Genomic DNA, 69723 nt, shown 5'->3' with positions numbered 1-69723 from the left:
AAAAAGAAGAAGAAGAATTGCATGACATCAAGCTGAATGGAAGTCCTACAACTACGAAATCAAAGAAGCAGCCACACCAAGACTGGTAGGAGGGCGAAGGGGCGGAGGCGGAGGGGCTGGTCCCACACCCACGTGTGGCAGATAAAAATCAGGAGAACACCTTGGCTGTGAAGGTCCCCCTGAGGAGTGAGGGGTCCCTGCCCCACACCAGGCGCCCAGCTCAGGGTTCCAGTACCAGGAAGAGAAGTCCACTTCTGGCTGTAAAACCAGCGGGAACTGAGGCTGAGGGAAGGTGAGGCTGCTAAGGGCTTACTCGGACTTGCTCCTTCTGAGCTCCAGTGTTGGGGAGGCAGCTGGAAAGGCACCAGAGACGTACGGGGAAGAACTGAATTGTTTGGCATTGGATGAGAGCTGGAGAGGCAGCTTTCTCTCAGACAGACATGCTGGCAGAGGCTGTTGTTCCTCTGGTGAGCCCTTCCCCCACAGGGCAGGCAGATGGCACCATATCTGGTACTCCAGTAACCTGGCTCACACTGTTTGCCCCACCCTGGTGATTCCCTGAGGCCCTGCCCCACCCAACTTTCAGGCCCAACCAAGCTGTTTTCAGTGGCTTTACCATAGGATTGGCCTGTCTTGGCTCCTGCTTTAGATTTTCCTAAATTCTTTCAAACAAGCAGCATCTGGTCTCAGTGAGCCCCATGCTTCTTGTTAAGTGGCCCTAGGCCTTGCGCTAGAAGCAGCCAGCCTTGTTCACAGCTGGGCTTCACCTGGGCACCTCTAAGCCCAGCACAAGAAGCAGCCGTTGGCAGATCACTTTGTAGCTTATGCCTGGTGGCCCCAGGTAGAACACGGCTGACCTTGCCCCAGAGCCAGCACACCCAGTGGACAGATCACATCTAAGCGCCACCACCCAACACCTCCATAAGCGACACACTCAAGGGGTGGGCTCAGTGGGTACCTGAGCCCTGATGAAGTAAGTCTTGCTCTGGGTGGTGGGACTCTACACAGCTGATCCTCCAAGGTGGTCAGAGGCCAGTGGTTAGTGGGCACAGCCAGTCTTTGCAGCTGATCAGCCTGAGTAAATCCCTCCCATTGACTTACCAACAGCAATCAAGACTCAATTACAACAGAAGGGTGTACAGTCCACTCTAGGGGTGCACTTTGAGGGCCCAGCTGGGTGACCAGGGAGGCTGTGCCACTGGATCCTATAGGACACCTACAACAATAGGCCACCTTATGAAGCCCAGAGACATAGCAGCTCTACCTAATACATAGAAACAAACACAGGGAAGCAGCCAAAATGAGGAGACAAAGAAATATGTCCCAAATTAAGGACAGAAGAAAATTCCAAGAAAAGAACTAAACAAAATGGAGATAAGCAATCAATCAGATGCAGAGTTCAAAACACTGGTTATAAGGATGCTCAAGGAACTTAATGAGACCTTCAAGGGACTTAGTGAGAACATCAACAACATAAAAAGGACCAGTCAGAAATGAAGGAGGCATTAACTGAGATAAAGAATAATTTATAGGGAATCAATAATAGAGTAGGTAAAGCCAAGAAGCAAACCATTGATTTGAAATATAAGGAAGCAAAACCACCCAATCAGAATAGCAAAAAGAAAAAAGAATCCCCCCCCCCCAAATGAGGATAGTGTCAGGAGCCTCTGGGACAACTGCAAACATTTGCATCACAGGGGTGCCAGAAGGAGAAGAGAGAGAGCAAGAAATTGAAAACTTATTTGAAACAATAATGACAGAAAACTTCCCTAACTTGGTGAAGGAAACAGACATACAAGTCCAGGAAGCATAAAGAGGATCCCAAACAAGATAAACCTGAAGAGGCCCACACCAAGACACATCATCATCAAAATGCCAAAGGTTAAACACAAAGAGAGAATCTTAAAAGCAGCTAGAGAAAAGCAGTTTGTTACCTACAAAGGAGTTCCCATAAAACTGTCAGCTGATTTCTCAAAAGAAACTTTGCAGGCCAGAAAGGAGTAGCAAGAGATATCCATGGTTCAGTTCCCGCTAAGGGCACATACCTCAGTTGCAGTTTGTCCCCGGCCCTGGTTGGGTTGTGTGGGTGGCAACCACTCGATGTGTCCCTTTCATGTCGATGTTTCTCTCTCTCTCTCTCCCTCCAGTCAAATTGGTTGTTAGACTGATGAAACACTCTATCTGAACAAAAAATGGAAAAACGTCCTTGGGTGAGGATAAAAAAAAAAGATTACTCTACCCTGCAAAGCTATCATTTAGAATTGATGAACATATCAAGAGTTTCCCAGACAAGAAAAAGATAAAGGACTTCATCACCACCAAACCAGAATTATATGAAATGTTGAAGGGTCTTCTTGAAGAAGAAGAAGAACAAAAATATGAACAATTAAATGGCAAGAAATACATATCTATCAATAATTGAATCTACAAACAAAATGAGCAAGCAGAACAGAAACAAACTCATAAATTCAGAGAACTTTTTGTTGCTTGCCAAATGGGTGGGGGGTAGAGGGGGATGGGTGAAAAAGATGAAGGAATTAAGAAGTACAAGTTGGTTGTTAGACTGATGAACCTCAAAGGGAAGTTGGGAGGGATGGCGAGATGATATAAACCAAAGTACTTCTATGCATATATGCATAACCAATGGACACTGACAATAGTGTGGGGGAGGTCAGGAGGGGGATGGGATTGGGGAGGAGGGGGTCAATGGGGAAAAAAGGAGGGACATCTGGAATACATTCAACAATAAAGATGAGGTTTTTTAAAAAATAGATCAACAAAAAAAATAAACACACACAAAAAATAGATTTATCTTTCTAACCGGAATAATTTTCTTGAATAATTAAGCTTGAATTCGTTTATTTCTTTTTTTTTTTTTATCTTCACCCGAGGACATTTTTTCATTTTTTGTTCAGATAGAGTGGGAGGAGTGGGAGGGAGAGAGGGGGGGAGGGAGAGAGAGAGAGATCGACGTAAAAGGGACACATCGAGTGGCTGCCACCCGCACGACCCAACCTGGGCCGGGGACAAACTGCAACTGAGGTATGTGCCCTTAGCGGGAACTAAACCCGGGTCTCTCTGGACAGCAGGCCGACCCTCTAACCGCTGAGCCAAACTGGCCAGGGCTTGAATTCATTTCTTTAACGTCATGCAGTAGAGACCTCCTGTGAAAAAAGTTCTCAGTTTTAGTTTTGTTTTGTTTTTCTGCCTCTTTTCCTTCTGGGTCTCTGATTATAAATATATTAGACCCTTGATAGATTGCATTCTCAAAAAGCTTGCTTCTTGGGGGAGGGGGGAGGCAGAAGAGGCAGACTTTATCTCTGTGCTATAGTTTGGGTAGCTGTTATTTCTATGTCTTCAAGTTCACAATCTATTGTTGTTTCCACAATACTTAATTTGCTGTTGAGCCTATCAACAGACATTCGGTTTTAGATTTTACTTTTTTTGAAAGAGAGAGGGAGAGAGGAAGGAAGAGAGAGAGAGAGAGAGAGAGAGAAACATCGATGTGAGAGAGAAACATCAATCGGCTGCCTTCTGCATGCCCCTTACTGGGGATCCAGGCCAAAACCCAGGCATGTGCCCTGACTGTGATTCAACCGGGGCCTCTCAGTCCATGGGATGACGCTGAATCCACTGAGCAACACCGGCCAGGCTCATTTTTACTCATATACTATCCATGTGAGTGTTTTCAAATATATACATATATATATATACACACACACACACACATACACATGCATGTGTGTGTGTGTGTTCCTCCATGTCTTTTATTTTCATGTTTGTTATAAATACTTGAATAAACTTTTTAAATTCTTGGGTAGTTTATCATCCACCCTGTCATTTCTGTGCTGGTTTCTACTTCCTCGTGATTATCACTTGCAGATTGTTTCTGCACACGTCTTGTATTTTGTTTAGGTCGTGGACACTATTGCTGTTAAGTCATAGGTATCCAGATTCTGGTAGTTTTTATTATATATTAAGGTTTTTGGCAAAACTTTATTAAATTTCCGACAAGCTTGGTCTGTTTGGCTCTCTCTCGAGCCTCTCAGTTTTCTCCAGCTTCTGTTTTCTGCGTGCCCTCCGTTTCTCCTTGTTCTCGCCTCATTCTCTCCATATTTCTTGCGCTTTCAATTGTCCACTGTTCTCGGAGTTTTCTCTGCTCTCTCCGTTCTCCCCACATTATCTCCACGTTTTCCATGCACTTTGTTTTCTCGTCTTTCTCTTCATTTTCTTTGCGTTCTCAGCTCTCTCATTTTCTCAGCTTTCTCACACTGTCTTTCTCCCCTGGTGCTTTCCATTCTCTCTCTCTCTCTCTCTCTCTCTCTCTCTCTCTCTCCCTCCCTCTCTCTCCCTCTCTCTCCCTCTCTCTCACGCGCACGCGCTGTATGTTCTCCGTTTCTCCAGGACTGTCCCCCGCATTGCTCCGTTTCTCTTGCGCTCTCTGTGCTTCCCTCATTCTCCCCACCCCACCCCCTTCCTGCCCTCGTTCTCTGCGTTTTCCCAAGGCCGCAGGTTGCTGTGTCCGGGGCACTGAGAGAGACCCGGGGGAGGGGCCTGCGTGAGTGGATTTTTATGACCCATCATCAGGTGCTGTCCACTAGTTGCTCAGTAGATAGCAGCCGAGTGGTCCCCAGGAGACCTCCACTGTGGCTTCTCTCTGACTTGTACGCTAGGTGGCAGCAGAGAAACGCTTTTCCTCGTGACCAGCCCTGGGAAGATACCCTCAAGGTGATAGATGGCAGCAGAGAGAAGCTTTTTTTGGTAACAACCAGTCACAAGACGCATACTAGATGGTAGAAGAGAACTGTTTCCTGGTGACCTTCACTGTAGAGTTATTCCTAATGTGCACACTCCATGGCAACAAAAAAGGAATTTTCTTCAAGGTCTGCACTCAGGTGTTATTCCCAAATTGAATACTGGATAAGAGCAGACAGTAACTTTCCCTAATGACCTCTATTCCGGTATCATTTTCAAGATGCACATGAAATTGCAGCAGAGATTAGCATGTTAGAATGACACATGCTCAGGTGTAATTCACTAATTGGATACTAAATGGCAGCAGAGATCTTTAATTGGTGACCTCCACTCAGGTGTTATTCACCACAGATGCATACTAAATGGCAACACAGAATAACTCTTCACTCTCTTGAGTGACATGCACTCAAATGTTATTTACAGGTTGCACACTTTATGGCAGCAGAGTTGTGTGTTTTCTCGTGACATCCTCCCAGTTATTATTCCCAATTTTCACAACAGATGACAGCAGAGAAGAGCTTTTCCAGATAATATCCACTAAGGTGTTATTCTTTTTTTTAATCCTCGCTGGAGGACATTTTTCCATTCTTTGTTCAGATAGAGCAGGAGGGAAAGAGAGGAAGAGAGAGAGAAAAACCTCGACAAGGGACACATCGAGTGGTCGCCACCCACACGACCCAACCAGGGCCAGGGACAAACTGCACCCGAGGTACGTGCCCTTAGCGGGAACCAAACCCGGGTGTCTCCAGACCACAGGCCAACGCTCTAACTGCTGAGCCAAACCGGCTAGGGCAAGGTGTTATTCTTAAATGCTTAGTAGATGGCAGTAGAGGTTAATTTTTTAAATGTTATTTTATTTTATTTATTTTTTAAACTTAACTTTATTGTTGAATGTATTATAGATGTTCCTTATTTTTCCCCCATTGACCCCCTCCTCCCCACTCCTGCCTCCCTCCTGCCTTTTCCCACACTGTAGTCTGTGTTCATTGGTTATGCATATAAGTTCTTTGGTTTATTTCTTCCCACCTTCCAACCCCTTTCCCTTTGAGATTTGTCAGTCTAGCAACCAATTTGTACTTCTTAATCCCTTCACCTTTTTCACCCATTCCCCCAGCCCCCCTCCCATCTGGCAACTAACAAAATGTTCTCTGTATCTATGAGAATGTTTCTGTTCTGCTTGTTCATTTTGTTTGTAGATTCAATTATCGATAGATATGTATTCATTGTCATTTTGTTTGTTCATATTTTTTTTAATCTTTTTTTCAAGAAGACCCTTCAACATTTTATATAACAACGGTTTGGTGGTGATGAACTCCTTTACTTTTACTTGTCTGGGAAACTCTTTATATGGCCATCAATTCTAAATGACAGCTTTGCAGGATAGAGTCATCTTGGTTGTAGGTTCTTGCTTTTCATCACTCTGAATATTTCTTGCCACTCCCTTCTGGCCTGCAAAGTTTCTTTTGAGAAATCAGCTGACAGCCTTATGGGAACTCCCTTGTAGGTAACTATCTGCCTTTCTCCTGCTGCTTTTAAGATTCTCTCGTTGTCTTGAAACTTTTGCATTTTGATGATGATGTGTTTTGGTGTGGGCCTCTTGGGGTTCATCTTGTTTGGGACTCTCTGTACTTCCTGGACATATATGTTTGTTTCCTTTACCAAGTTAGGGAAGTTTTCCATCATTTTTTCAAATAAGTTTTCAATTTCTTGCTCTCTCTCTTCTCCTTCTGGCACCCTGTGATACAAATGTTGGCATGCTTGAAGTTGTTCCAGAGGCTCCGGACACTATCCTTGTTTTTTTTTTATTTTATTCTTTTGTCTTTTTGATGTTCTGATTGGGTGGTTTTGCTTCCTTATATTCCAAATCGATGGTTTACTTCTTGGCTTTACCTACTCTACTACTATTGAAGCTGTAAATTATTCTTTATTTCATTTAGTGCCTCATTCATTTCAGTTAGTGCCTCCTTCATTTCTGATTGGTCCTTTTTTATGCTCTTGAGGCCCTCACTAAGTTAGATGAGGTTCTCACTAAGTCAGCTGAGGTTCTCACTAAGTCCATTGAGCATCCTTATGAGCAGTGTTTTGAACTCAGCTTAGGTTGCTTATCTCCATTTTGCTTAGCTCTTTTCCTGGAGTTTTGTTCTTTTCTTTCATTTGGGACCTGTTTCTTTGTCTCCTCATTTTGGCTGTTTGTTTCTATGTATTACTTAACGAGAGGTGTAGGGCTAGCTGAGACCAGATGCTGCTTGTTTGAAAGAATTTAGGAAAACTTGAAGCAGGATCCAAGACAGGCCAATCCTATGGCTAAGCAACTGGCAACAGCTTGGGTGGGCCTGAAAGTTGGGTGGGGCGGGGCCTCAGGGAATCACCAGGGCGGGCAAACAGTATGAGCCAGGTTGCTGGAGTCCCAGATATGGGGGCTGTCTGCCACCCCAGGGAAGGGCTCACCAAAGGAACAAAGGCCTCTGACAGCACATCTGTCCAGGAGAAAGCTGCCTCTGTAGCACTCACTCCAATGCCAAACAGCTCAGTTCTTCCCCATATGACACTGGTACCTTTCAAGCTGCCTCCCCCATGCTGGAGCCTGGAGGGTGCGAGTCTGAGTAAGTCCATGCGCGGGCCCTTTAAGAGGAGCTGCCTGGGGCTCCAGCTGCCTCAGCCTTCTTCAGCCTCAGTTCCTGCTGATTTTTCCATCCAGAAGTATGGGGACTGCTCTTCATGGCACTGGAACCCTGAGCTGGGTGCCTGGTGTGGGAGGGGGACCCCTCAGTTGTAGGACTTCCATTCAGCTTGATTTCAGGCGATTTTGAATGATGGTTGTTCTTTAGTTTAGTTGTAACTTTGATGTGGTTGTGGGAGGACGCAATACTGCATTTACCTATGCCACCACCTTGACCACAAGTCCTATTTTATTTTATTTTATTTTATTTTTAAATGATGGTTAGATGCCACGAAGTAGGTGGCAATGCCTTAACCGTATGTGTGTTGTTAGGCCCCAGGGCCTCTTCCATCCTTGTCAAGGGGAGTGCTAACCTTCTCTCCTTTCATACTACACTAAATTTTATTTTAAAATATGTTTTTATTGATTTTTTTTAGAGGGAGAGAGAGATAGAAACATCAGTGTGAAAGAGAAATATTGATAGGCTGCCTTCTGCATGTCACCTACTAGGGATCTAGCCTGCAACCCGGGCATGTGCCCTGACCGGGAATCACACCGAAACTTCTCAGTCCGTGGTGGCCAGGCAGCAGAGGTTAACTTTTTATGATGATATGCAATCAAATCTTAATCATTAGTTACAGACTAAATGGTAGCACAGAAGAGCTTTTCTTAGTGAGCTACACTCACGTGTTATTCCCAAGATGCACACCAGGTAACAGTGGAGAGTATCTTTTTATGGTGACAGTCAATCAGGTGTTATTCACTGGTTGCACACCAGATGGCAGCAGAGAGGAGCTTTTCATGGTGACCTTTGCTAAATTGTTATTACCAGGGCGAACATTAGATGGAAAAAAAGTGGTGTGCTTTCTGGAAACCTTCAGTATGGTGTTATTCCTAATTTCCACACTAGATGGCAACGGAGAAGTGTTTTTTTTTTTTTTAATCCTCACCAGAGGACATTTTAGAGTGGGAGGGCGAGAGAGAAGAGAGAGAGAGAAACACCGATGTGAAAGGGACACATCGAGTAGCTGCCACCCGCATGACCAACCAGGTCTGGGAACAAACTGCAATCGAGGTACGCGCCCTTAGTGGGAACTGAACCTGGGTCTCTCTGGACCGCAGGCTGATGCTCTAACCGCTGAGCAAAACTGGCCAGGGCGAAGTGTTTTTCTTTATGACCTAAATTCAGATGTTATCCCCAATATGAACTTTAGATGATACTAGAGGAGAGCTTTATTTGATGACGGCCATTTAGGCGCTATCTACTATATGCACACCAGATGGCAGCAGAGAGCAACTTCTTATGATGACTTTCATTCAGGTGTTATTCATTGATTGCACACTAGATGGCAGCAGAGTGGTGTTTCCTGGTTACCTCTACAAAGGTGTTCTGTTTTGCACACAAGATAGCAGCAGAAAAGAGTTTTTTTCTGTTCAATTGCATTTGAGAATGGCAGCAGGGAAGAATTTTTCCTGGTGAGCTACACTTAGATGTTATTCCAAAGATGCACTCAAGAGGAAGAGAGGAAATTGTTATGACTTACCATCAGATGTTATCCACTAGTTGCTCACTAGATGGCGGCAGAGAAGTGGGTTTCTTGGTGACGTTCACGTTGGAGTTATCTCTGAATTGTACGCTAGATGGCAACAAAGAAATGCTTTTCTTTATGACCAGCACTAAGGAGATATTCCCAAGGTGAACACTAAATGGCAGCAGAGAGGAGCTCTTTTTGTTGACAACCAGTCAGGTGTTATTCACAAGATGCACACTAGATGGAAAGAAAGAGAATTGTGTTTCATGGTGACCTTCACTATATAGTTATTCCTAATTTGCACACTAGAGGCCAACAGACAAGTACTTTTCTTCATGGTCTGCACTCAATTTCCAAGGTGAATACAGAGAGTAGCTTTTCCTGGTGGCCTCCTCTCAGTTGTTATTCCCAAGATGCACATGAAATGGCAGCACAGAATAATATGTTATGACATACACTCAGATGTCATGCACGATTGCACATTAGATGGCAGCAGAGATTAACGTTTTCTGATAACTTACAATCAGGTGTTATTCACTGGTTGCACACCAGATGGCAGCAGAAAAGAGCTTTTCAGGTGAGCTCTACTCAAGTGTTATTCCCAAGATACACACTAAATGACAGCAAATAATTTTTTAACTTATCTTTATTGTTGAATGTATTACAGATGTCCCCCCTTATTTTCCCCATTGACCCCCCCTCCTCACCAATCCTGTCTGCCTCCGAGGTTCATCAGTCTAACAACCAACTTGTACTTCTTAATTCCTTCATCTTTTTCACCTACCCTTCTAGCCCCCACCCATTTGGCAAGCAACAAAAAGTTCTTTGTATCTATGAATCTATTTCTGTTCTGCTTGCTTATTTTGTTTGTAGATTCAATTATTGATGGATATTTATTTCTTGCCACTTAATTGTTCATATTTTTGTTCTTCTTCAAGAAGACCCTTCAACATTTCATATAATACTGGTTTGGTGGTGATGAAGTCCTTTATCTTTTTCTTGTCTGGGAAACTCTTGGCATGTCCATCGATTCTAAATGATAGCTTTGCAGGATAGGGTAATCTTGGCGGTAGGTCGTTGCTTTTCATCACCTTGAATATCTCTTGCCACTCTCTTCTGGCCTGCAAAGTTTCTTTTGAGAAATCAGCTGACAGTCTTATGGGAGCTCCTTTGTAGGTAATAAACTGCTTTTCTCTAGCTGCTTTTAAGATTCTCCCTTTGTGTTCAACTTTTGGCATTTTGATGATGATGTGTCTTGGTGTGGACCTCTTTGGGTTCATCTGATTTGGGACTCTCTGTGCTTCTTGGATTTGTATATCCATTTCCTTTACCAAGTTAGGGAAGTTTTCGGTCATAATTTTTCCAGGTTTTCAATTTCTTGCTCTCTCTCTTGTCCTTTTGGCACCCCCATGATGGGATTGTTGGTATGCTTGAGGTTGTCCCAGAGGCTCTTTACACTGTTCTCATTTTTAAAAATTATTTTTTTCTTTTTGCTGTTCTGATTGGGTGTTTTTTGCTCCCTTATATTCCAAATTGATGGTTTGCTTCTCGGCTTCACGAAGATCTTACTTGCTGTGACCTGTGCGGCTAGTCGAACCAGACCTGAGGAGGGGTGATGGGAGATTAAGAAAGACACAGAGACATAATAAAGAGAAAAGCTGCAGCCAGGTGGGACACTGCTCTTGAATGGAGAAACAGGGGCCCTGAGCCAGCTCAGCATGTTTATTATATAGCAATAATGAAGGGAAGGAAGTTCAAAAGCTTCATTATTTTCAAACACCAGATGTTTCCACTGGCCTCAGCTCAAGGTCGAGACTGTCGATACATTCTTTTTGTGTTGTTGTTGCCTCCTGCACAGCACCACCCAACCAAGGCCAGGGACAGATTGCAACTGAGGTATGGGCCCTTGAACCACAATGGAACCCGCAAGTCATTGGTTCGGGCCCTTGACCACAATCAAACCTGAAACTCATTGGTCCATGGGCTGATGCTCTAACCGCTCAGCCAAACTGGCCAGGGCATTGACGGCATTCTTTTCTTTTCTTCAATTTTTATTAATGTATTTTTATTACAGATGTTTCTCCTTTCCCCTTCCTAGACCCCTCCTCCCCATCCTGCTCCCCCCCATGCCCCAGCATTGCTGTATATGTCCATTGGTTATGCATACATGCATGTAAGTCCTTTGGTTCATCTCATCCTTCTCCCCCCAACCCCCCACTCTGAGGTTTGTCAGTCTGAACCATACTCCTTCTATGTCTCTCGGTCTATTTTGTTCATCAGCCCATCTTGTTCATTATACTCCACAGATAAATGAGATAATGTGGTATTTGTCTTTCTCTGATTGGCTCATTTTGTTTAGCGTAATACCCTCAATGTTGCTCCATGTTGTCTCAAAGGATAAGCGATCTTTTTCTCTTACAGCTGCATAGTATTCCATTGTATATATGTGCCACTGCTTTTTTATCCACTCATCTATTGATGGACACTTGGGCTGTTTCCAGATCTTAGCGATTATAAATAGTGCTGCTAGGAACATGGGGGTACATATATTCTGATTGGTGTTTCAGGCTTCTTAGGATATATTCTTAGAACTGGGATCACTGAGTCAAATGGCAATTCAACTTTTAATTTTTTGAGGAAACACCATAGTGTTTTCCATACTAGCTGTACCAGTCTGCATTCCCATCAGCAGTGTACTAGAGTCCCCTTTTCTCCACACCTTTGCCAGCACTTGTTGTTTGATGATTTGTTGATGGCAGCCATTCTGGCTGGTGTCAGGTGATACTTCATCATTGTTTTAATTTGCATCTCTGATGATTAGTGATGTTGAGCATTTATTCATATGTCTCTTAGCCATTTGCATGTCCGGTTTGGAGAGGTGTCTATTTAGCTCCTCTGCCCATTTTTTTTTTATCCTCACCCAAGGACTTTCTTTCTTTCTTCTTTCTTTCTTTCTTTCTTTCTTCTTTCTTTCTTTCTTTCTTTCTTTCTTTCTTTCTTCTTTCTTTCTTTCTTTCTTGTTCAGACAGAGCGGGAGGGGGAGAGAGAGAGAGAGAGAGAGAAACATTGATGTGAAAGGGACACATCGAGTGGCTGCCACCCGCATGACCCAAACTGCAGCCGAGGTACGTGCCCTTAGCGGGAACCGAACCTGGGTCTCTCTGGACCGCAGGCCGATGCTCTAACTGCTGAGCCAAACCAGCCAGGTCTCCTCTGCCCATTTTTAAATTGAGTTCTATGTCTTCCTTTTGTTGAGTTGTATGAGCACTCCATATATTTTGGAAATTAACCCCTTATCTGGTGTATCACTGATAGTTATGCTCTCCCATACAGTGAGTTTCCTTTTTATTTTGATGGTTGTTTCTTTTGCTGTGCAGAAGCTTTTTAGTTTGATGTAGTCCCATGTGTTCATTTTTTTTCTTTGTTTCTGTTGCCTTAGGTGTGGTATCAGTGAAAATTCTGCTGCGTATGATATCTGAAATTTTGTTGCCTACATTTTCATCTAGGATTTTCATGGATTCATGGGTCTTGTTTCTTTTCTTTTCTTTTCTTTTTGCATTAGCTGTCCAATTTTCCCAACACTTTATTTATTTATTTATTTATTTATTTATTTATTTATTTATTTATTTATTTATTTATTTTTAATCCTCATCTGAGGACATTTTTCCATTTTTTGTACAGACAGAGTGGGAGGGAGAGAGAGGAAGAGAGAGAGAGGGAAACATCGATGTGAAAGGGACACATCCAAACCGGCCAGGGCCCAACACTATTTATTAAAGAGGCTGTCTTTACTCCATTGTATGCTCTTGCCACCTTTGTCGAATATTAATTGAGCATAATGTTTTGAGTCCATTTCTGTGTTCTTTGTTCTGTTCCATTGGTCTATCTGCCTGTTCTTGTGCTAGTATAAGGCTGTTTTGATTACAGTTCCTTTGTAGTATAACCTGATATTCGGTATTGGGATCCCTCCTACTTTGTCCTTCTTTTTCAAGATGGCTGTGGCTATTTGGGATCTTTTTTGGTTCCATATGAACTTTTGAAGTATTTGTTCTAGTTCTGTGAAACATCATTGGTATTTTGGTGGGGATTGCATTGAATCTATAGATTGCTTTGGGTAGTATGGTAATTTTAATGACGTTAATTCTTCCAATTCATGAACAAGGTATGTGCTTCCACTTTTTTATATCTTCCTCTATTTCTTTTTTCAATGACCTGTAGATTTCTGTGAATAGGTCCTTTATTTCTTTGGTTAAGTTTATTCCTAGGTATCTTAATTTTTTTGTCACGATGGTAAATGAATTTTTTTTTTTAGTTTGTCTTTCTGTGAGTTCATCATTGGTGTATGAGTGACATTGATTTCTTGACATTAATTTTGTATCCTGCTACTTTGCCTAATCCATTTATTAAGTCTAGTAGATTTTTGATAAAGTCTTTAGGGTTTTCTATGTACAATAACATGTCATTTGTGAATTTCCTCCTTTCCAATTTGGATCCTTTTTATTTTTTCTTCATGTCTAATTCCTGTGGCTAAGACTTCCAGTACTATGTTCAATAAGAGTTGCAAAAGTGGGCATCCCTGTCTTGTTTCTATTCTTAAGGGAAATTCTTTTAGTTTCTGCCCATTGAGTTTGATGTTGGCTGTAGGTCTTTCATATGTGACCTTTATTATGTCGAGATATGATCCCTCTAGTCCCACATTGCTGAGTGTTTTTATTAGAAATGTGTGCTGGATTTTGTCAACTGCTTCTTCAGCATCTATTGATATGATCATATGGATTTTATCTTTCATTTTGTTTATGTGGTGTATCACATTTATTGATTTGTGAATATTGTAGCAGCCTTGCATCCCTGGGATGAATCCTACTTGAACATGGTGAATAATTTTTTTAAATGTATTGCTGGATCCAATTTGCTAGTATTTTGTTCAGGATTTTGGCATCTGTGTTCATCAGGGATATTGGCCTGTAGTTTTCTTTCTTTATAGTGTCTTTTTCTGGTTTTGGAATTAGAATTATGCTGGCCTCATATAATGATTTTGGAAGTCTTCCTTCTTCTTGATTTTTTTGAAATAGTTTGAGGAGAATGGGTGTTAGTTCTTCTTTGAATGTTTGGTAAAACTTTCCCGTGAAGCCATCCGGGCCTGGGCTTTTGTTAGCTGGGAGAGTCTTGATTACATCTTCAATATCATTAGTTGTTATTGGTTTGTTCAAGTATTCTATCTCTTCCAGGTTCAGTTTTGAGAGACTATGAGTTTCTAGAAATTTGTCCATTTCACTTAGATTGTAGAATTTGTTGCCATATAATTGTTCATAGTATTTGTTAACGATCTTTTGTATTTCTGTGTTGTCAATTGTTACATCTCTTTCATTTCTGACTTTGTGTATTTGGGTTTTCTCTCTTTGTTTCTTGGTGAGTCTAGCTAAAGGTGCATCAATCTTGTTTATTTTTTTCAAAGAACCAGCTATTTGTTTCATTGATCTTTAAAAAAATTTTTTTTTGGTCTTTATGTTAATTATTTCTGCTCTGAACTTTATTATTTTATTCCTTCTACTTGCTCTGTTTTTTGTTTGTTTGTTTGTTTTGCCTTCTTGTTCTTTAAGTAGTGAAGTTAGATAGTCAATTAGGAATATTTCTTGTTTCTTGAGGTAGGCCTGCAGTGCTATGAACTTCCCTCTCAGAACTGCTTTTGCTGCATCTCATAGATTTTGTGTTGTTGTGTGTTCATTTTCATTGGTTTCCAGGAAGTTTTTAAATTTTTCTTTGATCTCCTTGGTAACCCATTCATTGTTTAATAAAATGCTATTTAGCTTCCATGTGTTCAAATATCCTCGCATGTTCTTGTTGCAATTAATTTCTAGTTTCATGGCATTGTGATATGAGAAGATGCTTGATTTCCATGTGTTCATATATCCTCGCATGTTCTTGTTGCAATTAATTTCTAGTTTCATGGCATTGTGATATGAGAAGATGTTTGATATGATTTTAATCTTATTGAACTGGTAGAAACTTAGTTTGTGCTCTAACATGTGGTCTATCTTTGAGAATGTTCCATGTGCACTTGAGAAGAATGTGAATTCTGCAGTTTTGTGGTGTAATATCTGTAGATATCTATTAAATCCATTTGATCTAGTGCTTCATTTAGAGTCTTTGTTTCCTTGTTAATTTTTTGTCTAGAGGACGTATCCAGTGATGTCAGCGGAGGGTTGAATTCCCCTGCTATGATTGTATTGCTGTCTATTTTTCCTTTGAAGTCCTCCAGAAGATTTTTAATATATTTTGGTGCTCTTATATTGGGTACACATATTTTACCAAGGTTATATCTTCATGTTGAATAGATCCTTTCAATGTTATGTAGTGGCCTTCTTTGTCTCTATTTATGGCCTTTATTTTGAAATCTATTTTATCAGATATGAGTATTGCTACCCCAGCTTCTTTTTTTTTTCTTTTTGTTTGCTTGGAAGATTTTTTCCCCATCCCTTCACTTTCAACCCATGTGAGTCTTGTTGTGAGGTGGGTCTCTTGTAAACAACATATATGTGAGTCATGCTTTCCTATCCAGTCAGCCACTCTGTGTCTTTTTATCGGAGCATTCAAACCATTCACAGTTAAGGTGATTATTGATATGTACTTATTTATTAGTGTGGTTCTATTTTCCTTCCTATTTTATCTACTAATTACAGCAGTCCTTTTAACATTTCTTGCAGTGCTGATTTGGTGCCAATGTGTTCCCTTAGCCTCTTTTTTTTTTTTTTTTTGGTCTGGGAAGCTCTTTATTTGACCTTCTATTTTGAATGACAGCCTTGCTGGGTAGAGTAGTCTTGGATTCGGATCCTTGTTTTTCATGACCTTGATTACTTCATGCCATTCCCTTCTGACCTGTAGTGTTCCTGTTGAGAAGTCAGCTGAGAGCCTTATGGGGGTTCCTTTGTAGGTAACCTGTTGCTTATCTCTTGCTGCCTTTAGGATTCTCTCTTTGTCTTTAATTTTTGGTATTTTATTTGTTATGTGTCTTGGTGTGGGCCTGTTTGGGTTCTTCTTACTTGGGCTCTCTGTTCTTCTTGAACTTGAATGTCTTCTTCCTTCACCAAGTTAGAAAAGTTTTCTGTCACTATTTCTTCAAATATATTCTCTAATCCTTGCTCATTTTCTTCTTCTTTGGGGACTCCTATGATGCAAATGTTGTTACGTTTCCAGTTGTCCCACAGTTCTCTTAAGCTGTCTTCTTGTTTTTTAATTAATTTTTCCTTTTGGTTTTCTGATTGGTTGATTTTTTCTACCCTGCTTTCTAATTCACTGATCTGGTCCCCATCTTCCTCTGCTCTGCTATTTAGTCCTTCCAATGGGTTCTCTATTTCTGATATGTCATTCTTCATTTCTTCTTGGTGGTTTTTATTTTCCATTTTGGTTGATTTTCAACGTTTCTATGTCTTTACTCATGGTGTTGATGTCTTTACTCATGCTGTTGAACTTCCTCAAGATCATGGCTCTGAATTCTGGCTCTGTTAACTTGCTTAACTGCATTTAATTTATCTCATTTTTGGTAGAGGTTTAACTGCATTTAATTTATCTCATTTTTGGTAGAGGTCTCTTGTTTTTTTCATTTGGGATTTGTTTCTTTGTTTCACCATTTTGGCTATCTCAGTGGGTTTTGGAGCCTGGCAAATTTTCTTTGTGGGTGTTGGTGTTCTGCTGTTTTTGGCTCTCTTTACTGGGTTTGGATGAGTGTTGGAGGACCCACGTTAAACACCATGGTCAAGTCTTACTTTGGTAGAGCTGTACCCCAGGAATGGTTCAATTATCCTTTAGCTTTTTGCCTGGAGGCTATTAGTTGCTGTTTCTTGAAGAGCCTTGGTTTCTCAGTTGAATGAGAAACTCCCTTAGGTGTTATGCATTAGAGAATTTCCAGAGGGTGGGGCAGATGCTGGTTGTTAATGAGCCTCAATTTGCATTTTAATGGCCCACTGGATGCGGTTGATTCCAAGGGAAGGTCACTGCCTCTCCCCAGAGCCCTGGGAAGGAGCAAGATGGCCTCCGTTCTGCGTGGCCAAACTCAGCAAAAGCTCTGAGTGCCCTCCAAATCCTGAGTGTCCCCACACAGTTTCAGTCCAGTCTGCCCTCCCCCTGCTGGAGCCCAAGGTGAGTGGCTAAATCTACTTTAGTGCTCTGTTTGGCTCTCTGCGCTGTGGAGTGGGCCCCAGGGTGCTGCTCACAGCCAAGATCGCTGCTGTCCATGGACTCCCAGCCCCCTTCTTGTGCCTCTGAAATCCTATCAGGATCAATTTGGTGTCCCTGGTTATGTGATTTTTACAAGCTGCTTTTCTGTTGCTCCAGTGATTGTCTTTATTTTAGTTGTAATTCCAGTTTGGTCCTGGGAGATGGTCTGTGTAGCTTCTGTTCACCCCATCGCCATTTCAGAATCCTTGATTTTTCTCTGTTTTTTTTCCCCCTTCACTTGTCTATCTCTTGTTTCTCTCCATTTTCTGCTTTTTATTCTTTCTCCTAAATTTTTTTGTTTTCTGCATTTTTTTCTGTCTCTTGATTCTGTTTTCTGTGTTCACTTGTTTATCTCTTGTTTCTCTCCATTTTCTGCTATCTCTTGGATCTCTTTGTTTTCTGCATTCCCTCCATTCTCTCCTGAATCTCCTCGTTTTCTGCGTTCTCTCCACTATCTCTTGACTTTCTCCATTTTTGCATTCTCTCCTCTATCTCCTGATTCTCTGTTTTCTGTGTTCTCTTTTCTCTGTACTGAATTTCTTCTCCATTTTCTGTGTTCTCTATCTCTTGATTCTGTTAAAATCTGCATTATCTCTTCTGTCTCTTGATTCTCTCCATTTTCTCCTCTCTGTACTGAATCTCTCTATTTTCTGCATTATCTCCTCTATATCTTGATTCTCTCCATTTTCTGTGTTCTCTGTTCTCCTGATTCTTTCCATTTTTTTTTGCGTTCTCTGCTCTCTCTCTGTTTCTCTTCATTTTCTGCATTCTTTCTTCTCTCTCCTGATTGTCTCAGTTTTCTGCATTCTTGCCACTCTCTCCTGAATCTCTCTGTTTTCTATATTCTTTCCTCTATCTCTTGACTTTCTTCATTTTCTGTGTTCTTTCTATTCTCTCCAGATTCTCTTCATTTTCTGCAATCTCTCCTCTCTCAAATCTCTCTGTTTTCTGCTTTCTCTTTTCTATCTCTGAATTCTCAACCTTTTTTGTTTTTTTGCATTTTTCCCTGTTTCTCTAGATTCTTTTCGTTTTCTCCATTTTCAGTTCTATGTTCGGACTTTCTGTGTTTTTGGCGTTCACTGTTCACTGCTCTCTCTTCTTATTTCTTCCATTTTCTGTATTCTCTGCTCTCTTGCCTGCATTCTCCCCTCTCTTGATTCTCTCTGATTTCTGCATTTTCTCCTCTATCTCCTGATTCTCTCTGTTTTCTGCATTCTCTCCACTGTGTTCTTAATTTCTTTGTTTTCTGCATTCTCTCCTCTGTCACCTGAATCTGTTTTGTTTTTTTTTGCAGTCTATCTTGTCTCTCCTTATTCTCTACATGTTCTACATTTTCTCCTCTCTCCTGCATTCTCTGCTCTCTCTGCTGATTTTCTCTGTTTTCTAAGTTCTCTCCTCTCTTTCCAGATTCTCTTCATTTTCTGTATTCTCTGTTCTTCCTATTGATTCTCGCCATTTTCGGCATTCTCTCCTCTTACTCCTGATTCTCTCCGTTTTCTGCGTTCTCTCCAGTATCTCATGATTTTCTCCATTTTTGTGTTCTCTCCTGATTTTCTTTGTTCTTTACTTGCTTCTCTGATTCTCTTTTTTTCTGCATTCTCTCTTTTTCTCTTGATTTTCTCTGTTTTCTGTGTTCTTTCCTCTCTCTCCTGATTCTCTTTTTTAATCTGTGTTCTCTCCTCTGTCTTCTGATTCTCTCTGTTTTCTGCATCTTCTCTTTGCTGATTCTTTTTCATTTTCTGTGTTCTCTTTACTCTCTCTTCATTTATTGTGTTTTCTTTGTTTTTTTTCCCCCTTTATCTCCAGATTTTTTTTGCTGTTTTCTGAGTTCTCTCCTCTGTCTCCTGATTCTCTTTGTATTCTGTGTTCTTTACTCTTTTCTGATTCTCTGTGTTTTCTGTGTTCTCTGCACTCGCTCCTGATTCTCTTCGTATTCTTTGTTCTCTTCTGAGACCTACATTGCAGCATGTTAGCCAGCTGACTCCAGGTGCCCTCCAACAGTGGTGATCCACTAGGAATCACATTGGATCCTGATCCCCCTGGAAGTAGCCATTATTGTGTCACCGTAGCTTTTGTTAGCTATGGGTTATGAGTTCCCACCTTCTGTCAGGATGTCTGACCAGCCAGGATGCATTCTGGTGGGTTTGTCTTGTTCATCACTTGAGAGTGTTTCCTACTCTACCCCATGTGGCAGGTGTCTTGTCAGACCCTCGCTTCCCATCTGAGTGTTTCCTCTTGTGGTCCTTCAATGTCTGCCTCTGTCATACACAGCTCCTGTAAACAGAACTTAAGTTTAGAAGCTTAAATATGTTCAGTTTAAATATGCTCACATAATTAATGAGATACTTGTAGTTCATTTTGCTCATCCTAGGGGCCTGTACTGTCAGGTTATTTCATAATTCCTGTGTCTGTGAATTTGTAGTTTGTAGATTATATAGGAAGGAAAAATTGTAGCCAAATCTATTGAATGTTCTCATCTTGTCTTTGGCAAAGCTGACTAAGATAACCTGCAAGGGCCCTTTAGCCTGGGAAACCAAGAAGATCCTGGCCGTCTTCTTCATGCCTCTGGTCCAGCCGCATCGCTTGTAGTCAGGGAAGTCAAGACTCATCCAGTTACATGAGTATGGGAACCCTAACCTCACTGTTCAGGTCTTTTAATGTCTTAAAAAGCATTTTCAACCTACTGTAGTCATAAACTTTTCCAAGTGATTTTTAGGCAATTTAAAAATTATAATCCACCCAGCTGGTGTGGCTCAGTAGATTGAGTGATCTCCCATGGACTGAGAGGTCTGGGTTCGATTCCCAGTCAGGGCACATGCCTTGGTTGTAGGCTTGATCCCCAGTAGGGGGCGTGCAGGAGGCAGCTGATGGATGGTTCTCTCTCTCATTGAAATTTTTCATCTCACCTTTCTCTCTCCCTTCCTCTTTCTCTAAAAAATCAATAAAATTATTTTTAAAAAGTTAAAATCCATTTCAAGCATATTGCAGGTTATTTTAGACTTGCTTTAAAATCTTCAGAGAGCTGCAGCTGGTGATGCCATGGGAAGCAGAAGAACCACATAGAAGGTAGTTAATTCTGCCTTGTGGAGAGTATGTCCCAGCACCTCTGGCCATGATGCTCCTGCAGATCCCAGATCCCTCTGCTCTGGGGCAGCTGGTGGCCACCCAGGCACCTCTGGCCATAATGCTCCTGCAGATCCCAGATCCCTCTGCTCTGGGGCAGCTGGTGGCCACTCCACCTGCCTGTGGGGGTGGGGTGGGCAGGTCTGCAGTGGGGCCTTCCTGGGCCAGGACTGTGCCTTTCACTTTGTCAGGGTGTAGACCCAGAAAAGAGCTAAGAATTGCAAATGTCTTCATTTAAAATAAAGCCATTCAGCATGCACCGTACTTTCTGATAATTCAGAAAATTAAAAAAAAAAAAGGAAAACAAGTCACCTTAATCTCACCACTGAAAGAAAATACATGTTAGTGAATTCCTTCTGGATTGTATTTTAATGTACGAAAGGGATCATTTATGATACAGTGACTTTCTCGGTATCTGCTAAGTGCAGGTCGCATGAGGCTGACATGGTCATTGAAACGTGATGAACTGTGATCATGAGCATCTGTAGAAAGTAGAAAGGATCTGAGCTGAGACTGTGGTGTGTGGACTTCCAGGTGCTCAGAGGAAGCATGTGGGAGACCCTGCACAGTCCACAGGGCAGACTGGAGTTTGCTGCATGGGCCAAAGAGAGCTTCCCAGTGTTTCTGATGTGAGGTGGTGCATTTGCATTCAGGATCACCCTCTGCTTAGGTGGAGGTGTGCACTGAATGTGCTCCCCGAGAATTCCACAGAAGAACTGACCAGATGCTGACTGTGGTCAGGGAAGGTACCACCTTCCAGAGCCTTGTCTATGTTGAAGGTGAGGGGATGGTCAGATGTCTGGGAGGTTGATCGTGCCTGGATGGGAGTCATGGCCCCTGGAGGGCACCCTGGGATGGGTGTTCGAGGCCATGGCTTCCCAGTGTGTCAGATGGTAAATAATCCTGTGATGCTGTTTAGGGCTCATAAAATGAACAACAGTAGATGAGATGTCACATTGGTGCAGACAGTGAGGTTGTGCAGGTGTAGACGGGGTCGGCTGTCAGTGGGCATCCAGGGATAGTGCAGGCAGGAACCAGTTAGGAGGCAAATTGAATCTTCCAGGCTGGAGATGAAGATGGGAAGTCAGACCCTGGCCTGTTTGGGAAAGGACTCCTGGAGGCCCTGGGGCCTCTCTGAGGAAGGGTGTCAGAGGATGTTGTAGATGTGGGCTTGTGGGAGGCTCCGGACCCTGGTCAGGGCTGGGTTAGAGCCCTGGGTGCCGCTGGCCAGTTTCATCAAAGCCACAGAGCAGGTGTCAGACCCAGGAATAGACAGGAGAGCAGAGAGGGTGGAATCACAGCCTTAGGAAATGCCGCTGGGGCTGGGCGGGGGGCAGCCAGCGAGGGACTCAGGCTGCCGGGAGCAGGCTCCTCCCCACGTGGCCCCTGTGCAGGGGCAGGTCTGGTGGCCTGTGCAGGACTCCTTCTAGCTGCCTCAGGAGCAGCAGCATGCGGAGTGGCAGGGTGAGCCCTGGAGCCCTTCCTGCAGGAGGAGGACTGAGCAGACAGAAGAGTTGGTGCTGACAATGTAGAGAAGGTACAGAGAGCTTGGGATCCCTGAAATTTTTAGGGCTCCCACAAACCAGTGGGGATTTGCTGAGATTCTGCACAGGCCTCTCCAATTTGGGAAATAAATGTTACAGTGTGAGAGCACCCCTACTGTGGGTTGTGGTTTTTGGAGTACTTAGGTACTGGAGGGGAAAAGAGATGCTGATGCTGAGTTTAATGTATTGAAACACTCGACCCCCTAGTTCCTTGCCCTGTGAGAGAATCTCTCACGTCCTCGTGTGCAGGGCCTGCACTAATCGGAGTTGTAGTCGCCAGGTTTTACTTTTCTTGGGTGTGCTGTGCAGTTTTGTTCTTTACGATGCTGTGATCCACTTTACTTTCACAGAAAGGAACCATTCATCCCGTAAAGCATGTTGAAAACAGTGAAGTGGCCAGGGAAGTGCTGGGTGCACTGGACGGAAGGACTGTGGATGGACACAGCGACCAGAGTGAGGAGCCAGGTGATGACGGGAGGAGAGGAGCCAGGCTGTCGCTGCTGAGTCACCAGCAGCAGGGAGCTTCCCTTCCCTGTCAGAGCTCAGGGTGATGTGCTTAGAGAGCCTTCTGCAGTGAGCTCCCGTCCTGGGCTGTGCTGTCAAGACGCAGTTTTCGGTTGCTGAGGCCTGTGCTCTCACAGACACTGGTCCTGTCCTTCACCCCACAGCCCCCTGGCCGTCCGCGGCCTCCAGGACTTGGCTCGCTTTGCCTTTCGGGGCACCATTAAGAAGGTCATTCACCAGGAAGCAGGGAGCAGAAATGGGATGGACTAAAGGCCACTCCCAGGTTCAAGTGAAGGAGCATTCACCCCCGTCAAATGGAAATCATTGTTTGGACAAAGAGGTCTTTGCCAGTCGAATTTCCAACCTGTCAGAGGACAACAGCTGTGAAGGTTTAGAAGAGGAGCAGAAGGAAGAGGAGGGGCGGAGCCCGGCTGAGACAAGCCAGAGCCCCCCTCCCACCCCGTGAGCTTTCTGAGGGAGAAGGTCCTGAGTCTGACCCTGCCTGACCCCTGAGGTACCACCTGCTCTGCTACAGGGACACGTGAGGGCGGGCGGCGCAGCCTGCGGCCAGCAGAGGGCGCCCGTCCACATGTTTCTTCCAGTTCGATCTCGATGATCTGGTAGAATTTTCATTAAATGGTAGATTTTTAAAAATATAATCTGACAAATGCAAGTGCATGGGAGACTGTTTTCTCGAAAAAGAGAGTGTCCCAGAGAAGGGTTTACTGCCAGTTCTTGTGACACAGGTAGAGGCGTCTGTAGCAGTGAAACTGGTCCAGGTGACCCGGCCGGGCCGGGGTCGGGCTGCGGATGGGACGTGAGCGGGAAGCACAAGGTCATGAACCTGCGAGTTGTTTCTGGGCGTGACACCCCCATGTCCAAGTTTGAACGTTATGTTATTAACCTCTTAATTCCTGGCCCTGACTTTCACTAGAGATTGCAGTTTTAAAGAGGGAACTTTTCCTGAAAAGCCTCCCTTATTGTAAGTAATGGAAGTCACTCTTATGGGGGTTGTCAGTGTAGGTTTTTTTTTTTTTTTTAAATCATGTTGGGGAAGGAAGAACAAAAGTATCAAACTGCAAGATATCTTTTAGGAATTCCAAAAGAATTTCAAGTGATTTTTTTCTCTGATGTCTTTTATTACCTTTAAAAGAATTAATGTCACCCTGTATGGGTAGCTCTGTTGGCTAGAACATCAGCCCAAGACTCCAAGGTTTGGGGTTCAATCTCTGGTCAGGGCACATATAGAATCAACCAATGAATGCATAAATAAGAAGAACAACAAATCAGTCAGTCAATCAATGAAAAATAAAAGAACCAATATCTAGTAATCCTTGGAAGAATATCCTGAAGGAGAAAATGAGTGTTTTGTGTAGGTAATACACCATGTAAGTTTTCCCAATGACGGGGATCACTCTGGTCCTTCAGTGGGCCTGTGGGTGTCCGAGGACTGACCTGTTGGTCCTCAGTTGGCAGGGGGAGGGACTCAGGCTGGGCTGGACTCAGGGCTCTTGGAGGTGGCCTGTGCTTTTTGTCTTAACATCAGTTGGTATTTTCTGTAATCACATTAGAGCACTGATTCATAGATTTTATCCTTTGTAATTCTGCAGAGGATTTGGTAGTTTTGTACATTTTTTCAAGAACAAATGCATGTGTTTTGCTGGCTGCACTGTGACAGCAGTTTCAGCCTCGGGGAGCCGGCTGGGCTCCTGTGGGAGGAGCTTCCTGTCCCATGGGGTCTGGTCCAGAAGGAAAGGGGCTTGGTGGTGGCGGAAATGTTTTGAAGTTACACCTGATATTTCAAAACATTGGTTTTCGTCCACATTTATTTTTTACCCAAAGAAAAGACTAGTATTAAATGTTAACAGTAAGCCCAAGCTCAGAGTGCTTTCTCACTCAGACATTAGGATTAATTTTATCCCTTAGCCTCTTGGGTTTTGTTGAGGTTCAGTGTCTCTGTGGTTTCAACCAGTTAACTAATGACAACCCGGTTATTTTGTTACCTTGTTGCTGTTTGTAGTCACTGAATCATCTTTGTCACCGGATGCTGTGTGCGTGTGTAGCGGGAAAACGTATCTCATCCTCGATTTGTAACTTCAAGCTGTTGTAAAGGGGGCTTGTCCTGGTTGTGTGTACTTTGTCTAACGAGGCAGGCGGCGTCCTGCAGAGAGAGGAGCGTGGTGTGTGCTACACTGCATGTTGGGCGTTATTATAATCCATCTGTAGCGGCCTCTGTGATCTGTGCACATCTCCACACATACTATTGAACAAAGGACACCTGTCAATCTGTTGTATTATGTTGCCTGACTAAATTTGTTCCCCTATGATTTTCAATGGCTTTTATTTATTTTAAACCATCTTTGCCTTATAAAAAGGCAATGCATAAGACATGTTTTTCCCATATATGCATTAACAGTTTGAATTTACATGTTCTCAATTGTCATTTTAAAACCAGAATTTGGTTGAAAATAGGAAGATATAACACACGTGAACTAGCTCGGTGTCTCTCTTGTCAGCGGGAAGGAGAACTGTGAGGAGGTGTCCTGGAACCGCATCACAGGGTCAGTGTGACTGTGGTGTTTCCAAACAGGTGCGTCCAGTGCAGTCTGAGTGGGAGCCACAGTCTGGATGGCCGTGGCTTCTGTGTTCAGAGTCATCTGTATTTTTATATGTGATTTTTGTCCTGAAAGTAGTAAAGCCATAGAGATGTACAGAACAAAGATCAAATATATACTAAGTGTGTAATGTAAAAATCAACTGTGTGTGTGAAAATGCTTTTGCTGGTGTGAAACTTCCAGAGGTTTCATGTAAGAAATTTGAAACAGATATAAAGGAGCTGATATGCCCGAATAACTACAAGATATCAATAAAGGTAGCTAAGCTGTTTTAGCCTTCTTAGTATTGCTTCTGTTTCATCTGCGGGATAGAAAGTCTTAAGTACACCACCCCCCAAACATTAAACAATAAACTTTCTTTTCTTTCTTAGAATGTGTTTTCATTTACACTTTGCTTAAGTTTGGTATATGAGAGTGTCTGTGGCTAGGTTTTTGGCACAATGTTTCCATGTTGTGAAATGTTGAAAGATAATTGGGTACTGGCAACACATCTTACTGGCAGCAAAGGGGGTGAGGGTTGGGGTTGGTTTGGGGTCAGGGCCAGGGTTTAGGACTGGGGTTTAGCGTCAGGGTCAGAGCAGGGTCAGGTGTTAGGGTCTATGGTCATCTGAGTCTGAGGGTCAGGATCAAAACTTCAGATTTTGAGGCCCTGACTCTACCTTCATGACCTGAGGCCCCACCTCCTTTACGATCCCTATGTGAGCTTGTGTGGGGAACAGAGAAGTGCAGAAAGCGGTTAGCCTGGGGTGGATTCCAGTCCCACAGTCCCCTGAGACGTGGCTGCAGCTGCCCGCAGACCTGGGGGCTCATCCACAGGAATTTCCATCACAAGCTCAGGCTGGAAGGCCAAGACCACGGCACCAGCAGAGTCCGTGTCTGAGTCTGTTCCCAGCTTGACCTTCTCCCTCTAACCTCACACGACAGAAAGGCAATGGAGTTTTATTTTCTTAACAAAGATCTGTATTTTTATACAGGAGGATGGACAGTCCTTCTCAGGGGCAGCTTGGAAAAAGTAAAAGTTTGGAAAAATCCAGGTGTGGTTGCTGTGTGTGTGGTGAAGGTAGAAGGGATGAGGGGTGAGGGCCCCTCACACCCTCCCTGTGGCCTCAGTCTCTGTCCTGGGTAGAGCAGGTGCCACTTTCTTTCCTGCCCCTTGGGACTGTTGAGGGCCACACAGTGACGGAACCACAGGCGTGTTGGTGGAGAAGTGATCATCTCAACCCGTCTGCTGGGCTCCCGTGCATCTGCTCCAGGTAGGTGCCCTCCATGAGGGAGGATTCCCGGGTATCTCTGGGCACTGATTTTGTTCCTTCACGAGGCCTCCACCTTCGCGGATGAACACCCTCCAACAGCCCTGCTTCCTAATGCACCACATGGGCACAGGTTCCAGCCTGTGAATTTGCAGGGACAGAGCTGCTCCACACACAGCAGGAGGGTCTGCTCCCAGGCTCGTTCCTGTGGCTGGTGTCAGGGGATGTCAGTTAGAGGACCTCAGTTTCTCCGTGGCTGTTGGCTGGAGGCCTCCCGCGTTCGCTCTCCATAGGGCAGCTCGCAGCAGGAGCAGCACCTGTCGGGAGAGGGCTGGTGAGGGACCTGGTCCCACTGTGAGTGTCAGGACCTGCATCCGCCTCGTCCAAGCCCCCTCTTACTGCATGTACACATTTATTTCTGCAACTGAAAAATTATTAACGTACTTTGTTTTAGTAAGTGTGTCCAGTCTCTTGCAATCCAATGGTCTTAGGTGACACATTAGAATCAGTTGTAGTCTGAAACTCCCTTCCCACAGTGTCCTCACTTGGTGGGCACAACAGGGGTGGGGCTGTGGGGGGGGGTGCAGGCATTTACTGGGGACAGATCTTAGGGGAGCTGCGATCAGCTCTGTCCCTATCTCTTTCCTCTCCCAGGAGAGGGAAAACCCAGAACGACGAGAGGACAGTCAGCAGGGGGAGGCGATGCCTGGAGGGGTAGTTTATCTGTTTGTAGTTTCCTCATTTCAGGGTCCATTTTATTAATGTGAAGTTTTACTAGGGAGTCACCCATTTTCTCTAGTTATCCTATTTGATGCAATAGGTTTATTTTATTTGACACTTAGTTTCTCCTCACTTTCTATTTATTTTACAGAATGGTTACAATTCATAAATGTGGATACTTTGTAAGTGACAAAAGTCTGTACTCTATTACATTCCCGGCATTCAGAGCTCAGTCTCATTAGAAGCCCCTAACAGTCTTCCAACCAGGGAGGTTAATGCTGACATCTGGGCTCCTGGGCCGACTGGGTGGTGTGATGTGAGATGCAACCAGGGGAAGAAACAGGCCTGATAAGTAGAGTGTCCACACTGTGCCCAGGAGACTTTGCTCTCCTGTCTCGGGGGAGCTGTTGGTAGATTTTATACATGATGTTAATTTTGAAACATCAAGTGATCACAGGGAGTAAGTCAGGTAGGACGAGAGGGGACAGGAAGCAGAGAGCAGGGAGCACACGGTGGAGGTGGTGCTGGCCTGAGCTGGCAGGTCCGTGAGCTGGCAGAGGAGCAGGGTGAGGACCAGAGAGAGGCTGTGGTTAGTGCCGCCCTGAGGATGGAGCCGGCACAGGTGCAAGAGTGAGTTCCTGCGGGGACTTTGGCTCTGGACACCAACAGAAGAACTCGTTCTGCTAAGGATGCTGTTTGCTAAACTCTCCATGTATCCGGACGTGGAAGTTAGAAAGAACTAAGAAGGGAAGAGGAAGGGAGTGTGTGTTGATCACATGCTGGGCAGGAGCTACAGGTACCACCTCACAGAATCCTCACAGCCACCCTGAGAGGGAGCGGTCACCAGCCTCTGACAGAGCAGGAGACCGAGTTTCCGTTTCTTTGCCTGAAGTATCACAACTAGTAGGTCAGCTGTGCCCCTGTGTGTGGCTCCAGCACTGCCCTGGAGGGAAACTGCCTCCCTGGACTCCATTCCGAGGGGACGCAGACCTGTGCTCTGGAGAGAAGAACATTTTAAACAGCTGGAGGAGAAAAGGGTGTAGAAATGGAGAAGTCACTGTTACAGGGTACGGTGTTGGCCGTGCTCTTGTGAAGGGTCAGTCCACCTCCTCCCTCCCCACCTGTTCCTTTCCGAAGCTTCCTGCTCAAGTCCCACCCCAAGTCCAGGTGGAGCGAGTGCAGGGCAAGCTGGGCCATTAGGTGAGGTGCAGGTTTTCTTCAAGTAGAATGAGCAAGAGCCCTCTGGTCGGTGAGAATATACAATTTTAGAGAAAGCAAAGATAGTCAATACAATACTCTCTAAATCAAAATCCCATATCTTCAGAGTGAACATAACACAGCAATTCATAGTCAGAGTGGAACAGTATCCAACTTGGAGCAACTCATTCTGTACCCCTCCAATAGCATATTGTAACATAACCTTGAATTAATGATGAAGATGTGGTTATTTTGTGCCAGAGAACAACTCAAGAATCACACAGTACAAGTTGCACACTAGACAATGGCCCCGCCCAAGGTTCTCATTTGGGCCCACCCCCATTTGCTTGTTCACCTATTGCAGACCCTCAGGGCTCGGAGAAGGAGACCTCTCACTCCAGGCCCTGGGGAGTGAAGCGTGACGCTGCATGTTATGTTAATTTTACCTGGAGACACCTGTATTAACAACCCACAGAAGTGAACACTATACCAAGAGCCCATTTCTATTTTGTTTGAATGGAGATTTTAAAGCCTCTATTAATAGCCACCAATCTGAAAAAGAATATTTCTATGTGTTTGGATTTATACCAATGTGAATAGAATGCTTTAAATTTTCAAGTGTGGAAGCTAGTGATGTAAATAGTGAAACACAGAAACTCCTTAGTAAAACCTGTGGAAATTTAATACAACCTAATAGTGGTTCTCAGATATGGGAGGATACTGAGTTTTCCACAAAATTCCTGTTGATTGAATAGATAGCTCTAAACACTGAAGAAACTGGGAGTCAGAATTATTCACTTTGCAGTGAGCTGATAAACCTGTGCTCATTAGTGTACTTGATGCATAGTGTAGCCAGAACAGAGAGTAACACTTGTAAAATAGCAGTTTAATTGCTGTAAACACTGTGTCTAAGGTATTGAAATGGTTGAATATAGTGAGCGGAGAGCTAAGAACACGAATGAAGGAGGCGCCCAGAGAGCATGTTCTCTCAATGACCTGCTCTGACTGGAGGGAGAGGCCGAGTTGCTGACCAAGGCTGCCTGCTGCTCGTGCCGGGCCTGGGGCCACTTAACGAGAGGTATGGGGCTCGCTGAGGCCAGATTCTGTTTTTTTGAGAGAATCTAGGAAACTCAAGCTAATCCAAGACAGATCAGTCCCACTGGCCTTTGGAAACAGCTTGCGTGGGCCTCAGAAAATCACCAGGGTGGGCCCACAGTGTGAGCCAGGTGCTGGAGTCCTAGATAAGAGGGCTTCTGCCCCCCTGGAAAGGGCTCACCAAAGGAGCATCAGCCTCTGAGGCAAGTCTGTCCTGGAGAAAGTGGCCTCCCCAGCCTTCGCCCCGAGGCCAACAGCTCAGTTCTTCCCTGTGTGTCCCTGGCAGCCCTCAAGCAGCCTCCACTTTGAGCGCAGAGGGAGCAAGTCCTAGTAAGTGTGCTCGCTGGCGTTTTTTTTTTTTTTTTTATCCTCACCCGAGGACATTTTTCCATTTTTTTGTTCAGATAGAGTGGGAGGGAGAGAGAGAGAGAAACATCGATGTGAAAGGGACACATCGAGTGGCTGCCACCCGCACGACCAACCAGGGCCGGGGACAAACTGCAACCGAGGTACATGCCCTGAGCAGGAACCGAACCTGGGTCTCTCCAGACGGCAGGCCAACGCTCTAACTGCTGAGCCAAACTGGCCAGGGCTTGCCGGCCTTTTAAGAGCAGCTGCCTGGGGCTCCAGCAGCCTCAGCCTCCCTCATGCTCAGTTCCCACTGGTTTTACAGGCAGAAGTGATGGGGATTCTCCTGCTGGTACTGGAACCCTGAGCTGGGCGCCTGGTGTGGGATGGGGACCCCTCACTCCTCAGGGAGGACCTTCCCAGCCAGATGTCCCTCTTGATGTTTATCCACCACAGGTGGACATGGGCCCAGCCCGTCCGCCTCCGTCCCTCCTCTGCCCCTCGTACCAGTCTCCATGTGGCTGCTTCTTTAACCTGGAAGTTGTAGGACTTCCCTTCCATAATTTCAGGTGGTTCTGAATGATGGTTGTGTTGTAGTTTAGTTGTGATTTTGATGTGGTTGTGGGAGGAGAGGATACCGCGATTACCTACCTGCCACCCTGACCGGAAGTCTAAGGTATGTTTAAATAAGCTGTTCACGCATAAGGCTAGAAACTGTCTCTATTTGGGGTCGGCTTCTGCACAGCTGAAACTCGGGGAAAGATAATGCCTTCTAGTAGCAAAGCAGCTCCGTGTTTACGAGCCTCACAACTCCAGACCTCTGTCGGGGCTTCAAAGGTGTGTTCTTGTAGATGCACAGACACAATGGACAGAGCCTGCTGAAGGCAAAGATAAGTCTTTTACTAAATAAGTTATGCCCGGTCAGTGTAGCTCAGTGGTTGAGCCTAGACCCATGCAGCGGGAGGTCACTGGTTCAATTCCCAGTCAGGGCATGTTCCCAGGTTGTGGGCCTGGTCCCTGGTGGGGGGTGTTGATGTTCTCTCTCTCTCTTTCTCTCTCTCACATCTCTCATCAATGTTTCTCTCTCCCTCTCCCTTCCTCTCTCTCTGAGAATCAAGGAAAAAAAAAAGTTATGTGCCTGGGGTGCCAGTATCTACTTTGACGTATCAGGAATTTATGATCTGATGACCTAGAGGTTATTTTCCATAAAGCCCCATTTTTGTCTACACTGTGTATCTTTGGCCAGGGTTTGAGATCTTTACCCATTCTTATTGCAGATGTTTGCAGTACAATTCTTTCTGTATTTTGAGCAGCAATTTATCAGATATTTGTCTTGCAAAAATTTTTCCCAGAGTGTGGCTTGTTTTTTTTTTAAACAAGTGGTTTTGCAAAGCATTTTTTAAGTTTATAAAGTCTTGGTTGTGAGACTGGGGTGAAGCCAAATGTGAGGTGAGCAAAGGGGCCCAGAGAAAATGAGGTGAGCCAGGGTGGGGGCTGAGCTGAGCAGGGACGGGAGCAGGTGCAGCCAGTCTGTGCGGAGCAGAAAAGGTGCCCAGACTGTTTCTGCAGCACAGTCTCAGGTGCCGATGTGAGTGAGCAGTTCCCGGGGGAACACCTTTCGGGAGCACGTCCTCGAGACTGGACACTGGACTTAGGGGTGCGCAGCCTCTGTTGTCAGTTTACTTGAGCATTACAGGCTCCCAGGAGCAGAGCCGGTTCTTGCACCTGGGTCTTCCAGCAATGAATGTAGTAAGTACAAAAAAAGAGAAATTTCTGTCCTGGCCAGTTTGGCTCAGCGGTTAGAGCGTCGGCCTGCGGTCCTGAGAGACCCGGGTTCGGTTCCCGCTGAGGGCGCGTACCTCGGTTGCAGTTTGTCCCCGGCCCTGGTTGATCGTGCGGGTGGCAGCCACTCGATGTGTCCCTTCACGTCAATGTTTCTCTCTCTCTCTCTTCCTCTCTCTCCCTCCCGCTCTATCTGTACAAAAAATGGAAAAAATATCCTCAGGTGATTATTAAAAAAAAAAAAAAAAAAAAAAAAAAAAAGAGAAATTTCTTATCAGATCCGCTTTGGAGACTAAAAGCATAGGAGTTTCCTCTATCAGAACTGCTGCCGTCGTCCATAAAGGAGTTAGAATTAGAAAAGGAGCAATTGTAGACCAAACAATTCATAATATCCACGCCCTGCCCCCCCCAAAATACTTCTAGTTGTAGTCATCTAGGTGTTTATGTTTTTTTTTAAGTAGCCCATGTTTTCCTCTAGTAGATTTTTCAAAATCAAAATGGCAGTTTGTTACAACTTACTGAAACAGTACAAACAATACAACTTGCTAAAACATCCTACTCCAAGAGGAAAAACTGCTTCAATATTAAGCACACACCCTTCCAGAGAGCTCTGTGCACATGCACATTTACTTTATTCTTTCTGTAGACTTAATGTGCTCTTCTAGGTTCTTATGATGAGTGTAATATTTGCAAAATTTCAGCCCTTCTCTTTTCTAAATATGTGCACTGAAAATGTACACTATTTTGTAAGTTTTGGTCTGTGGCCTTTTTATTGTTCTTAGGATCTAATTATTTTCTAAACTCTAATTTATTTATTTTGGAAGTCAGGGTTAGGGTTTAGGGTCAGGTTCAAGATTTAGAGTTAGGGTCAGGGTCAGGGTTTAGGGTTCAGGATCAACGTAAGGGTTAAGGGTCAAAGTAAGGGGCAGAGGGTAAGGGTCAGTGGGTCAAGTACAGGGTCAGGGGTTAAAAGACAGGGTCAGAGCATCACGAGGTCATGAGGTCAGTGTGAGAGCAGGGGCCAGGGCAGGACCAGGGCCAGGGGCTAGGGGTACGGGTAGTGGTACGGGTAGTGGTTAGGGTCAGGGTCGGGGTCGAGGGTGAGGGGTAGAAGTAGGGTTAGGGGTAGGGGTAGAGTTAGGGTACGGGTTAGGGTACGGGTTAGGGTTAGGGTACGGGTTAGGGTTAGGGTACGGGATAGGGTTAGGGTACGGGTTAGGGTTAGGGTTAGGCCCTCACTGTGGAGGGCAGGGGGGCAGGGCAGGGGGGCAGGGCTGGTGGACAAGGCCTTGGGCTTCACCTGGCTGGGACAGTGTGGGGTTGGCTGGGGCATTACCTCGTGTGGCCCTGGGGAAGTTGGTGACTAGGACCCAGACCAGCAGCAGAAGCAGCAGGATGCTCATCAGGTCTCTCGTGACACCGATGACCAGGCCCTGTACCTGGCCTGGGGGTCTGGGTGGAAGGCCCGGGCTCTCTGTGGGCGGCTCCAGAGTTCTCTCTAGAGACCAAAGACAGAGTCTCAGGCATTGGGACAGGGACAGGGACTCAGGGTGCTGCCTGCCCAGCCTCAGGCGGCCTGCATACCTCATTCTGAGAGGCAGTGGCCACATGTTGCCCCCGCAGGGCCAGTGGGTCTGGGGCGATTTCAAGCACAGAAACCTGAGGCCACTGGTCCCCGTGTCCTGGGTGTGGGACAGGGTCCTGGAGTGAGGCTTGGAGGGCCCCTGCCCACTGGCCTGACAGGCCTCCCAGGCCCTTCCCTGCCCTGTGCACCCGTCCTCATACTCACCCCTGCCCTCAGCCACCCCTGCCCTCCAGCCCCCCCCCGCCCTCAGCCTCCCCCTGTCCTCAGCCTCCCCCCTGCCCTCAGCCTCCCCCCTGCCCTCAGCCTCACCTGTGCCCTCAGGTCTCAACTCTGCACCTATCACCACGAGCTCTGCGCGGGGGCTCTGGAGGATCTGCATCGTGGGGGACAGGTAGATGGCCCCACAAAGGTAGACGCCGCTGTCGTTGCGCTGGGCGGTGAGGACGCTCATTCTGAAGTCCCGCCCGCTGGGCAGCCGAGTCACCTGGAAGCGCCGGTGCCTGTGGGCCACCGTGCTGTCCGCGGGGAAGGCGGCCAGCTTGTCCGTCTGGTTGCTGGGGCTCATGCGGTACCAGTTGAGCACAAAGCCCCCAGACATGTGGGAGAGGCTGCAGGTGAAGGTGGCGGTGTCCCCCTCGGCCACGGTGAGCTGGGGTGGGTTGAAGGTGAGGGGACTCCAGGGCCGGTGGGTGGTTTCTGGGGGTGGAGAGAGCCAGCAGGCCTGAGGAGGGGTGCGCGGCAGCCCCCCGAGCTCTCCTCCCACTTCCCACACCCTGTCAGCCGGGGAGGTTAGGGAGGCCCAGCCATGCTGGGGTCCCCTCCACAGAGCCTCTGCCACGGGGCCTGGCAGCTCCCCCTTGACACACCCGGCACGTCACCAGGTGACACCGTGGTGGGGTCCTGTGCACTAATTATGTTCTGGCCCCAGCTGGGTCTGGGCTGCCCCTGGCTCTGATCCCAGCCCCCCAGCCCTATTTCTCCCCCAAGTGGTGGTTTAGGGCCTCCCCCCCCCACTGACTCCAGGTTCCCACTCTGCACCCCAGATCTCTGAGCTCTGCCCTGTGCTGGGGGCGGGGACGGGCTCTGGGCTGGATCAGCAGGGCCTCCACGGGGAGCCGAGCTCCAGGGGCTCAGGGACCAGCCTTCGCCCCTTCTCAGGACGAGCCCAGAGCTGGGCCCTCACACGAGCACTGGTGACCCGGGCAGTGTGGGCCCTTGTGTCTTCTGCCCAGGCTCCGGGTCAGAGGCCCGCTGGGCCTCCGTCGCTGAGACTACCAGAAACTGAGCCTGGCACCCTGGGCTCTGGCCCACACGCCCCGAACGAGGCCGCCCCACAGGAAGGGCTCCGTGACTCAAGAACACACGCTCGGCTGTGCTCTCCCCTCCCCGCACCAGTCCACGCTCACGTCGTGTTTGCTGCCTGGCTGTGCGCCCGTCCTGCTCAGCTGTGTCCCGAGTGGGATGACCCTGCCCTGTGCGAGGCCTGCCTGGTGAAGGGACACTGTCCCTTGAGTCAGTGCCGCATCAGTGCAGTGTGACCAGGACACCCTCTCCCTGTCTGCACTGGGCACCTCACCCGGGGCAAAGTCACAGATATTTAGAGCCCAGGTGGGTCCTGAGGTGTTCCCAGTGTCCTGACATTTCTGTGGTCCTGCTCAGGGACATATAAGACCATCTCTCCCCGCCCCCCCATTTCTACTGAGGACACTGGTTTGGGGAGGCCAGGGCCCAGCCAGCCTGGGCCTCTTGCCCTGTCAACAGGGGGCCTGGAGGGGTTCAAGCCTGGACTGGGGATGGCGGGGGCAGGTGGGTCCTCGGGAGGGGGCACACAAACACCTGTGGGGACACAGCCAGACCTTCTCTCATTGTGCCCAAACCTCCGGCAGGCCAGGCCTGTTCCCCTTGGCAGCGTAACACCCCTCTTCTCACATATGTTTGGGAAGCAAGTTCTTTTTAAGAAAGTGGGTGTCGGCGCCAGCCTGCGTGCCCCTCACACCCACCAGGGAGGCCCAGTCTGGCTGGCACCGCCCTAGGTCACTGTCCCACCCCTTTCCTGAATCCATGTCTCCACCCAGGTCCAACTGGCCAGGGCCCCCCTCTCCTGGCTGGGCCCCTCCCCCAAGCTCCCCTGAGGGCGCCCCTGCTGTGCACGGAGCCCCTCCCCACAGTCACTCTGCTGAGCCCCAGAGCCTGCTCTCGCCCTGTATGGAGGGGGCGCCCTGTTTCTCTTTGGTTTGGGATTTCATCTGACCTGCCCCAACCTTAATCTGTGAGTCATTTGTCTGTTGGCTCTGAATTTGACAGGTAGTCTCTGTCCTGCTGCCTCATGAGTCTCTTGTTCATCACAAAGGGAAAATGAGCTTTAATTTCTTTTACTGTGGGCCCGGAGAGAATGTCCCCATTGTGGGGTCTCCGAGGGCTGCCCCAGGAAGGGCCAGCACATCTGTGATCTTCCATGACCCAACACCTGACACACCCAGGTGGTGGCGCATGGACCCTTCCAGAATATGCCAGGACTGGCAACAAAGTCAAACACGGACACGTGGGACCACGGCGAACTGCAGGATTCTGCAGGGTGGAGAAGCCGTCCGCGAAATGGAAAGACAGCCTCCAGAACGAGAAACATACCTGCGAATCACATATCTGATACGTTGTGTATCACATAACAAAGTATGTAAAGAGCCCATACAACTCAAAAGCAAAAAAATGAACAATCTGATTACAAAGTTGGCAAACCACCCGAACAGGCATTTTCTAACGGTGGAAATACAGAAAGCCAATCACATATAACAAGATGCTCATCACTAATCATCAGGGACATGCAAGTCAACACACGGAGATGCTGCCTCGTACTTGTTAGCATGGCTTTTTCAATAAATCCACAGACAGGTGCGGCCGAGGATGTGGAAAAAGGGAACCCCTGAGTGCCCTTGGTGGGAATGCCACTCGGTGCAGCCACTGTGGACAACAGTAGGGATTTCCCTCAAAAAATCAAAAATAGAGCTGCCACCTGACCCAGCAAGCCCACGTCCGGTGCTTATCCGAAGAGAACAAGCAGGACAGAAGGACACGAGCTTGCCCAGCCACGCCGGGAGCAGCCTGTGTGCCCACAGACGGACAGGTGGATGAGGAAGCTGTGTGCCTCCACACAGCGGAACATCCCTGGTGATAAGAAAGAACACAGTCTTACCATTTTGATAACCTGGATGGACCTTGACGGTGTTATGCTAAGTGAAATGTCAGACAGAGAAAGACAAATGCCATATGATCTCACTTACATGTGGAATCTAAAATAAAAACAAACAGAACAAAAAGCTCGTGGATACAGAGAACAGATGGGTGGTTGCCAGCGGTGGGGATGGGAGAGTGAAGGGTCCAGAGATAGAAACTTCCAGTTGTAAGATGAGCAAGTCCTGGGGTCATGTGCAGTGTGGTGACTATACTGAATACTGGACAATCCGCCTGTTCAGTCCATGGGTTCCGCATCCATGGACTCAACCAATCTCGGATCAAAATATTCAAAAGAACCAAAAACCCCAGAAAATTCCAAAATGCAAAACTTGAACTTGTCACGTGCTGAGCACTTGCTGAGACCATGGGAAGCAGGCGATGTGTGGGTGCACCCGCTGATGGGACGTGCAGATGCGACGTCCGTTTATAGAAGGGCCCTGGGCATCCTTGGATTTCAGCACCGTCCCGGACACCCACGGGTGACCACCATTATTTATTTAAATGTTACCTCTTCCCATAGCTTTCGGCCAGAACTCGCAGAACGGCCGTGGTGACTACCTTGGACCTTGAAGATACGTTTTTTCCCTTTACCTCACATAGAGCTTTTATTTTATTTTATTTTATTTTTTATTTATTTTTTTATCCTCACCCGAGGACATTTTTCCATTTTTTGTTCAGGTAGAGTGGGAGGGAGAGAGAGGAACAGAGAGAGAGAGAGAAACATCGATGTGAAAGGGACACATCGAGTGGCTGCCACCCGCACAACCAACCAGGACCGGGGACAAACTGCAACCGAGGTACGCGCCCTTAGCGGGAACCGAACCCGGGTCTCTCTGGACCGCAGGCTGACGCTCTAACCGCTGAGCCAAACCGGCCAGGGCCACATAGAACTTTTCAAAAACGAAACAAAACAGCCTAGAATCGGTTAACACATAAAATGTAGATGTCACATGAAAATGTGAGTATCTGACCTGTCCCTACACGTCAGGAAATCCACAGCCTCTTCCGCGAGCGCGGGCGCTGGCCAGGACACCCGGCCCCATCCAGCGGTTGCCTACCCCGGATGCCTTTTTCTACGTCTGGAAATCTTTAGTCTAGTTGGGAAAATATGATCGTGTTAGGTGTGAGTCAGTAAGAGCTCTCCGGGTGGTGGCTTCTAGAAAGGGAGGAACAGGAGAGCGAGGATTTCCAAGATTTGTGCCCGTCCCGTGCGGCTGGGCAGGAAGTCTGGACCTCAGAGGTCACCTTCGACGACTTTTTGGTTCAGTCTCCGTACACACCAGTAGGTGCAGAATTGCTACCTCTTATCTCGGTGGGAAACTCCGTTACGAACTAAACAGTGTGTCTGTGCAGTGTAAGGGGCGTGGCCAGAACCCAGTGAGTCTGGGACCCACCCCGGGCACTGAGGCTACAGTACATTTGAAAGCAGCCACGAGAGTGGGTCTCGAAAGTTTTCACTGTTCAGGGACGGCTACTAAGCAGCTCATCACTTCCCAGTATGGACAAACCCCGAATCCTCAGTGCACCCGGGGTCGTCGATGCAGCATCACTTGTACCTCAGCACAAATATTCCCGTTCTGAGGCTTCCCGTGTGCGAAATAAAATCGAGATTTGAATGCAAAGAAAGAACTCCAGGGCATGTGCACACAGAGGCATGGCCTGCTCTGGGCAGAGGCAGCTGAGGACCGTGACCGCCAGACACGCAGGCAGCGCCCCACTGGGCTCCGGCCGAGGGACATCTGACCCCGGGCCTCGGGAAGCTACCGTCCTGGGAGGAGGGGGCGTCTGTGGCATGATGAGAGCATCCTGTCCTGTGTGGCTCAGCCCAAATCTCAGTGACATGCACAGGTGGGACTTGGGCCCAGACTGACAGGCCGAGTCCTGACCCAGCACCTCACTGTGGTCTTATGTGGAAACAGGTGGTTGTATGTGCTGTTGTCTGGAGAGTGGCCTTCATTTAGCATGACTGTATCCTTCGAAGAAGAAGGACATCTGGACAGACACACATAAGAGAGACCATGTGAAGACAGAGGAGAGATGGGGTGATGTTCAAGCCAAAGGACGAGCAGGATGGATGGCCACCAGTAGGAGATGAAGAGTCCGGGGACCGGATTCCTGTCTGGCCCCTGGATGAACCAGCCTGACCGACACCTGGATCCCGGCTTCCAGCCTCTGAGTTGTGAGACCGTGAACCTCAGTTGAGAAGCCTCCTGGTCTGAAATGTTTTTTTTTTGGTACGTGCCCCTAGCAGAAACCGAACCTGGGACTCTCTGGTCCGCAGGCCGATGCTCCAACTGCTGAGCCAAACCAACCAGGGCTGTAACTCTTTTAAAAAAAATGTTTTTTGGTAATCCTCACAAGAAAATATTTTTCTATTTATCTTCAGATAGAGTAGGAGGGAGGGAGAGAGAGAGAGAGAGAAACACTGATGTGAGAGAGACACATCGACTGGCTGCCTCCCACACGACCCCAACCAGGGCTGGGGACGAACCGAAACCAAGGTACATGCCCTTGACCGGAATCGAACCCGTGACTCATGGTCTGCGGGCCGACACTCTAACCGCTGAGCCACACCGGCCAGGGCTGCTTTTGTAACTCTTCTGTGTGTTTCCAATAGTTTTTAAAACTGCAATTTGAAAAAAAATAAATAAAACAGTCTGACTTAAAAAAGATGTCACAGAGAGGTCTCTTACCACCTGAGACGACATGGAGGGACCTGGAGAGCACTTTGCGGAATGAAACAAGCCAGTCGGAGAAAGACAAGCACCGCACGGTCTCACTTATTGATGAAGCACAGTAAGCACAATAAGCTGCCCATCGAGAGATCCAGCGACATGGACGCAGGGAACAGACGGACAAACCTCAGGGGGCTGGGGGTGTGCTGGGGTTGAGATGAACCAAAGAACTTATATGCACAACCTCGAACACAGACGCTGGGTGGGGAAAGCAGGAGGGGGTGGGAGCGGGAGGAGGGGTCAATGGGGAAAAATGCGGGGACTTCTGTAATAGTTTCAACAATGAAGATAAAAAGATAAATAAAAGGGGGAAGAAGATAATTAGCTAAAACCAAAGAGCAGAGGAGCTGGACAGTGGCGATCATGTTCCTGGCCTCCACCAACATGGGTCATGAGCAATGTCATTTACCCTTGTGAAATTTATCTGACATTCTCACTTTATTGAAAGAATTTTTAGACCTAAGGACTAAAGTAATGCCAGGTGCACACAGGGGTGTGTCACTATTCAAAATAATTCATTTCTTCCCTTTCTCGCCATATGATTACAATGTTATTAAAACAAAGAGATCAGCATTTAAAAAAATCATGTCATGGGCTGTGCCGGACAGTTTTCTTCAGTGACCTGATTTGGTTTTCGCGACCTCGAGGGCAGGCCTCACTGCCCCTAACTGCGGGTTCGAGAGGGTGAGGGAGCCGCTGAGGGTCAGGAGCTTAGACCCGGCTACTCTCCTTCACTGCAGAGGGCGTGAGGGGCTGCCGTTGGGTTTGCACAGTTCATCAGATGCGGGGAGAACATGCCCATGAGGAGCGGTTTCCACGGGAACGACCAGACTCACAAACACAGCGAAGGAATCGCATGGACGACCTGGAGCAGAGAGCCCCGTGGCCGGAGTGCCCAGTGCGGGAGGGGGCAGGAGGGCACCAGGCCGCGGCATCGCTGCGCTCTGTGCGGAGCCCAGGTCACAGGTGGGTAAACCGAGGCACCCTGCGTGTGAACATCTCGTCCCAGGCGCAGGAGGACGCATCTGAACTGGGAGGGTCTGACTGTGGAACCTGATTCCCTGCTCTGGGGAGGGGTCCTGGTGGGGACCAGCCCCGGGGCAGGGGTCTCAGCCCCCTTGACTCTTCAGGCCCTCCTCCCAGGGGGTGTGCACCCCTTCTGCTCCTGAGCCTGGACAAGACACGCCATTTGGCCTCAGGCCCTGGATCACTGACCCCAGCGTTGAGTTTCTCCATGGACCCTGAGGTCTTCCTGAAGAGCGAGGCCACACTGAGGGGGAAAAGCTGGGCTGTCTGGTGCCCCCATCATCACCAGGCAGACCCTGGAGGGGCACAGTGACTGAGAGCCCTTGGGCCCCAGGACTCCAGATGCCAGGGCACCTCCACCTCATCTTGGCCCTTCCATGGGCCCCCACGCTCCCATCCCAGCGAGGTCCAAAGGAAAGGCCTTGGGCTGGACATGGGGAACCCACCTTTCCCAGTTCGCATCTGCGCAGTGCTTGCTGAGGATGGGGGTGGGTGGTCAGCCAGGAGGAGCCCGGCTCCCTGACCCTCAGACTCTGACCATGGCCTGCAGGGCCTGTCCAGTGAACGGCTCATACAGGGGACTCAGGACCAGGGTCCCCTGGCCAGAACCTGCCATGGACACTGTGGGCCATGTCCAGACTGCACCTGGGCATCTTATCCAGACACCTCAGGCCGGTGCCCGGAGGCCCTGAGGGGGTGGGGGAGTGGTCTTTACTCACAAGGTTACTTTAGATACAACGAGAGTCAATCTCTGGGCCATCCAGCCTGTCCCCTCAGGAGCCCGTCCGCCCCGTGAGGCTGGTCCACCCCAGGGAAACACAAGTGGGGCAGCCGGGCCCAGGTTGGGGTTCATGCCAGCCCAGCACTGTCGCCCTACAGAGAGAGGCACAGGTTTGCCGCCCAGACGGTCACAGAGGGGCCTCACCACCAGGTGAGCCCAGAGAGGGCTCTTCCCTGGCCCAGAGCCAGAGCCACACAGTCCCCCCCAGTCCCAGAGACCTAGGGCCAGGGCTTGACCCCAGGCCTGCCCCTGCCCCCCAGCCTTGCCCCACCTACCTAGGAGCCATCCTGGCCGCCAGCCCAGCAGCAGCACAGCCCAGAGGAGCGGCCAGGGCGCCCAAGGGGTCCCCATGTCTGGAGCACCAGGGGCCTGCGGCTCCTCTCCTCCTCGCTCTGCACACGGAAGGGAAACTGTTTCCCTCAGGCTGAAGGTACACGCCCCGCCCCCTCTTCCTCCTCCTCCACGGGGTGGGGGAGTGAGGGCAGGGGGAGGGGCAGGGAGCGGCAGAGTAGGGGGAAGGGGAGGGAGGTGGGAGGGAGAAAGAGAGAAATACAGAGACGGAAAGAGACGGAGGATGAGGGAGAGGGAGAGAGGCAGGTGGAGGAGAGGGCACCTGGCGCACCCCCCCCAACCCTGCTTGGGGGTCTGTCCTCCTGGAAAAACATTGTTTCTTTATCTGGGATTGCCTCTTTCCTTTTCTATAGGATGGGGGGGTGACTCTTTCCTCCCTCCCCTGCTACCCTCCTGTCTGTGGGAAGGTGAGCCCCGTCTCTGGACCGAGGCCCCCAGGCAGCAGTGAAGCGTGGGCTCCACCTCCTGCCCAGCCCAGCTGCCTCCTCTGTCGTGCCCTGGTGGCCACAGTGTTGGAACCCACCAGCTCTGCCCCTGAGGGCGCCAGGCAAATGTCTGGCCAGACCTCTGTGACCCCCACCCAGCCACCCCTCTGGGCAGTGGGCAGCGAGCAGCGCAGGCTGGTCTGGCCAAGGGCTTGACAGGCCTTCCTGCTCCTGGAGCGACAGGGGCCCTCCCGGCTGCAAGGTCACCTGCCTGGGCCAGGGCACTTCTGCCAGGCCCTCCTGAGACCCTGATCCTGGCCGCCCTGCCTCCCCTGGGGGCCTTGCCGCTGGCTCCCTGATGCAGGACATGGGGTGCCAGCACCCCTCAGCCTCAGGCTTCCAGAGGGCCCCACGGCAGGCTGGGCAGTCCATGGCCTGGTCTTCCTCCTGTCAGCCTGCAGTGCGGGGCTCAGCCTGTGAGGCGTCACAATCCCCTCAGGCCCCCCTGCCCCCCACTGCTCGGGTTGAGGGGGGTGGTCCTGGGGTCCCAGGTGACTGGCCTGATGTTTGTGAGAGAGTCTTGCTCTGAGCGTTTTATGATAGTGAATGGAAAACAGGGAAAAAAACTGCTGATATTAGTGTGCAGTGCGGTCTCATCAGCTTAAAATAACGGAGACAGAAACCCAGAAACCGCCTGACAGCTGTCGCCACAGCCGGCGCGGGCTCCTAGGTCAGGGCACCGCACAACCGGTGGAAACAGAGCATCAGAGATGATGTCTGCAGGCGGAGAGCGAGCGGAGTGGCGGGAGGCTCCAGGGTAGAACAAAGGGCCACTCCCCACGTGGGTGGCTGCAGGGCCCCAGGGGGCCTGCCGGCAGAGAGCCCCCTCAGGGGGCTGGCGCTGTGCAGGTGGGGGCGCTCAGCTGGGGGCTGTGGCCAGGTCAACGTGAGGGTCCCCAGGCACCAGCCAGCAGGGAACCAGATACTTCAGCTCAGTCCAGGCTTGTCCAGCACACAGCCCTCCGCTCCCGTGGGCTGACCAGGACATGCTGTCTTCTGAGGACCTGGGCTGAGGGGCCGTCGGGGAGGGCGGGGCTGTGCTCTGGTTGGGAGAGGCTGTGACTTTATCTGCAAGAGCTTGGCGATGATGTGTCAAGAGAGAGGCCAAAAGTCAGGGATGACTGAGTCCCTCCTGTCCACCTCCCTGGTCTCCGCTCTGTTTCCCCTCCCCCTCCATCCTGTCCCCTTCCCCTTCCCCTCCTTCCCTGGTTTATGTCACTCTCTTCCCTAGAACCCCTTCCTGCTTGGAGTGGTGGCTGCGTGGGGGATGCAGACAGGAGGCTGAAGGGGGGCACTTGGGCCCTGGGAGGTTCTGGGTTGGCAGGGGTTGTGTGGAGGTCAATGAGGGGACACAGAGACTGTGAGTGGAGGTGGAGACGTGGACCTGGAGGTCCCCTGGGGTGCTCAGGGCCAGCCGGTGACTGGATCAGAGCCTGGATCCGGGGCCAGCACAGGCAGGACAGGGGACAGGAGGCCCAGGTTATCTTGGGGTGCCACATGCCAAGGTGAGCTCCCCACTGCTTATCAGCATATTATCCCCCTAAACACACACCAGCCCCCACCACAGGGCCCTCCTTCCTCATCTTCATTAGGGGCAGGACAGGGTCTCTGGTTGGAGGAAGGCGGAAGGTCAGGGGCTCCATCTGCCCCTTTTCTGTGTCCCCTGCTGGCTGGCCCTGTCCTCCTGCCCTGTGTCCTGGCTTCACCTCTTAGGTTTGGGAAGTCGCATCTGGGGTCACCGCCAGGCTGACCCCTCTCTTTCTCTCACTTCTAACCCTCTCCAGTAAGCAGGTGCGGGGCAGGGCTGCCAGAGTGGGGTGTCCCCTGGGGAAGGGTCGTAGCTCTCAGGGCGTCGGGCTCCCATGAGTGTGGGAACTGCCGCATCCGGCCTCAGGGAGCCTGGGCAGCCCCGCACCCCACAGCCAGGACTCTGGCACTCACCCTGCGCCGACCTGCTCCCTGCCAGGGACTTCCTCTGTGCGTGTTTGCTGTGCCTGTGTGGGGGTGCCACCACCCAGGGGCGTCACGGCCTCCCCCCAGTCTGTCCACTCTGTGGCTTTGTGCCTGTGATGCATGTACTTGAATGGCCCACGTGTGGCCTGTTGGGATGCGCCATGGCCATGAGGGCTTTGTCCACAAGCACTTGTCCCCGAGGGCTTTTCAGGGGAGCAGAGCTCAGGGTGGCTGAGCAGCTGCCTGGCCCTTCCCGTTGGGCTGCGGTGACCATGCTGCTGGGCATGTGGGTTTGTGGTGTCCGTGCACTGTCAGCCTTTATACAGATGGTCTGTGGTGGGCGCTGGGTGCTGAGAAGTGCATGTTCCTGCGCCTGTGGTCACTGTGGCTGCGTCTCGGGACCCAGTGACAAAGTGCAGGAAGCGAAGGAAGCAAGGGGCCGGGCCCTTGCAGGGCAGCACCCTCCTCCTTGCAGGAGGACCCTCAGGGCTGGAGACCTGCCCGGGGCTCCCAGCCTCTGGTTTGGGGACAGGCATGCTAGAGTTTCCAAGGCACCAGCCCAAGGTGATCTGAGCCAGCAGAGATGGAAGGTGGGCGAGAGGGGATCCCCCGCGCTCTCCGGAGGCAGTTTCCATTCTCGAAGAAACACAGGAAGCAGCAGGATCATCCTGAAACTGCTTCTGAGGAGGCTGGTGGGGTGATGTCAGCGACCCTGTCCCCACCGGGAGGGTGGGACCCGCCACTGGCCAGCACCTTCACAGCTACTGCTGAGGTCGGAACAGGAAATGGGTAATAGTGTTTGCAAATAAAAACTTTCTGTTCCATCTTGTTTCTGAAGCATTTCCCAGAAATCAAAAAAAGGTTCCTAATTTATCTTCACAATTCAAGAGCCAAAATTTTTAAAGTTAGACATTTCTTTATTCTTGCTTGTTGACCATCAGCTTAACACTGCAGAACTTTTCCCATCCCCGTGACAATTATTTCTTCCCTCCCCCCATATTCTTGATAACGAACTTTTCAAGGAAAGCCATGCTCTCTTCTCTCTTCTGTATAGAACTTTATCCAATCCCCGTGACAATTATTTCTTCCCTCCCCCCATATTCTTGATAATGAACTTTTCAAGGAGAGCCATGCTCTCTTCTCTCTCCTGTATGGAACTTTATGAATGAGGGTGTCTTCTATCAATGCTGCCCCGGCTGCAAAGCAGTGTCTGCCCGGCTCCTTTCACAGTCCAGGTCCTGAGGCTCTTGCTCATGATGAATGGTCTCTTCACAAAGCAAGCCCACCACTTTGCTTTGTTGTGGGTCAAAACCTTTCTCACATCACCGGTGTGGCTCTGGTTGAGCGTTGACCCCTGCACCAGGAGGTCTCCGGTTCGATTCCAGGTCAGGGCCCAGGCCCAGGTTGTGGGCCTGATCCCCAGTGGGAGGCAGGCAGGGGGCAGCCAATCGATGTTTCCCTCTCCCTCTCCCTTCTTCTCTCGCTAAAATCAATAAAGAAAAAAAATGTTTTTTAAAACAGAAAAAACTGTCTCAGCCTCAGTCTGGTCTCTTGCTTTAGCTGCTGCAGTCGGGCCCTTGGCACTTTGTCTTCCTGGTTGTCTGCAGGGTTGGCGGGAACTGCGCTGAGCGGAAGACCAGGCTCCCGGGGAGGGAGGACGCGCCGCTCCCAGGGCTCACGTGCCACGGCGTCTGGGATCAGAGTTTCTTCAGAGGACACGGGCCCTGGAGTAACAGCCGGCTTCGTCCACGTGTCTGCGCTCTGTCTCTAGGTCCTGTGAGCTGGCTTCTGCCGGGGAACAGTGCCGTGTTCCACAGTCTGGTGTCGGGTCCGTGGGAGCGGTGGTGATCCAGCACCTTGGCGGCACCAAGTGTCACCGAGATGAGCAAGAACCACGTTTTTATTTTTATTTATTTTTATTTTTTTATCCTCACCCGAGGATATTTTTCCATTTTTTGTACAGATAGAATGGGAGGGAGAGAGAGGAAGGGAGAGAGAGTGAGAAACATCGACGTGAAGGGACACATCGAGTGGCTGCCTCCCGCACGACCAACCAGGGCCGGGGACAAACTGCAACCGAAGTACATGCCCTTAGCGGGAACCGAACCCGGGTCTCTCCAGACCACAGGCCGACGCTCTAACCGCTGAGCGAAACTGGCCAGGGCTATTTTTATTTTTTTATCCTCACCCAAGGACAGGCTCATTGACTTGTTTAGAGAGGGGGGGAGGGAGGGAGGAAGAGAAAGAGAGAGGTCCGTGTGAGCGAGAACATCGATTGATTGCCTTGTGTTGGTGCCCCAACAGGGGACCAACACCACAGCCCTCTGGCACACCCCATCCCACGAGCCGCACCAGCCAGGGCAAGAACCAACTTTAAAAAAATTAAACAAAATATTTTCACCACCTATTATGCACAAGAATAAAGAGAGCTGGTTGCCTTTGTGTTAAGGTGGTGGGGGTCACAGGAGATTCTCACCCTCCTTACTTTCTAGAATACTGTTAGTAGTTTAAATGGGAACTTACAGTTTACATTTCCACGTGTGTGTGTTTGTGAGTACATGTGTGCATGTGTAGGTGTGGCGTGTGTGTATTCACGTGTAGGCATGTACATATGCGTACAGAAACCCAGGACTTGAGGCACCGCCCAGGTATCATCCAGCGTTGCCTCGGCTGCCTGGGTAGCACCCCCAAAGCCTCAGACGTCAGTGCTTAAAACACGGGAGCTAGAAGTTCGTTCGTTTCTTGAGCAAGAAGTCCAGAGGTAGGTAACCTGGAGGCAGTGTGGTGACTGCCCTTGTCACCAAGGGCCCAGGGTCTCACTTTTCTGCTTCCTCCATCCACAGGGGAAGTCGCGGTCTGGGATGGCTGCTGGGGGCCCGCGCACCGCGCACAGACCACGGTGGGGGAACTGGACCAGCTGTGTCCGGTGTCTGGTCTCCTGCGGTGGGCCTTTCCCAGGAGCACAGCCCAGCAGTGTCCTCTGACAGCTCACTGTCCCTCGGCTGCAAGGCGGAGATGTCACACGGCTTAGAGTCAGAAAAGAATCCCAGAGAAAAAACATGGCGAAAACATCAACACTCTTTTTTTTTTTAATCCTCACCTGAGGACATTTTTCCATCTTTTGTTCAGGTAGAGTGGGAGGGAGAGAGAGGAACACAGAGAGAGAGAGAAGCATCGACGTGAAAGGGACACATCGAGTGGCTGCCACCCGCACGACTGACCAGGGCCGGGGACAAACTGCAACCGAGGTACATGCCCTTAGCGGGAACCGAACCCGGGTCTCTCAGGACCACAGGCCGACGCTCTAACCGCTGAACCAAACCGGCCAGGGCTCAACACTCTTTTTAAAAAATTTTTTATTTATTTATTTGTTTTTGTTGCAGATGTTTCTCATTTTTCCCCCATTGACACCCTTCTCCTCTCTCCCCCGCCCGCCCCATCCCCAGCTTTGTTGTCCATGTTCATTGGTCATACATACATGCATGTAAGTTCTGTGGTTGATCTCTTCTCCCATAACCACCCCCTCCTCTGAGGCTTGTCAGTCTGTACCCAACCTCCATGTCTCTGCGTTAATTTTGTTCAGCAGTTTGTTTAATTCATTATATTACACAAATAAATGAGATCATGTGGTATTTGTTTTTCTCTGCTTGGCTTGTTTCGCTTAGCATAATACTCTCCAGGTCCTTCTATGTCGTCTCAAAGGATAAGAGATCTTTCTTTCTTACAGCTGCATAGTACTCCATTGTGTATATGTACCACTGCTTTTCTATCCACTCATCTGCTGATGGACACTTGGGCTGTTTCCAGATCTTAGCTATTCTAAATAGTGCTGCTATGAACATGGGGGTGCATATAGTTTCTGATTGGTGTTTCAGGCTTCTTAGGGTATATTCCTAGAAGTGGGATCACTGGGTCAAATGGCAGTTCAATGGAATACTATGCAGCTGTAATAAAGAAAGATCTCACATCAACACTCTCGACAGAATGAGCTGCAGACTGGGCAAGGATGAGGAGGGGAGGGGTGAGCTCACAGGAGATGAGAAGGAACGGCTCCAAGTGCAGGTGAGCGAGGCAGAGGATTCCACAGGGAGGATGGGGCATCCGGTCTGCCTTTCTGAGGCCTTGACTTCAGGTGATGATTATGTAAGTCTGTCTGTTGGAACTTCTATGACCACCAACAAAACAAAATGACAGAAATGAGAGTGTGGCACCGACCTGGGGTGGGGTGAGCACGAAGAGACAAAATGATCAGTCCACACAGGGCAGCGTAGGAGGGGGTCACAAGTGCAGGGCAGGCCTGGACGGTGATCAGAGGAGCTGGATGGGGCCACTGACGAGGGCCACGTGGGCTGCAGGCAGGCGCAGAGGGTTAGGCTGTCCCTGCCAGATGGGGTCGAGGCTGCCTGTGGTTGAGACACTGGAGATGACTGTCCCGCAGGCCCTGTGACCCTCAGCAGGGACGGGGAGCACACCCTGTGGCTGAGACACTGGAGATGACTGTCCCGCAGGCCCTGTGACCCTCAGCCAGGGACGGGGAGCACACCCTGTGGCTGCAGAGCTTTTCCCCGTGGGGAGGGTGGAGCAGGGTCTGGGCCCAGACGCACAGGTGTGGCAAGTGCCCCTATTTGGGGGGTTGCTCCCCAGTTTGGCCTGGCTCTGCCCTGGTTCACTCTGCCAGTTCCCTGGGGCGGGACCTTCCCCATCACCTCCCGGCTGCTGGGACGAGGGCGCTGCGGGCGAGGCCTTGCTGACCGCAGAGCCGGCAAGGTGTGTTGGGATCAAGTCTGTCCTCAGCCTCCCTTGGTCGGAGCCTTTATGTTGACAACACCGAGTGGGGGTTAATGGCTTTGGTCCCACCTGACTGTCTCTCAGCAGCCACACAGGGAGACCTGCTCCTGGCTGCGGGGTGGGTCTCAGGCGCTCTGCCCAGCAGAAGGGCTGCACCAGCACCGGGGGCTGTGACAGGGGTGGGACCCCGGCTGCACTTGGCCTCGTCCTGAGGGTCATCCTCAGCCACGGTCCCCAAGGGGCCTTACTTTGCTTCTCATTTGTGTCTTCCGGCCCTTCCCAGCTCCGCCTGACCACTGCCCTTTCTTCCCTCAACTCACCTTTCCTCATCGTACCCGGCACACCGTGATGCCCCCAAGCCCACGGAGAAAACAGAGAAGGCGGGCAAGGCCAGACCCACGTGCACAGAGAGCCCAGCGCAGCCTGCCCGGCGGCCACGTTTCGGGACTGCGCGTGGGGGTGGGGTGGGGCTGGGGCGAGGCAGCTGCAGGAGCAGAGCTCCCGGGAGCTGGCTTCTAGGTGCCGACTGATACTTCACACCTGTTGCTGAAGCTCTGCATGGAGGCTTCAGGCATTTACATAAATGCTGCACAGCTCTAGCCAATGAAGTCTGAAAGCACTGATACGTGCTCAAGGAAGTTCTTCGCAGCTTGCTTTATTTGTTTATTCATTTCAACTTATCTTTATTGTTGAATGTATTAAAGATGTCCCCCTTTTTTCCCCATTAACCCTCTCCTCCCCACTCCCACCCCCTGCTGTCTTTCCCACACTATTGTCAGTGTCCATTGGTTATGCAGATATTCATAGAAGTTCTTTGGTTTATCTATCCCACCTTCCCTCCCCTGGTCCCTGTGAGGCTCAGGAGTCTAACACCAATTTGTACTTTTTAATTCCTTCTTCTTTTTCACCATCCCGCAGCCCCCACCCATCTGGCAAGCAACACTAAGTTCTCTGAATCTAGGAGTCTGTTTCTGTTCTGCTTGCTCATTTTGTTTGTAGATCCCATTGTTGATAGATATGTATTTATTGTCATTTTATTGTTCATATTTTTGTTCTTCTTCTCCTTCAAGAAGACCCTTCAACATTTGATATAATACTGGTTTGGTGGTGATGAACTCCTTTAGCTTTTTCTTGTCTGGGAAACTCTTGGTACTTCCATCGATTCTAAATGACAGCTTTGCAGAATAGAGTAATCTTGGTTGTAGGTCGTTGCTTTTCATCACCTTGAATATCTCTTGCCACTCCCTTCTGGCCTGCAAAGTTTCTTTTGAGAAATCAACTGACAGTCTTAAGGGAGCTTTTGTAGGTGACAAACTGCTTTTCTCTCGCTGCTTTTAAGATCCTCCTTTGTATTTAACCTTTGGCATTTTGATGCTGTGTCTTGGTGTGGGCCTCTTGGGGTTCACCTTGTTTGAGACTCTCTGTGCTTCCTGGACTTGTATGTCTGTTTCCTTCACCAAGTTAGGGAAGTTTTCTGTCATTATTGTTTCAAATAGGTTTTCAATTTTTTGCTCTCTCTTCTCCTTCTGGCACCCCCAAGATGCGAATGTTGGCACGCTTGAAGTTGTCCCAGAGGCTCCTTACACTATCCTCATTTCTTTAGATTCTTTTTTCTTTCTGCTGTTTTGATTACGTGTTTTTTACTTCCTTATATTCCAAATTGCTGGTTTGCTTCTTGGCTTTAGCTACTGTACTATTGATTCTCTGTAAATTATTCTTTATTTCAGTTAGTGCATCCTTCATTTCTGACTGGTCCTTTTTTATGTTGTTGATGTTCTCACTAAGTTCCTTGAATGTCTCATCTAGTTCCTTGAGCATCCTTATAACAAGTGTTTTGAACTCTGCATCTGATTGGTTGCTTATCTCCATTTTGTTTAGTTCTTTTCCTGGAGTTTTGTTCTTTTCTTTCATTTGGGACATGTTTCTTTGTCTCCTCATTTTGGCTGCTTCCCTGTGTTTGTTTCTATGTATTAGAGTTGCCATGTCTCCTAGGCTTTGTAGGGTGGCCTATTGTAGTAGGTGTCCTGTAGGACTAAGTGGAACAGCCTCCCTGGTCACCCAGCTGGGCCCTTGAGGTGCACCCCCAGTGTGGACTGTACACCCTTCTGCTGTAATTGAGTCTTGATTGCTGTTGGTATGTCAAAGAGAGGGATTTACTTAGGCTGATCAGCTCCAAGGACTGGCTGTGCCCACTGACCAATGACCTTTGACTACCTTGGAGGATCAGCTGTGCAGGGCCCACTATACAGCAAGATTTACTGCAGCAGGGCTCTGGTACCCATTGAGTCTGCTCCTTGAGTGTGTCACTTGTGGAGGTGGTTGGGTGGTGGTGCTTTGATGTGGTTTGAAGCTGTCCACTGGGTGTGCTGGCTCTGGCGCAAGGTCAGCCACTTCCTGTGTTCTACCCGGGGTCACCAGGCATAAGCTACAGAGTGATCTGCAGATGGCTGCTTCTTGTGCTGGGCGTGGAGGTGCCCCGGAAAAGCCAAGCTGTGAACCAAGGCTGGCTGCTTCTAGTGCTTGGTCTGGGGCCACTTAACGAGAAGTATGGGGCTTGCTGAGACCAGATGCTTCTTGTTTGAGAGATTTTAGGAAACTCCGAAGCAGGAGCCAAGACAGGCCAATTCTATGGTAAAGCCATAGGACACAGCTTGGGTGGGCCTGAAAGTTGGATGGGGCGGGGCCTCAGGGAATCACCGGGGTGGGGCCAACAGTGTGAGCCAGGTTGCTGGAGTCCCAGATATGAGGCCCTGTCTGCCGTCCCTGGGAAGGGCTCACCAAAGGAACAAAGGCTTCTGACAACACGTCTGTCCAGGAGAAAGCTGCCTCTCCAGCCCTTGTCCCGAGACTAAACAGCTCAGTTCTTCCCTGTATGTCTCTGTCGCCCCTCAAGCTGCCTCCCCCATGCTGGAGCTCAGAGGGAGCAAGTCCAAGTAAGTCCGTGTGCGGGCCCTTTAAGAGGAGCTGCCTGGGGCTCCAGCAGTCTCAGCTTCCCTCTGCCTCAGTTGCCCCTGGTTTTACAGCCAGAAGTCATGGGGATTCTCCTCCTGGCCCTGGAACCCTGAGCAGGGCACCTGGTGTGGGACGGGGACCCCCCAGTCCTCAGGGAGGACCTTCCCAGCCAAGGTGTCCTCCTGATTTTTATCCGCCACACGTGGGTGTGGAACCAGCACGTCCGCCTCCGCCCTCCTACCAGTCTCGGTGTAGCTGCTTCTTTAATCTCATAGTTGTAGGACTTCCATTCAGCTGTATTTCAGGAGCTTCTGAATGATGGTGTGTTGTAATTTTGATGTGTTTGTTTGTTTGTTGATTTAGAGAGGAAGGGAGAGGCACAGAGTTAGAAACACAGAGAGAGAACATCCATTGGCCGCCTCCTGCACGCTCCCCACTGGGGACTGAGCCCACAACCCAGGCATGAGCCCTGACCGGGAATCGAACCCGTGACTTCTTGGTGCAGGGTCGACACTCAGCCACTGAGCCACACCGGCTGGGCTGCAGCTGTATTTTCAATGATGAAGAGCCTCCCCGAGCAGAGGCCGAGCCAGGCTGAGAACATGTTTATCTGAGGGGTGAGCAAGGAACACTGACCATGACACGGGCTGAGGGCGACGCCAGGCGCAGCGTGATCCGCTTGGTATGCTTTCCCGCCGGTGAAGAGTGCACATGGATGTTCACATGTTCATATGCATGGACATCAGCACACATGTGCTCTGGGGCCTGGGTGATGGGCAACTTTATTGCATTGAGTCATTTTTCCTTTTTATTTATTTGTTTCAAATTTTTCCTAAAAGTGAAAATGTATTGCTTGTGTAATAAAAAATATTCAAAAGGATAAGGGAAAAAGGCCTGTCTCTGTGTCTGAGCCCAACCGGTTGCCGTGGAGACTGGACGGTTGTCAAGGCAGCAACTGGATGGGCAGGTGGGGTTGTGGGTGCTTCCTGGGAGCCGGAGCTGGTGTGGCCCCCAGTGCTCTGCAGGGCAGGGCCAGTATGGACGGGGTGGACGTGCGCCAGCACCTTAGCCCAGCTGATGGCCAAGGGGAACCGGAGGACACCTGGGAGCTGGACACCTGGGAGGACCTGGCCTCTGGGCACCTGGACAGTTGTTTCCAGTACCGGCTGAGGGGACTTTCGAGGTGCGGTGGAGGATAGGGGCCGCCTGCCAGGTCCTGGGAAGGGACGGGCTGAAGGCTGCTTGGCCACTAGCCCTAGGCCTGAGGCCAGGCTGGGTGTGACCTGGCCCCTGAGGGGTGGGCACCAGGACATGTGTCCAGCCTGGTCCTGTCCCCTATCAGGTGGGTAAGCTGGTGCTCGTGCTCCCTTCTGGGAAGTGGGGAGCAACGCCTGCCCAGTCTATTTCAACAGCAAGGTCAGACCCTGCCTGGTAGGGGGTCCCCTGGAGCCCAGTCGGGGGGGCTGATTGGATGGCGCAGCTGCCCAGGCAGGGAGGGCTTTGCTTACTGTGGCGTCTCCTGGTTTCCACGGCAGTGCTGATGGGAGAGGGGACACGCAAGGCCATGGTCACTGCCCCGCTCCACACTGAGCCAGGTCTGAGGGACTGGAAAGCTCAGGGGTCCCCTGTGCCTGGCTTGGGCTCTGGGTTGGTGGCAGTCCTGGTGGCCGCGTGTCACTGTGTGAGCCTCCATCTCCACTGCCGTGACAACAGCCAAGTCCGGGCAATGGGACGGCCCAGACCTGCACTCAGTCACCCTTGGGGGAGGGGCACAGTAGGGAACCCTGGAGCTAGCGGGTGGTGGGTTGCTGACTTCCTCAGGGCTGAGAAGGGCCTTCACACACGCTGTTCCCACAGCCCCAGCGAAGAGGCTGGTGAGGGCTGGGCAGGCTGAGCTGGCTTTCCGCTGTGATGTCGAGACGGCAGGAGGGGGACAGCCCCACACGGACCTGCGCTCTGCAGCTGGCGGTCCCCGGCCTCCTGTGGCCTGTGACTACTCATTAATTAGATTTAAATACAGTGGGCGTTCAGCTCCTCAGGGCCCTCTCCATGTGCAGGTGGCCCCGGCCCCTTGCGGCAGACGCAGAGCGATGCCACTCTCTGGAAAGTTCCACGGTGCCCTGAAGGCCTCTGGGAAGCCGCAGGAAGACCGTATGCCAGAGTGGTTCCCACCCCTGTGGATAGGTGCCTCCCAGCCACTCGTCTGGGACCCCAGGGCCCACCCACCTGGCCCGGGGGACACGCAGCCTCAGAGGGCCTGCGACAGGAACCTCAGCTCCTCGTCCATGCAGGGCGGGGCAGGGCCCACTACGCAGACGCTCAAATCCTGTGCCACACTGTCTCCCAGCTTCTGCTTCCCACTGTTCCTATGCTTTTCTGTCTCCTGCACTGTCCCCACCCCCCACCTCAGCCCCTGACTTCATTCTCTCCTCACCGTCCCATGGGTGAGCTCCTCCCTCCGCAGCTACACTGCCAAGACACCCCGGACGCCTTCTTCTCCGGCCTCACCCGGACGCCCAGGGCTGCCATTGCTTTTGGTGACATTTCCTCAGAGCAATGAAGCCCCGAGTCACAAAGTGACAGAAAAGCCTCAGAGTGACCCTCACGCCTCAGGCCAGGCTTGGCCACCAGCGCGAATTGGTGCCAATCTGATGAGAAGACGTTTGCTTTTTCAGACTGTGGGTTGCAGGCAAAGGCCTTGCACCTGCACCCTGTCCCTGTCCAGAAGGTGGCTCAGGGTCATGGAGCTCATGTTGGTCCCCTCTCCACGCTGGGCGAGGGGTGTGGGATGTGGGGGCAGGTCCCCTGTGCCCTCCACTCACCGCCTCCTCTCCTCCCCAAGCTCCAGTGCCACCGCTGCCAGTGGGGTGGTCCTCTGCCCACGCGCACATCCTGTTCCTCCTGTGGCTGGGGCTGGTGAAGATGCGCATCCGGGCCCAGGGTGCCAGCTGTGCCCGCTGGACACCCGGCGAGACTGCCAGGCGAGCCTGCTGAGCGTGGGCTCTTCCTGGAGAAGCTGGTCCCGTTTATCCTGCCAGGAGATCACAGCTCAGACCTGTGCCCCCAGCTTTGCTTCGGGGACCCTGGGAACCCTGCAGCCTGGTGTCTGCTTCTGCCAGAAGCCCCCAGACCCTGCCTGGGGGCCCGAGGTCAGGAGCCCCAGCACCATCCGGGCCATGCCAGCCCTGGGCAGCCACCCGTGGTCAGTCGCACCCAGGGCTTTGCACCTCACTACATGTCCAAGCCCCTCTGAGAGCACCCACTTCTCCAGTGAGGGCGTGGACATCGTCACCATCCCCTTCACCCTGGTGCATGTGGGCAGGGACAAAGGCTGTGTGGGCCCCGGAGAGGGCCCCCGCAGCGAGGCTGGTCCCCGGGGTCTGCTGATCGTTGACAGGGACTCCCCGACCAGCCTGCCAGTGTCTGGGCACCCTGGTCAGCATCAGGCCCCCATCCTCCATGGACAGCGCCCAGCAGCATCAAGTCCTTCCAGGTCGAAGGCTTCATCCCCAAGGGCTTTAGCTCCCTTATGGGTCAAGACCAGGGCCAGGTGCAGACCCCAGAGGCTCTGACAGACCCACTGGAGGTGCCTACCTGCCCATGTCCTGCATCTTGGGCCTCACGGGAAAGGGTGAGAGCTCTATTACCCTCCCCTCGTCCTTGGCCAGCACCATCCAGGGCCCAGACTCCCTCTCCGACCTCGAGGGCTCTCTGACCTTCCCTTTCATCATCACCAACAAGGACAAGGGCAGGGCAGAGGGCTGCAGCCACCCCACCTGCATTCCCACCCTGGTGAGCAGGGGCTCCCTCCCCACCCCCTTGGGACCTGCACAGGAACAGGATGAGGCAAGGAGGTCTCAGCCCCACAGGGGGGAGGACTTCTCAGAAGAGGGAGACGGCTGGTGCTGGCTGAGGGTCAACCCCTATGAAGAGGTCTGGATCTGCGTGTGCATGGCCTTCGTCCTCTGGACATTGTGCTGTGCACATCCTGACAGCTCCGGAAATGTCTGAGGGGAGCCACCGGCCTTTGGTCACCGCAGAGCCTCCCTCTCCAGCTGGGCTGCCCAGGCTTTGTGCAAAGCAAAGTGCGGCTGGCTGGCCAGCCTTGCCCCCCCACTGCCAGCCTTGCCCCCCCCACTGCCAGCCTGGCCCCCCCACTGCCAGCCTGGCCCCCCACTGCCAGCCTGGCCCCCCCACTGCCAGCCTGGCCCCCCACTGCCAGCCTTGGCCCTCCCACTGCCAGCCTGGCCCCCCCACTGCCAGCCTTGCCCCCCCCACTGCCAGCCTGGGCCCCCCCACTGCCAGCCTGGGCCCCCCACTGCCAGCCTGGGCCCCCCCACTGCCAGCCTGGACCCCCACTGCCAGCCTTGGACCCCCCACTGCCAGCCTGGCCCCCCCACTGCCCGCCCCCTTGAGCTGGCTCCTCCCAGCTGCTCCCTTGACCTCCTGATTCTGTCTCCAGGCGACTGGAGCAGCGGTTCTGCGGGTCCACACAAGCTGGGTGACCCTTCCCCCAGCTGTCCCCGTGTGTTCAGGCACTTGTGTGTGATCCACGGCGACAAAATACAAGTATAAAAGAGAAAACCACACAGCACGCTCGGGCTGATTGAAGCCACCACCTGAGAGAAGGTTGTGAAGTGGGAGAGCGGTGGTCGAGGACCCCGACGCCTCCCCCGGTGGCTTCTAGCTTCCCAGCGTGATGGGTCAAGGACCCCAGGTGCAGAGCCTGCAGGTGGGCCCAATGTCTCACTCCTGGCGGGGGGGGGGCTGCGGGGACACAGGAAGTCTGAGGAGCTCCCCACCCCATGGTCATTGCACCCCCCACGGTCATTGCACCCCCCACGGTCATTGCACCCCCTTGTAGGGACCGTGCTCCTAGGACACCCTCCAAGGTTAGCAGCTGGAACGGCATTGGGGGGAGAATCTCCAGCCTCGGGGCTCCTCGGACTGGGGGACCCCGAGGCCAGTCCACCTGCACCCTGCCCTGCCTGCCCGCCCCAGGGTTCCCGGGACGGGGTGGCAGTTGGGCAGGTGGACTGGCCGGTCGCGGGGCGGGGCAGCCTGGTCCGACCCCCACGCATCGCTCCTCCTGCTCCCGCCTCTCCCGCCTGTCGGCGCCTGCGCTGTCCTGCGGCGCCCCCGTGTGGCCGCGGGAGGCACCGCGCCCTGTGAGGAGGGGCCGGGAGGTGGTGGAGCTCCGCCCATGATCAGTGTCCACCAGGCGTCTTCATGAATAATTGTTTTTAATTCATTACAAATTAATTGATGAGAATAAAATTCACTATTAAAAATGAGAGCGAATGGGCCTGGCCAGTTTGTCTCAGCGGTTGGAGCGTCGGCCGCGGACTAGAGAGGACCTGCTGGGGGCACGCACCAGACAAAAAAAAGAGCGAATGCAATTCACCCACCGGATCTGTGGCGGAGCCATCTTTAGGCACATCAGCTGTTCTGCTCTGTACCCACCTTCGTAATCAGGACACAGGGGCCCTCCTTACAGCGTGGAGTGCAGCCTGGGCCTGAAGTCCAGGACGCCTGCAGGACAGTGCCCGCCCAGCCCAGACCTGGGCCCTCGGCGGAGCCAGTACCCGAGCCCTGTGCGGCCTGAATGGCCAGGCTGGGTCTAACCACATCTGAGACACTGAATGCCTACAAGGCCTCAAAGAGGACTGAGCACAGACGCATTTTAGATGCAATTCCTGTTAGTTCAGCCAAAGCTGGGGGGACTAAAATGTGAAAAGTTTGCTGATTTTTGATAAACTTCATAGTGGAGGGAAAAGGACCCAATTTCTGGCACCCAGGGAGTGGCCACAGCATGAGCAGCTGCACCCTCCTCTCCTCCCGCTGGGGCTCCCCATGACCTGTCTTCAGGGTGGATTTCAAGGAGACCCCAGTGCAGAGGGAGCTTGACCTGGCCGCCCACATCCTTGTTCACAGCACCCGCTGTTCACAGCACCCGCTGTGCCAGGCCAGAGTCCTTCAGGAACTCGGTGCCCTGCCCGAGGCCCCTCAGCGGACACTGGGACACCACCCTGTGTAACCGCCCCCTCTGGGAAGCTTCTCTGTCCCTTATCTCTTAGTTGAAAAGTCAGAGGACAACTTGTTGACACCAATCCCAACGTTTAGATGTTCTCATCAGCCTTCTAGAAAGTTCTAGGAAGTTCCACGGCTCACATCAGAAAGGGGCTGGGTCAGGGCAGATCCTTGAGTCTCTCAGTGGTCAATGCAGGTCTCCACCCCCAGTGACCTTGAGCGGCCTGGGTGGGACAGTGGCCGTGCTGTGTGCTTTCCTAGGCCCTGGGGGTGGACTGGCCTTGGGGACGGGCTGCTGCTTGGAGGCCTCATGAGAACCACACACTTCAGTGCTGCTGGCGACTCAAACTGACCATGAAAAATTGAACTCCCAGGAGTGGAGGTCCTGGGTCTTCTCTGCACTGTCCAGGGAACTAGTATCCCTAGATAAGGTGGCGTGGGTTTGTGTGTGGTTTTTATTTACTTATTTAAAAATTTTAGCCCTGGCTGGTTTGGCTCAGCGGTTAGAGCATCGGCCTGCGGTCCAGAGAGACCCGGGTTCGGTTCCCGCTAAGGGCACGTACCTCGGTTGCAGTTTGTCCCCGGCCCTGGTTGGTCGTGTGGGTGGCAGCCACTTGATGTGTCCCTTTCACATCGATGTTTCTCTCTCTCCCACTTTATCTGAACAAAAAATAGAAAAATGTCCTCGGGTGAGGATAAAAAAAAAAAAATTTTTAACTTATCTTTATTGTTGAATGATTATAGATGTTCCCCCCTTTTTTCCCCATTGACCCCCCCTCCTCCCCAATCCCACCTCCCTCCTGCCTTCCCCACACTGTTGTCAGTATTCATGGGTTATGCGTACACACATAGAAGTTCTTTGGTTTTTTCCACCCATTTCCCAACCCCCGCCCATCTGGCAAGCAACAAAAAGTTCTCTGTATCTCGGAGTTTGTTTCTGTTCTGCTTGCTCATTTTGTTTGTGGATTCAATTGTTGATAGATATGTATTAATTGCCATTTCATTGTTCATATTTTTGTTCTTCTTCTCCTTCAAGAAGACCCTTCAACATTTCATATAATACTGGTTTGGTGGTGATGAACTCCTTTAGTTTTTCTTGCCTGGGAAACTCTTGATAATGTCTATGGTTTTCTAAATGATAGCTGGCAGGATAGAGTAATCTAGGTTGTAAGTCACTGCTTTTCATCACCTTGAAAATCTCTTGCCACTCCCTTCTGGCCTGCAAAGTTTCTTTCTTTTTTTTTTTTATCCTCACCCGAGGATATTTTTCCATTTTTTGTACAGATAGAGTGGGAGGGAGAGAGAGGAAAGGAGAGAGAGAGAGAAACATCGACGTGAAGGGACACATCGAGTGGCTGCCACCCGCATGACCAACCAGGGCCAGGGACAAACTGCAACCGAAGTACATGCCTTAGCGGGAACCGAACCCGGGTCTCTCTGGACCGCAGGCCGACGCTCCAACCGCTGAGCCAAACTGGCCAGGGCCAAACTTTCTTTGAGAAATCAGCTGACAGTCTTAAGGAAGCTCCCTTGTAGGTAACGAATTGTTTTTCTCTTGCTGCTTTTAAGATTCTCTCTTTGTCTTGAACCTTTTGTATTTTGATGATGATGTGTCTTGCTGTGGACCTCTTTGGGTTCATCTTGTTTGGGACACTCTGTGCTTCCTGGACTTGTATGTTGATTTCTTTCACCAAGTTAGGGAAGTTTTCTGTCATTATTGTTTCAAATAGATTTTTAATTTCTTGCTCTCTCTCTTCTCCTTCTGGCACCCCCATGATGCGAATGGTGGCACACTTGAAGTTGTCCCAGAGACTCCTTACACTATTCTCATTTTTTTGGATTCTTTTTTCTTTTTGCTGTTTTGATTTGGTGGTTTTTGCTTCCTTATATCCAAATTGCTGGTTTGTTTCTTGGCTTTAGCTACTGTACGATTGATTCTCTGTAAATTATTCTTTATTTCAGTCAGTGCATCCTTCATTTCTGATTGTTTAAAAAAATTTTTTTTTATGTTGTTGATGTTCTAAGTTCCTTGGAATTCTCCATAAGTTCCTTGAAGTTCTCACTAAGTTCCTTGAGCATCCTCATAACCAGTGTTTTGAACTCTGCATCTGTTAGATTGTTTATTTCCATTTTGTTTAATTCTTTTCCTGGAGTTTTGTTCTTTTTTTTTTATTTGGGATATGTTTCTTTGTCTCCTCATTTGGGCTGCCTTCTTGTGTCTGTTTCTCTGTATTAGGTAGAGTTGCTATGTCTCCTAGGCTTTGTAGGGTGGCCTATTGTTGTAGGTGTCCTGTAGGGTCCAGTGGCACAGCCTCCCTGGTCACCCCAGCTGGGCCCTTGAGGTGGAATGTACACCCTTCTGCTGTAATTGATTCTTGATTGCTGTTGGCACGTCAATGGGAAGGATTTACTCAGGCTGATCAGCTCCAAGGACTGGTTGTGCCCACTGCCCACTGGCCTCTGACCACCTTGGAGGATCAGCTGTGCAGGGGCTCAGCACACAGAGCAAGGCTTACTTCAGCAGGGCTCTGGTACCCACTGAGTCTGCTCCTTGAGTGTGTCACTTGTGGAGGTGGTTGAGTGTTGGTGCTTTGATGTGGTCTGAAGCTGTCCACTGGGTGTGTTGGCTCTGGGGCAAGGTCAGCCACTTCCTGTGTTCTACCCGGGGTCACCAGGCATAAGCTACAGAATGATCTATCAATGGCTGCTTCTTGTGCTGGGCTTGGAGGTGCCCAGGAAAAGCCAAGCTATGAACCAAGGCTGGCTGCTTCTAGTGCCAGGCCTGGAGCCACTTAACGAGAAGTATGAGCTTCACTGAGACCAGATGCTTCTTGTTTGAGAGATTTTAGGAAACTCTGAAGCAGGAGCCAACATAGGCCAATTCTATGGTAAAGCCATTGGACACAGCTTGGGTGGGCCTGAGAGTTGGGGCGGGTCCTCAGGGAATCACCAGGGTGGGGCCAACAGTGTGAGCCAGGTTGCTGGAGTCCCAGATATGGCAGCTGTCTGCTGCCCCAGGGAAGGGCTCACCAAAGAAACAACAGCCTCCGCCAGCACGTATGTCTGAGAGAAAGCTGCCTCTCCAGCCCTCTTTCTGAGGCCAAACAGCTCAATTCTTCCCCATATGTCTCTGGTGCCTTTGAGCTGCCTCCCCTCCATGCTGGAGCCCAGAAGGAGCAAATCTGAGTAAGTCCGTGTGCGGGCCCTTTAAGAGGAGCTGCCCGAGGCCCCCGCAGCCTCAACCTCCCTCAGCCTCAGTTCTCGTGGGTTTTACAGCCAGAAGTGATGGGGATTCTCATCCTGGCACTGGAACCCTGAGCTGGGCGCCTGGTGCGGGACGGGGACCCCTCACTCTGTAAGAACGAGGCGGAACGAGGCGGTGCAGAGTCTCCAGAAGTGCAGGTTTATTGGGAATCAGCCTGCGGGACTACCTCTAAGGAGAGAGTAGCAACCGGCTTGTATAGACTAAGGATTTTTAAACTTAGGGCTGGGGGGTGGTCGGTCAGCCGAGGAGACGTGGTCATCTTTGATTGGTCGGGCCTGGGGTCTCCCGTGTTCTTGATTGGTCGGGGGCTGGGGTCTCCTGTTGTTTTTTTGTCGAGCGACTGTTTGCAGTTTTGGGTGGGTTCGGGTGGTTCCATCATTCCGTTCCTCCTGACTGGAGTGATGGGTTTTAGTTTTCTGGAATGAGAGGCTTAGGGCAGTGTTAAGGGCTAACACACTCCTCAGGGAGGACCTTCCCAGCTGAGGTGTCCTCCTGCTTTTTATTCGCTACACGTGGGTGTGGGACCAGCCCCTCCGCCTCTGCTCCTCCTACCAGTCTCCATGTGGCTGCTTGTTTAATTCTGTAGTTGTAGGTTGCTCTGTAGTTTAGTTGTAATTTTGATGTGCTTGTGGGAGTAGGTGAGACTGCGTTTACCTGCCCATCATCCTGACCGGAAGTCTGTGTGTGGTGGCCCAGGACCCACATGTCTGGTGGTGGTGGGGTGGGGCAGAAGGACAGCAATGTGTGCCCTTTAAATGCAACAAAGTCCTGAACAGGACACGTGCTGACTGTAGAGACAGGAAAACAGAGGCAGAGGGAGGACTTGGACTGATGCCCCCCGACCCCTACACGCTCACATGTTGCTCAGCCTTCGGCCAGCCTCAGTGGTGGGGACGCCCAGGGGAGCCGCTCCCTCCCAGGAGCCTGCTGGGATGCTGAGGCTGTGTGAGCCCTGGTCCTCGGGGCCCTGGGACAGGAGCCTTCTGCTCACCTGGCGGAAGGACCAGTGTGCTCTGTCTTTGAACTGGTGTTTCAGCTTCCACACGTACGTGAGATCACGCACTCTGTGTCTTCCTCCCCACTTGGCATAACACCCTCGAGGTCCGTCCGTGTTGCGGCTAATGGCAGAATTTCCTAATGACTCGTGGCTGAATGGGTTTCCTAATCTACACACATACAGCTCTATTTTCTTTATCTGCTCCTCTGTTGACGGACACATAGATTGTTTCTGAGTCTTGGCTGCCGTGGATGATGTCGTGATGAAGATGGGGTGCGGATGTCTTTCTGAGACAGTGACTTGCCCCCTCGTGCAAGGGCTCGGTGCTGACACTTGGAAACCCCTTCTCATGGTCTTTGCTATGAAGGCCACATACTCACAGGTTGTGGGGGTTACGATCAGTCATCTGTGGGTGGCCGTTATTCTGCTGACCCCAGTGCAAGTGGGGTAGCTCAGGACAATTAGCATCTCACAAGCACAGAACCGTGCAGCGAGATTTTCTCTTCCCCAAGTGGAGACGTCTTTTTGCAGCCCTTGGTGTCATCCTCCTCAAGGCTGCCCCGGGTCCTCCATCCCTTCCTGTCCCCCTCCCGGCCTCCCTGCAGGGGCTCCAGATTCCCTCAGAAGCAGTTGCTTACAAAGGAGAGTGAATACCCTTCCTGTCCAGGCCGAGCCTGCTCCTGACGTCTCCCTCTGGGTCTCGGTTTCCTCCTCAAGAGAGAGGATGGATGTTCTGTAGAAATTCAGCCCCTGGAGCTGGGATTTCCAGACAGAGTCCAGTCCTACAAGAGGCAGATCACTCTGAGCCCAGCCCCCCATCACCTCTTTCTTCCCAGTCCCTCTTCACCAGCGCCTCCCGCTGCGCGTGAGCCGCAGCACCGAGAAGGAAGGCGAGGCTGCTGGATGCCTGTGTTCCTGCCGTGTTGGCTCCTGCGTTATTGGGGCGCGACTGGGTCATTGGCATCGTGGCAGATGGCAGGGAGGTTGTGGCTGTTCCTGAGGGCTCTGCACAGCCTCTCGGAGCCTGAATGTGCCCTTCCAGCCAAGAGGGGCTCGCGTGACGCCTCAGTTTATTGGTGTTGACAGCAATGGTGTTCTAAGTATATCCTCAGATAAAATTACCTCCAGCAACCTGGGGCTTTGCGAGTCTTAGCGAGTGACTCCTATTCTCAAACTATTTTTAGGGCTATTCACTGCCAGGCTCCCCGTGGTGTTTGTCAGTGGAATCTCCTGAGTCACAAAGGGTGATAGATCGTCCAGGTGATGACTGAGGATTGTGTCTGCCTGACCGTCTCCTTCGTCAGGGACTCATGCTGTGTTCTCTCCACTTGCTCTTTCCGGACTTTCCGCTCGCTCTCCAGGCTGTGAGGTCAGCGCTGGGCACGCTCTCGGCTGCTGCCGTCAGAGCCTTTTCTCGGGGTAACCCCCGGAGAGCCCTCACGGTGGGCAGAGCCAGGCCCCTTCCCTTCCCTGTGCCCACTTGATGGAGCATCAGAACAAAACAAACCTAGAGAGATGACGTGGACCCCAGAGGGAGCCACCAGCTGGACGCCAGCCCCAAACCAGCTGCGTCCGCATCGCTAGGGTGGACCTCGTGGCCGTAGCTGGGCATGTGCCAGTGAGAAGGTGGGTTGTGGAATGTGGGTGCAAATGTGAGGACGGTCCGTGCTGGAGCCCGGTCTTCCCTGGGGGATGAGGGGATTGAGGTCCTGTGGGGGCCTGGCCTCTGCTGGGCACTGGGCCTCCTGCCCGTCCAGGGTGGTCGCAGCCACAGCTGGGGGTACAGGAAGGAGGAAATCCTGACTTCGGCGGCTGTCATGGCCTCAGGAAATGTGAGCCTCTGCAGACTGAGCTTCCCAACTGTGAACACGAGGGTATTTGGGAAAAGCACAAGCGTTTATACGACACCACACCAGGCACTGTCCTGGGGTTGAGATGACGGACATGTTTTGACCAGAGGTGAAATAAAATCTGAAGGCAGGAGTCAGAAAACCCTGTGGTGCAGCCGAGTTCCTTTCTATGGCCTGTGGCACGTTAGAAACATCTTGGTCATCTTTAAAAAAAAATTTTTTTTTTATTGATTTTAGAGAGAGAGGAAGGGAGAAGGAGAGAGAGATAGAAACATCGATGAGAGAGGACATCGACTGGCCGCCTCCTGCACGCCCCTCACTGGGGATCAGGCCCACAACCTGGGCATGTGCCCTGACCGGGAATCGAACTGGTGACCTCTTGGTGCAGGGTCGATGCTCAGCCACTGAGCCACACCGACTGAGCCTGGGTCAGCTTTTAAGAGGTGAAGACTTTTGCAGGAACACGTGGTCCGATGACCTCAGGTGTATCGGGCCCACAGTGTGCTGGGAAATCACCCCCATGGGCTGCAGGGCAGCCAGGACAGGGCGGGGGTGAGGACCCCCGCGAAGCTCGGCTGCGGGCGCAGTGGCTCTGGGGGTGGCACCACAGGCAGTCCTCCCTGGGGTGTTCCTTCTCAGGAAATGGGGGGCCGGTTGTGTGCTTCCACTCCACGCAGGACTGAGGCTGCCATCGTCTCAGGACAGCCGTGGGGTGGCCTCCGGGGGTGTCTGCAGTGTCCTGTGCCTCATCTCCAGCTTCTGAGCCCATTCTCCACGGAGCCTGGGACAGCGGGAATTTCAGCTCTGTGAGTCACCTCCCGGCCTCCTCTGTGGACGCCGCACACGTGCGTGAGCCACCTCCTCCCGGCTGCGTTCCCACCCGGCGCAGCTGTGACCTCGTCAGGTTGTGGAGAGCCCTGTGGCCTGGGGGCTGGTCGCTCAGGGCCAGGGCCAGGGCCACACCTGACATGGAGGGTCTGTCTCAGGATCCCAGACCCAGAGGGAAAGCACTTTGTCCCAGGAAGTATCGTCTAGGGACTTCGGAGCCCTGAAGAGACTGAGCCACACCCTGAGCGCTGTGCTTGCGTGTGCACAGGTCATTACGGAGGAGCGTGTGTCTGCGAGGACAGGACACGGGGCCCAGTCAGCTGCGCCCCCACCCAGAGCCCCCACACCAGCCCCGTCTGGTGCCCCCCTCCTCCCTTCTCTGTGCCCACCTGTCTGCCCAGCTGTCATCACAGCACGGGGCCTGGGTGGTGGGCTGCAGGGCTCCCCGCCCTGGACGTCTGCCCACAAACAGTGACCCCTCGGTGCCTGAAGGAGGGAGTGCTTTGGCTTTAGAGGGTGGAGAGCGGGGTAGGTGCCTGGCCGGCCGACCTCTGGGGCTGGTGACAACTTGGTAAAGGCGTCCACTTAGACACTTGTGCTGGTACCCAGGGGCCTGAGCGAGGACAGCACCTCGAGCAGCAGGTGGTTAGACCAGGACAGCAGTGCCCATGCGTGACGGTCCATGTGTGGAGGGTCCATGTGTGATGGGTCCATGCATGACACCCCATGTGTGATGGGTCCATGCATGACACCCCATGTGTGACAGCCCATGAGTGATGGCCTCATGCATGACACCCCATGCGTGATGGCCCCATGCATGACACCCCATGTGTGACAGCCCCACGCATGATGGGCCCATGCGTGATGGCCCTACATGAATAGCTGTGATCCTGCCCCCTCACCAGGCCATGGCTGCTGACTGTGTGCCCCAAGGCCAGACATGTAGAAGCAGATGGCTCCCGGGAACCCTGGATGCCTGTGAGAAAGTTCCCAGGGGTTGCTGTGGTCCAGAGGACAGGGGTGTCCTGGCTATGTTCTGTGTCCTGATCACCAACCAATCTTCCCAGAGAGGTGCAGGATGTCCTGCCTATGGCCCCATCCCATCAGCTCAGGACCTTGGTGACACCCAGCTGGTGCGGACAACACCCTGACCGCTGCACCCAGAGCCCCTCCCGGGACCTTGGTGACACCCGTACCTCTGGACAGAAAACTGAGAAGCTCCCAGGGCCTGATGGCACCAGAGAGCAGGGTAAGGCCCTCAGACCCCGGAGGGAGCTGTGGTGGGAGGAACCATCAGTATGAGGACCCCCAGGAGCTGAGGTGGGGGCCGTGCACGTGGACAGAGGGTACCACAGCCCCCACCTATGCCTAAGGAGAACAGATGTCCTGAATGACGGAGTCCACCCCCAGCCAGAGGACCTCAGGTGGGGGAGGGTGGGCAGGCACAGCAGCCAGACCTCTGGTGGCTGGAAGGTCAGCGTAGCCTCCTGTGGCCACAGCCAGGACCCTCCTGCCCGCCTGCCCCCAGGGCAGCAGCTGTGGTGCTATTTGGGGAAGAGGCTGTGACCACTTTGAGTTCTCGTCTAGGTGTGAATTATGTGTTAATCTGCCGTCTTAGCTGTCCGTGAGATCAGATATCCTGGGCCTGTTGGGGTAACCTAGGAGGACCCTCAGCACCAAGGTCACTGGACTTGGCTGCAGAAAGAAAGGGATGTTGGCTTTAGATCTGTAGTCATGCAAATGTGTGGGAAGGAGTAGAATGAGTACACTCGTGGGAGCAAAAATAAAAAAATAAACAAACCCAGAAAATAATATCAGATCAAAGCAGGACATGCCTCCATAACAAATTCTGTAAATGCTCAAGAGTTTGAGAGTGTAAGGAAGGGGTGATGCATCATAGTGGGGTAATGGAGTGTGGGGATGTGGTGATGGACTGTGGGGATGGGGGAGGGGAGATGGAAGGATGGGGTGATGAAGTGTGGGGTGGAGGGATGGGGTGATGAAGTGTGGGGATGGGCGGATGGGGTGATGGAGTGTGGGGATGGGGTGATGGTGGAGTGTGGAAATGAAGGGATGAGGTGATGGAGTGTGGGGTGGAGGGATGGGGTGATGAAGTGTGGGGATGGAGAGATGGGGTGATGGAGTGTGAGGATGGAAGGATGGGGGATGGCGTGTGGAGATGGTGGGATGGGATGATGGAGTGTGGGGATGGGGTGATGGAGTGTGGGGATGGGGTGATGGAGTGTGGGGATGGGGTGATGGAGTGTGGGGATGGAGGGATGGGGTGATGGAGTGTGAGGATGGAGGGATGGGGTGATGGAGTGTGGGGATGGAGGGATGGGGGATGGAGTGTGGGGATGGAGGGATGGGGGATGGAGTGTGGGGATGGAGGGATGGGGGATGGAGTGTGGGGATGGAGGGATGGAGGGATGGGGGATGGAGTGTGGGGATGGAGGGATGGGGGATGGAGTTTGGGGATGGAGGGATGGAGTGTGGGGATGGAGGGTTGGTACCCTTTGGTATTCCTGTCTTCCAGTTATTCAATGTAGCAGTTAGAAGCTGAGTTAATGTGGGTGGTGTTTCCCATGGAGGGTGTCTCTACCTGTGACATGAGATCTGGGAGTGTAATTCGGTTGCTGGGGGTGTGGGGGGGCTAAGTGCCAGAGCTTGAGGGCTGTGCCCACCTGGTAAGCTGTGTGCAGATTGCTCCCCGACACGTGTCCAGGGCGCTCCTGCGCATTGCTCGCCCTTGCAGAGCCCCCCACCCCCACCTACCTGTCCAGGGCGCTCCTGCGCATGCGCTCGTCCTCACTCTGCAGCTGCTGGGTGTGGCGCTGGATTCGCTTCTCCCAGAACACCTTCAGCTCTTCTGAGTTGGATGCCACCCGTCCTAGATGCTGCCCAGCGTGGCTTTCACTCATTTCCTGGGAGGGAACACTTGACAAGACGCCCCCGTTTTGTGCTGCGTTCTGAGAGCAGAGAAGAGCAGCGGGTGAACAGTTAGGGTGCCGGCTCAGCCAAACTCAGTTGTGTATTTGATAGGACGGGTCAGTGAGGCAGACTGAGGTTTATGTTCTACCAACTCTTCCACTGAGGGGACCCCGAGATTAGGATATCAGCGGTGTCAGAACACAAACCCGGAACCGACAAGACCATCTGCAGGGAAGGAACCACTCTGACAGCCCCTTTGCAGAGAACTCATCCCTGGGAGCCCGCGGGCAGGCTGTCCCCGTCACCTGTCCAGGGCACAGGGAGCAGGTCCTGCGTGCACCTGCCCGGCCTGGTCCCAGGCCTCTGTGGACACACAGTCTGTGCTCTTGGAAGAGGTCACAGGAGGACCCAGGGCCACCGTCCAGAGCGTGAGGCCCTGGGCTGTCCAAGTCAAGGAGGTGCCCACTGTGTGTGGACGCAGATCTTCAGGGCCCAGGGTGGAGACACGGGGTGCCCCCTGCTCCTCTCAGGGTGGCCCCTTTACTGCGTGTCTTCTGGGAAGTGGGAAGAAGACGCTGGCAACTTCCCAGGCAGGAGTCATCACCCTGCTGTGGGAGGCCCAGGAAGTTCGGGAATTCAGTGCTGTGCTCTGTGTGACGTCAAGTCGTGTTGCTGTGGCCGTGACCATCCAGCTCTGGAAACAGACTATGGCCACGGGGCTGGAAACACTGTCAGGAGGCTTCTCAGGAGGTCAAGGAAGAACACTGCCCGGTGTGTCCAAAGAAACAGGACGTGGGCCCCTCCCCCCTTCCCTGTCCTTCCAGATGTGTTGTTTCCCAGGAGGTGCTGAGGTCAGTGCCCATATGTCCCGAGTGATGGCTTCAGGGGGCTGACGGGCACTGACACCGTGGGCTTTGCCCAGCTGCTGGCAGGGGGCTCACGGACCTACCCAAGGGTCTGGGCAGGAACCTATCCAGAGAAACAGGTTCATTGAAACAGATGCAAACAAAGCCAAGCCCAACTGCTCCCGGCTCAGCCCCCGTTCAGCCCCCAGACCCTCTCGGGCTAGAAACCACGGGAGAGGGGAACTGGAGAGCCAGTGGAGGGCACAGCAGGTGACACCTGAAGGCAGCCGAGCGGTGGACAGGCAACGCCAGCTGATTCTCCAACCCAGCATTTTCACCGGACATCTGCGTGGGAGAAGTTACAAACCAAGTTTATAAGTTAAACTCCCTCTGACAGAGCTTACTTTTAGTGGTTTCTCAGCCAAATGGGGGGACCTCCTGGGGATGGGCGTCCTTGGGTGCCATTCCTGCGCGTGCTTAGGTCACTCCCTCTTATATGAGTTTGGCCGCCGGTGCTTGGCACCAGTTCAGTGCCCGGAAAGATGACCTGCCTTCAGTCTGGCCTCGGCCCCTGGAGACAACCTGGGGCCCTCATGCACTTACTGGTGGGCACGCGTCCCTCAGGTCCTGGTCCAGGAGTCCAGGGCGGCTCCGGGAGGCTCCTCTTCTTGGCTCGCTTTCTGCAGATCGTGTTACCCGCAGGGACCCGACTGCCTTCCTCTCTCTGTCTCCTTTTAGATTTATCTTTATTGTTGCAAGTATTACAGATGTCCCTCCATGTTCCCCACCGACAACCTCCTCTCTGCTCCTGCCCCACCCCCACCTTCACTGCACTGGGTCTGTGCCCATTGGCTCTGCATGTAAGCTTTTCTGTTCACCTCTTCCCGCCCTTTCACCCCACTTCCCTGAGGTTTGTCCGTCTGTTCCTTACTTTCACATCGCTGGAACGATTTGTTCATCATTTATTTTGTTCATTAGATTCCACAAATCAGGGAGACATGGGGTACTTGTCTTTCTCTGGTTGGTTTATTTCGCTCAGCATAATCCTCTCCAGGTCCCTCCGTGTCAACTTCTCTTGATGGCTAATCCCAGGAAGCCCCGCAGGCTGAGGTTTGTAAAAAAGCAGCGTGCATCCAACCCCCTTGGTTTTAACATGTATGTAGGTGGTTGTCTAAAGGGATGGTCTGCAAATAAAACATTGAGTATGCTCATGGGAAGGCAGCATAAGTAGCCTTTTCCTTACTGTGGTAGCATATTGTGAAGTGTCTGTATTGAGTGTGTACACACATACAGTGTATACACACTGGTGAAAACCAGAGCTAAAGAGGGAATTTGGGAGAACACATCGGAGCCTTGGTCGAGCTGTAACTCTCCACATCTTCTGATCTTCCCACATCCTGCTTACGAATCAGGAGCACCTGCTTGCACCCGAGAAATCTGATGTATGAAATTCTGAATAGACGTTTCTTGTCCCCAACCCCCCAAATTGAACAAGGCAGTCTGTGGAGGGCTGGAAACTGGGCCCCTCTCACCTCTGCCATCGCCTGACATGGTCCTCGGTGGGATTCTGACCCCTGTCCTGTCCCCGTACTGCCCGGTGCCCATCTCCGGCCACCCATGTCACAGTGCGTCCCAGGGTCTCCTGGTCCCGATGTCCCACGGAGACAGTGCCCTGATGGTTACAGCGGCCACGTGTGCAGGAGCAGAATCCGGGGGCAGGTGAGCAGGCTACTACGGACACCCCTGGGGGGT

General features: G+C 51.0%; 2 protein-coding genes and 1 non-coding gene across 3 annotated transcripts; all 3 read right to left on the bottom strand.

The window, feature by feature from the left end:
- Positions 1–7684: 7684 nt before the first annotated feature.
- Positions 7685–7810, bottom strand: LOC118641205. The gene has a single exon (XR_004961567.1). It is a non-coding gene; the product is annotated as a U6atac minor spliceosomal RNA (small nuclear RNA).
- Positions 7811–26245: 18435 nt separating this feature from the next.
- On the bottom strand, positions 26246–41076 carry LOC118641169 (programmed cell death protein 1-like). Its single transcript, XM_036278243.1, has 4 exons — positions 40972–41076; positions 33260–33619; positions 32675–32836; positions 26246–26513 (listed from the first exon to the last, which is right to left on the bottom strand). Exons 1-4 carry the CDS (start codon positions 41045–41047, stop codon positions 26428–26430), a joined length of 684 nt encoding a protein of 227 aa, XP_036134136.1. The 5' UTR covers positions 41048–41076; the 3' UTR covers positions 26246–26427.
- Positions 41077–63740: 22664 nt separating this feature from the next.
- FAM240C (family with sequence similarity 240 member C) lies at positions 63741–67594 on the bottom strand. The gene is made up of 3 exons (XM_036278234.1): positions 67432–67594; positions 66971–67164; positions 63741–64148 (listed from the first exon to the last, which is right to left on the bottom strand). Exons 2-3 carry the CDS (start codon positions 67114–67116, stop codon positions 64064–64066), a joined length of 231 nt encoding a protein of 76 aa, XP_036134127.1. The 5' UTR covers positions 67117–67164; positions 67432–67594; the 3' UTR covers positions 63741–64063.
- Between the last annotated feature and the right edge of the window lie 2129 nt (positions 67595–69723).

This window comes from Molossus molossus, unplaced genomic scaffold (genome assembly GCF_014108415.1).
Source record: "Molossus molossus isolate mMolMol1 unplaced genomic scaffold, mMolMol1.p scaffold_m16_p_26, whole genome shotgun sequence".
Classification (NCBI taxonomy): Eukaryota; Metazoa; Chordata; class Mammalia; order Chiroptera; family Molossidae; genus Molossus; species Molossus molossus.
Note: the sequence above shows the minus strand (reverse complement) of the source record. Positions and strands in the feature narration are given on the sequence as shown.

Excerpts from the sequence above, each read along its gene's own strand:
- LOC118641169 (XM_036278243.1), bottom strand. The coding sequence starts at position 41,047 with ATGGGGACCCCTTGGGCGCCCTGGCCGCTCCTCTGGGCTGTGCTGCTG. Across the intron at positions 32,837-33,259 it reads CGCAGAGCTCGTGGTGATAG|AGAGAACTCTGGAGCCGCCC; the intron begins GTGCAGAGTTGA and ends TTTGGTCTCTAG. Across the intron at positions 26,514-32,674 it reads CTTCCCCAGGGCCACACGAG|GTGCTGCTCCTGCTGCGAGC; the intron begins GTAATGCCCCAG and ends CTCTCCCGACAG.
- FAM240C (XM_036278234.1), bottom strand. The coding sequence starts at position 67,116 with ATGAGTGAAAGCCACGCTGGGCAGCATCTAGGACGGGTGGCATCCAAC. Across the intron at positions 64,149-66,970 it reads CGCAGGAGCGCCCTGGACAG|GCTCCGTGGAGAATGGGCTC; the intron begins GTAGGTGGGGGT and ends CCGCTGTCCCAG.